General features: G+C 35.9%; 1 long non-coding RNA gene across 1 annotated transcript; it reads left to right on the top strand.

Moving 5' to 3' along the window:
* The first annotated feature begins 44,871 nt into the window (after positions 1 to 44,871).
* Positions 44,872 to 46,373, top strand: LOC136039168 (uncharacterized). Its single transcript, XR_010620392.1, has 2 exons — positions 44,872 to 45,626; positions 45,676 to 46,373. It is a non-coding gene; the product is annotated as an uncharacterized LOC136039168 (long non-coding RNA).
* Positions 46,374 to 72,089: the final 25,716 nt, after the last annotated feature.

Here is a 72,089-nt window from a genome sequence, read left to right as displayed (position 1 = left end):
TGAGCTTTACGTTGACGTAAATCCTGTCAAAACTTGCTAATGTGCAATCGCTTAGACTGAATTTATCTTGTACCAACTAGTTATGTCAATTTTGATTTTTAATGGCAATTTAGAATTCCGCAGCCTTTTTCGTCCAGAAATAGGAACCGGATAGAAGCCGTTTTATGGAGGTGCTACTGAGGGTATATGGTACCTACGCTTTATGTGTACAAACCGTTTACCTCGACAGTCCGCAATTTTATCACAAACACAATTGGCTTTCAAAATTGATTTGTAGATACAAATTGGCTTTTTTTTCTTTTTTCTAAACTTTGATTGGCTATAAAGAAAAGGCAGGTGTATGTGAAAAACAATGGTTTTATTATCAAAAGCAGTGTACAGTCAAAGTTGCTTCTCTACGTAATCACCCTAGCGGGTGATGTATTTGTCATATCTGTGAACAAGCGTCTGTGTAGTAGTTTGGACCCCCCCCCCCTAAATCGCTACTTCAATACAAGGAAAATCACTTAGTACCGATCGGATCTGATTGCTCGAAAATTATCCATTTAAATTGCTTAAGCAGCCTTTGGTTTACAGGAGCATTACGAGGATGAAGGTTGTCATGGATCAGAACAATTCTAGAAGTCAGGACACAATTCCTCATCTTCTGTTTTCAGTAGGTGTTGTAAAGTCTAGCAATAAAAATTTTGTTCCCGGTTGTATGAACTAACCAAGCAATATGCCACTTTAGTAAAAAACAAAGCCAGAAGAACAATTGAGTTTTCGGGTTTTTGTAGAAAATTTGTGTCCATCTATTGTTGTGATTGTCATTTCGTTCTGGGCGTGCCGCAATGAACTCAAGTTTCATCACCTGTCATTTTCCTTGAACTGAAGAAGTGGCTTTCGTGGCAGCACTTTCAAACTGACAAGGAGCTCAAAGAAACCGTCACAACCCACTCGAAATGGTTGGCGGCAAGATTTATGAAGAGGGTGTTACAACGCTTGGGTACAAATATGACATATGCCCCAATCGTCAATGCAATTATTTAGAAAAGTAACCATTCTGCTTTTCTCTTAATAACAAAATCAAGACTGTATCCTGGGGAGGGGTTATCAGGTTTGACGCTGGAATCAGCCTGGTTCTAAGCTTCTTTTAGCCAAAGAACTAAAAAGATATGCTCAATCGCAACATCAACCCAAATGAGGCCCCATCTTTAGCCCTGGATAGGGCTACTTGGAGAAGACTGACGGCGTTGTCAACCAGTTCCCTCTATGCTGGCGACCCTGTTTATATTCAAGTTTTATATCCCTGTTTAGTCAAGTTTATAGCAAATCAGAGATTTGAAAATTACTCTTGTATACATAGCCATTCATAAGCTTATCAAAGCAGTTTTTCCAAACAAGATCTGTTCATGGGAATTATGTGATATCTGCTCTTTAAACAAGCAAACGAGTATGTATTTATTTATGTATTTTTTCTCAAAACGGCTCCATTCTTTTGTAATTGGCTCACTGCGATTTTCTGACCTGAGAAAAACGATCTAGATAGGTCACACGTTTAAGAAATTTCATGGAGGGCCTTAATTTTGAAGCAAAACATTTTTCGTTGAAATGACTTTGCATTCACCTATCTTATTATTACAATTTAATATAAAAAGAAGTTTTTTTTTACTGAAAGTAAGGAACAACATTAAAACTTAAAACGGAGAGAAATTACTCCGTATATAAAAGAGGCTTTTCCTCCTCAACGCCTCGCTCTTTACGCTAAAGTTTGACTATTTCTCTTAACTCCACTTTTTAAAACAGTAAAAAATATTAGCGCAAAGAGCGGGGCGTTGAGGAGGAAAAGCCCCTTTCATAGACGGAATAATTTCTCTCCGTCTTAAGTTTTCTGAACGCTTTTGAATTAATGCATGTTTGATCTTGGCTCTCCGCACATAAATAATTAAAACAAAATTTGTATATTAATTTTTTTTGGCTAAATGGCTTTCTCATAGTTTTAATCGGAAGACTACGTGAGGATTATCGTAGGTAATTGAAGCATCTTTGAGTGTGCTAGTTTTGGAAGTTGATGGATGATCTACGAGTACACAGAGCTACCAGAAGTCAGATAGCGATATTATTAAACCATATTTTATGCGACGGTTGGTGGTGTCAGTTCAAGAACTTTAGTTGCTTGTTTTTTTTGGGGAGGGGGGGCTCTCTTTCAAACGAGCCAAAACGTCTCTTTCAAACGAGGGGGGGGGGGGGGTAAATTAATCATTTTTTATTGAAATCACCCCCAAAAAGTGTATTTCATAAAATTGAAGAGACACTGGCGTCTTCCCTCTAATTGATGATACTGAGCAATATACATCATTTCATAAGTAAAAATTTTGACCCCCTAAAACATCCAAGTACAAATATCTGGCTCTTTGGGTGCAAGCTACATTGATTGCTGGTCTCAAAATCACATGTTTTACAAGGAACATATAACGATGAAGCAAAAAGGATCCGATTTCTATTTAGCTAAAAACTAATTCTTTCGTTTTTCCATGAAAAGAACGGTATTCGCTCCTACCTTTTACGCTAAGGAGAGTTGAAATGAAATCTGTTTAGATTGGTTGAGTGAAAGCTTACACAAAGCATATAATGTAAATGTAATATTACCTTGAAACTTGATAATTTTAAAACAACCCACCAAAGGATGGGTCCAGGGGGCAAAGTCGCATCTAGGGGAGTTACCAGGTTCAATCCTCTATGAATTTTTCTGACTCGTAAAAATTTAACAAAAATGCATACAAACATATTTCTGACGCATTTTAAGTTTTTATCCTCCCCTGACCAAAAGTCCTGCATTTTCCCATGTCCGGAGGGGGGGGGGGGTAATAGTGTTATTATTCTGATTCCTCAGTAATTTAAACCCCGCAGCCGAAATCAACTGCAAATATATTTCTAAATACTGATCATCTCGTCTACAGCTCCGATAGCTTTTTTGGCTCGTTTGATTCCTAATACTGTAATGTTTCTCCAAAAAGCAATTGTTGTAGGCCTATAAACCATTTCGCCTGCAAAAGCTATTAAAATTCTGAATAATCTTTTATTCTCGAAAATTTTATATTCTTTTTGTATTTTAAAATACATATTTTCAAATCTAGGCTTGTTTCAGTATGTTTCAATTTTACGTTTTTCTAAAAAGCAATTGTTGTACAAAACGTTTCTTTTTAAAGGACTTATGAAGGCTGACTTTTTACCATTCATGTCCTACACAAATGACTATTCTCTTGGCAAAATATATATTTTAGATGTAGAGGTAGGCTAAACTTAAAGATTTTATAGGCACAGACATGTAATAAATTCGCTAAGATTAATAGAAAGCTTAATAGAAAAGGCAAAGATTTACGTACTGAATATCAAAAATTAACAGTTGTAGACTGCTCACGCTTTTATCGGGATCTTTTGAGACGGCAATGTGTCTGGATGCAGTTCCCGCCGTCTCATTGGATATGCCCCCCTTAACGATGGAATTCAAAGGTACAAAAGAAACCGCTCTCAAATTCCATCCGCGTCGTTCAAGACTGACCGTCTGGGTCTGGCAATCGTCCGTCTGAGAAAATTGAATAGTTCTGAATTACCCGACCAAATAGGCTACTATGGAGTATTTAGTTGAAAATTGGAGTCATTGAATTTAGACTATATCGGTTGAATCCGAATATCTTAAATAGATTAGGGCTTTGAAAGAAGGTTGCTTATTGGACCATATTCCTGTTAAAATGATTTATTTTACCGTTCTGCATTTAGTTTAAAAGTTAAACTTTATACTAAATAATAAAAATAAGATTTAATAAGGATTCTAGTGGTACTGATTCATGTAAGTTAGTGGGGAAGTGAAATATATTTTTCAAAATATAAGGGAAGGGGAAAATTTTATAGTGGAAACATACGCCTACCCTTACTGCGGTTGGCGTTACTGGGAGATTATCTAAAGCATAAACTAAATACATACATAGGTACATAGTAGGGGGGATTCAAGCCCTACGGACCTTTCGAGATGAGGGAGGGGGTGCAGGTAATCAAAATGGTTATTTTTATTTTAAATCTTACAAAATTTGCTGCTTTGTAAGTATTTATGAAACTTCATTTCGATGGAGTTTGCGCGAGGGGCAAAATGTATTTCTTAAATCAAGGAGGACAATTTTGTTGTTTTTCGATAGAACTACAGCAGACAAACACACACACACACACATATATATATATATATATATATATATATATATATATATATATATATATATATATATATATATATATATATATATATATATATACATATATATATAATATATATATATATGCTTGAAATATGATATTAACCCTGAACTCGATTTGACTGATACAGAAAAACCATAGCCTTTAATGTAAGTTTTCCTTTATTTAGGAAAGGATGGAGAAAGTAGAGCGAAACGAAAAATATAATTGATTAGAGAATGAGTAATAGTATTTTCCCAGTGGAATTTCCCCGCTTTCCGATCGATATCAGAATGGAAAGCTAACAATCTGTCACTTTATTTTTAATATGCATGTTTATTAAGTTTTTTCTTGATTGTTTGATAGCGTATCAGTGTAAATAAAGCCTTTTCAAAAGCTAAATTAGAGGTGGTTTTTCCGATAGCGTCGAGCCAATATGAACATAAGCCTCCCTAAGTTTTAAGTTTTAACTATAATAATTAATTGGTCATTTCGGAAATCCTATGCAATCAATTACGCATACAAAGCCTAACTTATAACTGGAAATCTTGAAATAGGTTCACAGTGGGTTTTGCCAGCCACACCACACGCCACCAGTTCGCAAGACTTTGCACTTTCGAACTGCCTATTGGTATCATTGTGTATTTTTCCTCAATCCAAGCTTTAGCCTGCACGAAAGGACTCAGAGGCTTAATCCTTGGCTTATAAGACTACGAAGACATTTGTTTGGGGGCTAACTCGAAAACAGATATTCAAGGAGGTATTGGGCCTGGGAGCTCAGCCTGAATACTTACAATTTTGTGTCCTAAGCGCTTTTACCAGGAAAAGTGATTTCGATTAAAATCTAAAACAACAAGACATCCTGCCGTAGAACAGTAGATTGATGCTCTGCTACGCAAAACGGGCTCAGGGCTTGATCCCCGCTGCAGTAAAATTAGGCGATAGACCTGCTACCTGTCCCTGTAAATTAGACCCAGCAATCGAGGGGTCGATCCGACTCCCTATGCGCATTCAATAGCTCTAAAACATTTTATCCAACCAAAAGGATACACCGTTACCAACGCCGAACGATTGCACCGTTTTAGGTGCCATTTAAAGGCCATGGTGCCGTGTATTTCATTTGGAAATGTTATAGTAGGCCTACCAAGCAAATTTGTGTCAATATCATGGTTTTTCTTGCTCCTTTCTGAGTCGGATATATGGTCAATTATCGAAATTTTTTTCCGGTTATCGCAAATTCTTAACATGCTGTTCAGATGGGTATATTGTTATAGAATGTTGTTGTATTTCAGTGTTAGCAACGCTCGTAGGGTTTACCTTCTAGTTGATAGATTTTCTACTTGTATACCTAGGTTTATTCAGATTAACAGAACTAAGGTTGCATTTTGGTAGGTGTAAAGATCAGATATCGAAATTATCCGCTTAAAAAAGGATTTATTTGTCCTTGGTGTCTTAACCATAGATTTTATATGAGGAAATTTGTAGCTTAGTTATATAATCAACCAAAACATTTGCGGTAATTGTCTATCGAAAAATTGCATAATTCTTTAGGAGTCGTTTTACAAAACATCATTTATTTTTGTAAACAATTAGATATTCCTTTTATTTAAAAGATTTTTCTTGTATAACTAGGTAAATTCGGGTAGCCTAAAAAGGTCATATTAGGCGTCAAAGCAAATATCAAAAACATTCGCTTAACAAATATGTACCTTTACCAGTCGTGGTTGTCTACATAATCGTATAGTTTGTATGTTGAAATGGACAATTACATAACCAGCAAAAAAGTTTACAGCAATTGTCTGTCGATAAAATTACGTAATTTTTAGAATCCGTTTTGCAAAATAGCATTCCATGTATTCATGGGCGTAACCAGAATTTTTGTTCGGGGAGAGGGGTTACAGAAAAACGCATCGAAAACTGTATATATGCATTTTGTTACTTTTTACGGGTTGGAAATTAATTTTTCCTTGGATGGGGTGGGGCTGGTGGAGTGTTCAAACTATAATAGTTGGCAAGTTCCTGAACTCCCCCCCCCCCCTGCCAAAAAAAGAAACTTCTCTTCCACTTGCTTTTGAAAAAAAATTCGCAGGTGCATTGGTTGCATTTGACAAAGACATACCAATATGACCACGATTCAGATAATAATAACTGTTATGACAACTATATGTACGTTTTGTAATCAAACAATGAAAACGTATAAATTTGCACCATGAAGCAATTACATAACTTAAGTTATGCTGTACATTCCCAACTTACTGGAGTCCTGAAACGGGTATAATACTACACCTGTCTGCTTCCAATTGATTGCATAGCAACATTTTTTCAGTGTGTTTTCAGTGTGTCATTATCGTATTATCAGGATGTAGATAAAAAGACATGTGAATCTTCCTTAAGAATTAAATAAAAAAAACAAGTTTTTTTAAATGAAAGTAAGGAGCGACATTAAAACTTAAAACGAACAGAAATTACTCCGTATATGAAAGGGGCTTTTCCTCCTCGACACCCCGCTCCTTACGCTAAAGTTTTTTATTGTTTTAAAAAGTAGAGTTGCGAGAAAGAATCAAACTTTAGCGCAAGGAGCGGGGTGTCGAGGAGGAAAAGCCCCTTTCATATACGGAGTAATTTCTGTTCGTTTTAAGTTTTAATGTCGCTCCTTACTTTCATTTAAAAAAACTTGTTTTTTTTATTTAATTTCTGAAAGTTTTTTAATTAATGCATGTCTGATTTTGGCTCTCCGTACATAAATTATATAAAATGAAATTTGCATATTAATTATTTTTTTGGCTAAATGGCTTTCTCTTAGTTTTGATCAGACGATTTTGAGAAATAAGGGGTGGGGAAGGAGGTCTTGTTGCCCTCCAATTTTTCGGTTACTTAAAAAGGCACCTAGATCTTTTATTCTTAACGAACGTTTTTATTAGTAAAAAAAAAACGTAACTTAAGAATTAACTTGCGTAACAAACTTTTATATTCTTATATTTTTGATTATATATATGAGGGGGCTGGTCCCCTCGTTATTACCTCGCTCTTCACACTAAATCTTGTTTTATCCCAATTCTTTAAGAATGACCCCTGAATCAGGCCGTAGAATAAATAGTTGAAATTATTAAAAAAAATTTTAGCATAAAGAATGAAGTGTTTATCTCCTCCTGAATACCTCGCTCTTTATGCTAAAGTATTTTTAGAACCCCTCATATGCGTAATAATCTCTGTTCCTTTTTAAGTTTTAATGCTTCTCCTTACTTTCGATTGAAAAAACTTTTTCATGTTTATATTTTCATTGTTTTTTTTTATAGTAATGCTAGAAAGTCCTGCGCCCTTTTCATTGAATTTCTCTTCCCCCATGAAATATTCCTCCAAGGAAAGATCCTCCCATATAGCCCCCTCCCCTGAACCCCACACCCAAACCAAAAAAATCCCCCTGATAACGTCGGTACACTTCCCAGTAACCATTACTGTATGTAAACATTGGTCAAAGTTTGTAACTTGCAGCCCCTCCCCCAGGGACTGTGGGGGGTAAGTCGTTTCCAAAGACATAGTTATTATGGTTTTCGACTATGCAGAACAAAATGGCTATCGCAAAATTTTGATCCGTTGACTTTGGGAAAAAAATGAGCGTGGGAGGGGGCCTAGGTGCCCTCCAATATTTTTGGTCACTTAAAAAGGGCACTAGAACTTTTCATTTCCGTTAGAATGAGCCCTCTTGCAACACTCTAGGACTACTTGGTCGATACGATGACCCCTGGGGAAAAAAAAAAAAAAACAAAAAAACAAATAAACACGCACCCGTGATTTGTCTTCTGGCAAAAAATACGAAATTCCACATTTTTGTAGATTGGACCTTGAAAATTTTTTTATAGGGTTCTCTGATACGCTGAATGCGATGGTGTAATTTTCGTTAAGATCCTATGACTTTTAGGGGGTGTTACCCCCTATTTTCCAAAATAAGGCAAATTTTCTCAGGCTCGTAACTTTTGATGACAAAGACTAAATTTGATGAAACTTATATATTTGATTTCAGCATAAAAATCTGATTCTTTTGATATATCTTTTAGCATCGAAATTCCGTTTTTTAGACTTTCGTTTACTATTGAGCCGGGTCGCTCCTTACTACAGTTCGTTACCACGAACTGTTTGATCACGCCCAAGTGCCTGAATGTTTTACAAGAGGAGCTTAGCAAATGGGGCAAGGGGCAAAATTAAAAAAAAAACCAAATGGGTGAGTTACTTATATAACATAAAGCATTATAAAACACAGTAATAACCTTGATATTTCAAAGAGGAGACACAGGCCTGAATTCTAGGTATTGCTTAGAAGAAAAAAGACAAATTTTCATGACAAATTCATGGAAATTTAGCTGAAATATTTTAAGAACATTAAGACGCTGCGGATGGGAAGGGGGAGACAAAACTTGTATGATACGGATGAGGAAACAAAACTTTAAGATGTTTCACATTGCCTATTCAAAAGAGTGTTTTTAATTTTGAAAAAAAATGGATGTTAAATTTGTGCCCCTTGAATTATGTACCCAATTCATTTTTGAGGGTACGGTGAAAATATAGAAAGTGAAACAGAAGAAACAATTCGAGTTCACATATTTTAAGACGGAAAGCATAGGAAGGCAAATAAGGTTAGAAAAAATTGAATTTGAAATAGGCTACTAGCAATAAGCGATTGCGTAGATAACTGCTAAACAGACACCTATCCAAGAACGACCAGAGCTGAGACTAAGTCCAGGGAACAAATTTCATGTTGGAATCTCTTACTTTTCTTGATATTCTACCAATGTAAATAATGTGGCACGTCATAGTGGTGCCTCTCATTGATGAAAGTGAACAACTTCTCTCATCATTCTCCTAAAACTACATGTTTGGATTACATACTAAAGCGTACTTTTTCTCAAAAGGTCTGACGACAGAAGGTCTATGCTAGTTTTTAGTTTCCTATTCAGTGGAAAAAAAAAAGTCAAAAACAGCTTGAAACAAAAATTTAATCGATTATAAATTAAAAATTGTTGAACTCGTAACGTCTCTTTCAGCATAAGAAACCTGTCGCGCAAGCATCCTTCGAGGATCGACAACCAGGGGGTTTTCCTATCTCCCTCTTGATCATCCTAACCACCCTCTACCTCTCTCTTGATAATCCTACCAGGGTGGGGTTTTGGGTTCATATCATTTGTATGACCTTCCCAAATTAAAAGATTTGGGCGAATTATGACTAAATAATTGTTGTTGTTTTTGTTGCCACTCCAGTATCTATTGGCCTCTTGTCAGCCTAATGGCCGGTAGCGATTCATTCTTTTTTTAAAATAAATTATATTTTTGTTTTCTTAACTGTTTGCATAATTTACCTTTTGAGGGGTAGCGTTGGAGAAGAGATCGTTCCCGCCTAAGGTAAATTTATGCGCACGTGCCTTGCCACTGTACCTAATTTAAAAAATATAAATGAGCTTCACGTTGACGTAAATCCTGTCAAAACTTGCTAATGTGCAATCGCTTAGACTGAATTCATCTTGTACCAACTAGTTATGTCAATTTTGATTTTTAATGGCAATTTAGAATTCCGCAGCCTTTTTCGTCCAGAAATAGGAACCGGATAGAAGCCGTTTTATGGAGGTGCTACTGAGGGTATATGGTACCTACGCTTTATGTGTACAAACCGTTTACCTCGACAGTCCGCAATTTTATCACAAACACAATTGGCTTTCAAAATTGATTTGTAGATACAAATTGGCTTTTTTTTCTTTTTTCTAAACTTTGATTGGCTATAAAGAAAAGGCAGGTGTATGTGAAAAACAATGGTTTAATTATCAAAAGCAGTGTACAGTCATCTCTGTAAGTTGCTTCTCTACGTAATCACCCTAGCGGGTGATGTATTTGTCATATCTGTGAACAAGCGTCTGTGTAGTAGTTTGGACCCCCCCCCCCTAAATCGCTACTTCAATACAAGGAAAATCACTTAGTACCGATCGGATCTGATTGCTCGAAAATTATCCATTTAAATTGCTTAAGCAGCCTTTGGTTTACAGGAGCATTACGAGGATGAAGGTTGTCATGGATCAGAACAATTCTAGAAGTCAGGACACAATTCCTCATCTTCTGTTTTCAGTAGGTGTTGTAAAGTCTAGCAATAAAAATTTTGTTCCCGGTTGTATGAACTAACCAAGCAATATGCCACTTTAGTAAAAAACAAAGCCAGAAGAACAATTGAGTTTTCGGGTTTTTGTAGAAAATTTGTGTCCATCTATTGTTGTGATTGTCATTTCGTTCTGGGCGTGCCGCAATGAACTCAAGTTTCATCACCTGTCATTTTCCTTGAACTGAAGAAGTGGCTTTCGTGGCAGCACTTTCAAACTGACAAGGAGCTCAAAGAAACCGTCACAACCCACTCGAAATGGTTGGCGGCAAGATTTATGAAGAGGGTGTTACAACGCTTGGGTACAAATATGACATATGCCCCAATCGTCAATGCAATTATTTAGAAAAGTAACCATTCTGCTTTTCTCTTAATAACAAAATCAAGACTGTATCCTGGGGAGGGGTTATCAGGTTTGACGCTGGAATCAGCCTGGTTCTAAGCTTCTTTTAGCCAAAGAACTAAAAAGATATGCTCAATCGCAACATCAACCCAAATGAGGCCCCATCTTTAGCCCTGGATAGGGCTACTTGGAGAAGACTGACGGCGTTGTCAACCAGTTCCCTCTATGCTGGCGACCCTGTTTATATTCAAGTTTTATATCCCTGTTTAGTCAAGTTTATAGCAAATCAGAGATTTGAAAATTACTCTTGTATACATAGCCATTCATAAGCTTATCAAAGCAGTTTTTCCAAACAAGATCTGTTCATGGGAATTATGTGATATCTGCTCTTTAAACAAGCAAACGAGTATGTATTTATTTATGTATTTTTTCTCAAAACGGCTCCATTCTTTTGTAATTGGCTCACTGCGATTTTCTGACCTGAGAAAAACGATCTAGATAGGTCACACGTTTAAGAAATTTCACGGAGGGCCTTAATTTTGAAGCAAAACATTTTTCGTTGAAATGACTTTGCATTCACCTATCTTATTATTACAATTTAATATAAAAAGAAGTTTTTTTTTTACTGAAAGTAAGGAACAACATTAAAACTTAAAACGGAGAGAAATTACTCCGTATATAAAAGAGGCTTTTCCTCCTCAACGCCTCGCTCTTTACGCTAAAGTTTGACTATTTCTCTTAACTCCACTTTTTAAAACAGTAAAAAATATTAGCGCAAAGAGCGGGGCGTTGAGGAGGAAAAGCCCCTTTCATAGACGGAATAATTTCTCTCCGTCTTAAGTTTTCTGAACGCTTTTGAATTAATGCATGTTTGATCTTGGCTCTCCGCACATAAATAATTAAAACAAAATTTGTATATTAATTTTTTTTGGCTAAATGGCTTTCTCATAGTTTTAATCGGAAGACTACGTGAGGATTATCGTAGGTAATTGAAGCATCTTTGAGTGTGCTAGTTTTGGAAGTTGATGGATGATCTACGAGTACACAGAGCTACCAGAAGTCAGATAGCGATATTATTAAACCATATTTTATGCGACGGTTGGTGGTGTCAGTTCAAGAACTTTAGTTGCTTGTTTTTTTTGGGGAGGGGGGGCTCTCTTTCAAACGAGCCAAAACGTCTCTTTCAAACGAGGGGGGGGGGGGGGTAAATTAATCATTTTTTATTGAAATCACCCCCAAAAAGTGTATTTCATAAAATTGAAGAGACACTGGCGTCTTCCCTCTAATTGATGATACTGAGCAATATACATCATTTCATAAGTAAAAATTTTGACCCCCTAAAACATCCAAGTACAAATATCTGGCTCTTTGGGTGCAAGCTACATTGAATGCTGGTCTCAAAATCACATGTTTTACAAGGAACATATAACGATGAAGCAAAAAGGATCCGATTTCTATTTAGCTAAAAACTAATTCTTTCGTTTTTCCATGAAAAGAACGGTATTCGCTCCTACATTTTACGCTAAGGAGAGTTGAAATGAAATCTGTTTAGATTGGTTGAGTGGAAGCTTACACAAAGCATATAATGTAAATGTAATATTACCTTGAAACTTGATAAATTTTAAAACAACCCACCAAAGGATGGGTCCAGGGGGCAAAGTCGCATCTAGGGGAGTTACCAGGTTCAATCCTCTATGAATTTTTCTGACTCGTAAAAATTTAACAAAAATGCATACAAACATATTTCTGACGCATTTTAAGTTTTTATCCTCCCCTGACCAAAAGTCCTGCATTTTCCCATGTCCGGAGGGGGGGGGGGGTAATAGTGTTATTATTCTGATTTCCTCAGTAATTTAAACCCCGCAGCCGAAATCAACCGCAAATATATTTCTAAATACTGATCATCTCGTCTACAGCTCCGATAGCTTTTTTGGCTCGTTTGATTCCTAATACTGTAATGTTTCTCCAAAAAGCAATTGTTGTAGGCCTATAAACCATTTCGCCTGCAAAAGCTATTAAAATTCTGAATAATCTATTATTCTCGAAAATTTTATATTCTTTTTGTATTTTAAAATACATATTTTCAAATCTAGGCTTGTTTCAGTATGTTTCAATTTTACGTTTTTCTAAAAAGCAATTGTTGTACAAAACGTTTCTTTTTAAAGGACTTATGAAGGCTGACTTTTTACCATTCATGTCCTACACAAATGACTATTCTCTTGGCAAAATATATATTTTAGATGTAGAGGTAGGCTAAACTTAAAGATTTTATAGGCACAGACATGTAATAAATTCGCTAAGATTAATAGAAAGCTTAATAGAAAAGGCAAAGATTTACGTACTGAATATCAAAAATTAACAGTTGTAGACTGCTCACGCTTTTATCGGGATCTTTTGAGACGGCAATGTGTCTGGATGCAGTTCCCGCCGTCTCATTGGATATGCCCCCCTTAACGATGGAATTCAAAGGTACAAAAGAAACCGCTCTCAAATTCCATCCGCGTCGTTCAAGACTGACCATCTGGGTCTGGCAATCGTCCGTCTGAGAAAATTGAATAGTTCTGAATTACCCGACCAAATAGGCTACTATGGAGTATTTAGTTGAAAATTGGAGTCATTGAATTTAGACTATATCGGTTGAATCCGAATATCTTAAATAGATTAGGGCTTTGAAAGAAGGTTGCTTATTGGACCATATTCCTGTTAAAATGATTTATTTTACCGTTCTGCATTTAGTTTAAAAGTTAAACTTTATACTAAATAATAAAAATAAGATTTAATAAGGATTCTAGTGGTACTGATTCATGTAAGTTAGTGGGGAAGTGAAATATATTTTTCAAAATATAAGGGAAGGGGAAAATTTTATAGTGGAAACATACGCCTACCCTTACTGCGGTTGGCGTTACTGGGAGATTATCTAAAGCATAAACTAAATACATACATAGGTACATAGTAGGGGGGATTCAAGCCCTACGGACCTTTCGAGATGAGGGAGGGGGTGCAGGTAATCAAAATGGTTATTTTTATTTTAAATCTTACAAAATTTGCTGCTTTGTAAGTATTTATGAAACTTCATTTCGATGGAGTTTGCGCGAGGGGCAAAATGTATTTCTTAAATCAAGGAGGACAATTTTGTTGTTTTTCGATAGAACTACAGCAGACAAACACACACACACACACATATTTATATATATATATATATATATATATATATATATATATATATATATATATATATATATATATATATATATATATATATATATATATACATATATATATAATATATATATATATGCTTGAAATATGATATTAACCCTGAACTCGATTTGACTGATACAGAAAAACCATAGCCTTTAATGTAAGTTTTCCTTTATTTAGGAAAGGATGGAGAAAGTAGAGCGAAACGAAAAATATAATTGATTAGAGAATGAGTAATAGTATTTTCCCAGTGGAATTTCCCCGCTTTCCGATCGATATCAGAATGGAAAGCTAACAATCTGTCACTTTATTTTTAATATGCATGTTTATTAAGTTTTTTCTTGATTGTTTGATAGCGTATCAGTGTAAATAAAGCCTTTTCAAAAGCTAAATTAGAGGTGGTTTTTCCGATAGCGTCGAGCCAATATGAACATAAGCCTCCCTAAGTTTTAAGTTTTAACTATAATAATTAATTGGTCATTTCGGAAATCCTATGCAATCAATTACGCATACAAAGCCTAACTTATAACTGGAAATCTTGAAATAGGTTCACAGTGGGTTTTGCCAGCCACACCACACGCCACCAGTTCGCAAGACTTTGCACTTTCGAACTGCCTATTGGTATCATTGTGTATTTTTCCTCAATCCAAGCTTTAGCCTGCACGAAAGGACTCAGAGGCTTAATCCTTGGCTTATAAGACTACGAAGACATTTGTTTGGGGGCTAACTCGAAAACAGATATTCAAGGAGGTATTGGGCCTGGGAGCTCAGCCTGAATACTTACAATTTTGTGTCCTAAGCGCTTTTACCAGGAAAAGTGATTTCGATTAAAATCTAAAACAACAAGACATCCTGCCGTAGAACAGTAGATTGATGCTCTGCTACGCAAAACGGGCTCAGGGCTTGATCCCCGCTGCAGTAAAATTAGGCGATAGACCTGCTACCTGTCCCTGTAAATTAGACCCAGCAATCGAGGGGTCGATCCGACTCCCTATGCGCATTCAATAGCTCTAAAACATTTTATCCAACCAAAAGGATACACCGTTACCAACGCCGAACGATTGCACCGTTTTAGGTGCCATTTAAAGGCCATGGTGCCTTGTATTTCATTTGGAAATGTTATAGTAGGCCTACCAAGCAAATTTGTGTCAATATCATGGTTTTTCTTGCTCCTTTCTGAGTCGGATATATGGTCAATTATCGAAATTTTTTTCCGGTTATCGCAAATTCTTAACATGCTGTTCAGATGGGTATATTGTTATAGAATGTTGTTGTATTTCAGTGTTAGCAACGCTCGTAGGGTTTACCTTCTAGTTGATAGATTTTCTACTTGTATACCTAGGTTTATTCAGATTAACAGAACTAAGGTTGCATTTTGGTAGGTGTAAAGATCAGATATCGAAATTATCCGCTTAAAAAAGGATTTATTTGTCCTTGGTGTCTTAACCATAGATTTTATATGAGGAAATTTGTAGCTTAGTTATATAATCAACCAAAACATTTGCGGTAATTGTCTATCGAAAAATTGCATAATTCTTTAGGAGTCGTTTTACAAAACATCATTTATTTTTGTAAACAATTAGATATTCCTTTTATTTAAAAGATTTTTCTTGTATAACTAGGTAAATTCGGGTAGCCTAAAAAGGTCATATTAGGCGTCAAAGCAAATATCAAAAACATTCGCTTAACAAATATGTACCTTTACCAGTCGTGGTTGTCTACATAATCGTATAGTTTGTATGTTGAAATGGACAATTACATAACCAGCAAAAAAGTTTACAGCAATTGTCTGTCGATAAAATTACGTAATTTTTAGAATCCGTTTTGCAAAATAGCATTCCATGTATTCATGGGCGTAACCAGAATTTTTGTTCGGGGAGAGGGGTTACAGAAAAACGCATCGAAAACTGTATATATGCATTTTGTTACTTTTTACGGGTTGGAAATTAATTTTTCCTTGGATGGGGTGGGGCTGGTGGAGTGTTCAAACTATAATAGTTGGCAAGTTCCTGAACTCCCCCCCCCCCCTGCCAAAAAAAGAAACTTCTCTTCCACTTGCTTTTGAAAAAAAATTCGCAGGTGCATTGGTTGCATTTGACAAAGACATACCAATATGACCACGATTCAGATAATAATAACTGTTATGACAACTATATGTACGTTTTGTAATCAAACAATGAAAACGTATAAATTTGCACCATGAAGCAATTACATAACTTAAGTTATGCTGTACATTCCCAACTTACTGGAGTCCTGAAACGGGTATAATACTACACCTGTCTGCTTCCAATTGATTGCATAGCAACATTTTTTCAGTGTGTTTTCAGTGTGTCATTATCGTATTATCAGGATGTAGATAAAAAGACATGTGAATCTTCCTTAAGAATTAAATAAAAAAAACAAGTTTTTTTAAATGAAAGTAAGGAGCGACATTAAAACTTAAAACGAACAGAAATTACTCCGTATATGAAAGGGGCTTTTCCTCCTCGACACCCCGCTCCTTACGCTAAAGTTTTTTATTGTTTTAAAAAGTAGAGTTGCGAGAAAGAATCAAACTTTAGCGCAAGGAGCGGGGTGTCGAGGAGGAAAAGCCCCTTTCATATACGGAGTAATTTCTGTTCGTTTTAAGTTTTAATGTCGCTCCTTACTTTCATTTAAAAAAACTTGTTTTTTTTATTTAATTTCTGAAAGTTTTTTAATTAATGCATGTCTGATTTTGGCTCTCCGTACATAAATTATATAAAATGAAATTTGCATATTAATTATTTTTTTGGCTAAATGGCTTTCTCTTAGTTTTGATCAGACGATTTTGAGAAATAAGGGGTGGGGAAGGAGGTCTTGTTGCCCTCCAATTTTTCGGTTACTTAAAAAGGCACCTAGATCTTTTATTCTTAACGAACGTTTTTATTAGTAAAAAAAAAACGTAACTTAAGAATTAACTTGCGTAACAAACTTTTATATTCTTATATTTTTGATTATATATATGAGGGGGCTGGTCCCCTCGTTATTACCTCGCTCTTCACACTAAATCTTGTTTTATCCCAATTCTTTAAGAATGACCCCTGAATCAGGCCGTAGAATAAATAGTTGAAATTATTAAAAAAAATTTTAGCATAAAGAATGAAGTGTTTATCTCCTCCTGAATACCTCGCTCTTTATGCTAAAGTATTTTTAGAACCCCTCATATGCGTAATAATCTCTGTTCCTTTTTAAGTTTTAATGCTTCTCCTTACTTTCGATTGAAAAAACTTTTTCATGTTTATATTTTCATTGTTTTTTTTTATAGTAATGCTAGAAAGTCCTGCGCCCTTTTCATTGAATTTCTCTTCCCCCATGAAATATTCCTCCAAGGAAAGATCCTCCCATATAGCCCCCTCCCCTGAACCCCACACCCAAACCAAAAAAATCCCCCTGATAACGTCGGTACACTTCCCAGTAACCATTACTGTATGTAAACATTGGTCAAAGTTTGTAACTTGCAGCCCCTCCCCCAGGGACTGTGGGGGGTAAGTCGTTTCCAAAGACATAGTTATTATGGTTTTCGACTATGCAGAACAAAATGGCTATCGCAAAATTTTGATCCGTTGACTTTGGGAAAAAAATGAGCGTGGGAGGGGGCCTAGGTGCCCTCCAATATTTTTGGTCACTTAAAAAGGGCACTAGAACTTTTCATTTCCGTTAGAATGAGCCCTCTTGCAACACTCTAGGACTACTTGGTCGATACGATGACCCCTGGGGAAAAAAAAAAAAAAACAAAAAAACAAATAAACACGCACCCGTGATTTGTCTTCTGGCAAAAAATACGAAATTCCACATTTTTGTAGATTGGACCTTGAAAATTTTTTTATAGGGTTCTCTGATACGCTGAATGCGATGGTGTAATTTTCGTTAAGATCCTATGACTTTTAGGGGGTGTTACCCCCTATTTTCCAAAATAAGGCAAATTTTCTCAGGCTCGTAACTTTTGATGACAAAGACTAAATTTGATGAAACTTATATATTTGATTTCAGCATAAAAATCTGATTCTTTTGATATATCTTTTAGCATCGAAATTCCGTTTTTTAGACTTTCGTTTACTATTGAGCCGGGTCGCTCCTTACTACAGTTCGTTACCACGAACTGTTTGATCACGCCCAAGTGCCTGAATGTTTTACAAGAGGAGCTTAGCAAATGGGGCAAGGGGCAAAATTAAAAAAAAAACCAAATGGGTGAGTTACTTATATAACATAAAGCATTATAAAACACAGTAATAACCTTGATATTTCAAAGAGGAGACACAGGCCTGAATTCTAGGTATTGCTTAGAAGAAAAAAGACAAATTTTCATGACAAATTCATGGAAATTTAGCTGAAATATTTTAAGAACATTAAGACGCTGCGGATGGGAAGGGGGAGACAAAACTTGTATGATACGGATGAGGAAACAAAACTTTAAGATGTTTCACATTGCCTATTCAAAAGAGTGTTTTTAATTTTGAAAAAAAATGGATGTTAAATTTGTGCCCCTTGAATTATGTACCCAATTCATTTTTGAGGGTACGGTGAAAATATAGAAAGTGAAACAGAAGAAACAATTCGAGTTCACATATTTTAAGACGGAAAGCATAGGAAGGCAAATAAGGTTAGAAAAAATTGAATTTGAAATAGGCTACTAGCAATAAGCGATTGCGTAGATAACTGCTAAACAGACACCTATCCAAGAACGCCCAGAGCTGAGACTAAGTCCAGGGAACAAATTTCATGTTGGAATCTCTTACTTTTCTTGATATTCTACCAATGTAAATAATGTGGCACGTCATAGTGGTGCCTCTCATTGATGAAAGTGAACAACTTCTCTCATCATTCTCCTAAAACTACATGTTTGGATTACATACTAAAGCGTACTTTTTCTCAAAAGGTCTGACGACAGAAGGTCTATGCTAGTTTTTAGTTTCCTATTCAGTGGAAAAAAAAAAGTCAAAAACAGCTTGAAACAAAAATTTAATCGATTATAAATTAAAAATTGTTGAACTCGTAACGTCTCTTTCAGCATAAGAAACCTGTCGCGCAAGCATCCTTCGAGGATCGACAACCAGGGGGTTTTCCTATCTCCCTCTTGATCATCCTAACCACCCTCTACCTCTCTCTTGATAATCCTACCAGGGTGGGGTTTTGGGTTCATATCATTTGTATGACCTTCCCAAATTAAAAGATTTGGGCGAATTATGACTAAATAATTGTTGTTGTTTTTGTTGCCACTCCAGTATCTATTGGCCTCTTGTCAGCCTAATGGCCGGTAGCGATTCATTCTTTTTTTAAAATAAATTATATTTTTGTTTTCTTAACTGTTTGCATAATTTACCTTTTGAGGGGTAGCGTTGGAGAAGAGATCGTTCCCGCCTAAGGTAAATTTATGCGCACGTGCCTTGCCACTGTACCTAATTTAAAAAATATAAATGAGCTTTACGTTGACGTAAATCCTGTCAAAACTTGCTAATGTGCAATCGCTTAGACTGAATTCATCTTGTACCAACTAGTTATGTCAATTTTGATTTTTAATGGCAATTTAGAATTCCGCAGCCTTTTTCGTCCAGAAATAGGAACCGGATAGAAGCCGTTTTATGGAGGTGCTACTGAGGGTATATGGTACCTACGCTTTATGTGTACAAACCGTTTACCTCGACAGTCCGCAATTTTATCACAAACACAATTGGCTTTCAAAATTGATTTGTAGATACAAATTGGCTTTTTTTTCTTTTTTCTAAACTTTGATTGGCTATAAAGAAAAGGCAGGTGTATGTGAAAAACAATGGTTTTATTATCAAAAGCAGTGTACAGTCAAAGTTGCTTCTCTACGTAATCACCCTAGCGGGTGATGTATTTGTCATATCTGTGAACAAGCGTCTGTGTAGTAGTTTGGACCCCCCCCCCTAAATCGCTACTTCAATACAAGGAAAATCACTTAGTACCGATCGGATCTGATTGCTCGAAAATTATCCATTTAAATTGCTTAAGCAGCCTTTGGTTTACAGGAGCATTACGAGGATGAAGGTTGTCATGGATCAGAACAATTCTAGAAGTCAGGACACAATTCCTCATCTTCTGTTTTCAGTAGGTGTTGTAAAGTCTAGCAATAAAAATTTTGTTCCCGGTTGTATGAACTAACCAAGCAATATGCCACTTTAGTAAAAAACAAAGCCAGAAGAACAATTGAGTTTTCGGGTTTTTGTAGAAAATTTGTGTCCATCTATTGTTGTGATTGTCATTTCGTTCTGGGCGTGCCGCAATGAACTCAAGTTTCATCACCTGTCATTTTCCTTGAACTGAAGAAGTGGCTTTCGTGGCAGCACTTTCAAACTGACAAGGAGCTCAAAGAAACCGTCACAACCCACTCGAAATGGTTGGCGGCAAGATTTATGAAGAGGGTGTTACAACGCTTGGGTACAAATATGACATATGCCCCAATCGTCAATGCAATTATTTAGAAAAGTAACCATTCTGCTTTTCTCTTAATAACAAAATCAAGACTGTATCCTGGGGAGGGGTTATCAGGTTTGACGCTGGAATCAGCCTGGTTCTAAGCTTCTTTTAGCAAAAGAACTAAAAAGATATGCTCAATCGCAACATCAACCCAAATGAGGCCCCATCTTTAGCCCTGGACAAGGCTACTTGGAGAAGACTGACGGCGTTGTCAACCAGTTCCCTCTATGCTGGCGACCCTGTTTATATTCAAGTTTTATATCCCTGTTTAGTCAAGTTTATAGCAAATCAGAGATTTGAAAATTACTCTTGTATACATAGCCATTCATAAGCTTATCAAAGCAGTTTTTCCAAACAAGATCTGTTCATGGGAATTATGTGATATCTGCTCTTTAAACAAGCAAACGAGTATGTATTTATTTATGTATTTTTTCTCAAAACGGCTCCATTCTTTTGTAATTGGCTCACTGCGATTTTCTAACCTGAGAAAAACGATCTAGATAGGTCACACGTTTAAGAAATTTCATGGAGGGCTTTAATTTTGAAGCAAAACATTTTTCGTTGAAATGACTTTGCATTCACCTATCTTATTATTACAATTTAATATAAAAAGAAGTTTTTTTTTACTGAAAGTAAGGAACAACATTAAAACTTAAAACGGAGAGAAATTACTCCGTATATAAAAGAGGCTTTTCCTCCTCAACGCCTCGCTCTTTACGCTAAAGTTTGACTATTTCTCTTAACTCCACTTTTTAAAACAGTAAAAAATATTAGCGCAAAGAGCGGGGCGTTGAGGAGGAAAAGCCCCTTTCATAGACGGAATAATTTCTCTCCGTCTTAAGTTTTCTGAACGCTTTTGAATTAATGCATGTTTGATCTTGGCTCTCCGCACATAAATAATTAAAACGAAATTTGTATATTAATTTTTTTTGGCTAAATGGCTTTCTCATAGTTTTAATCGGAAGATTTTAAGAAAAAAGGAGCGAGGGAAAAGGCCTAGTTGCCCTCCAACTTTTTGATGACTTAAAAAGGCAAATAAAACTTTTATTTTTTTACGAACGTTTTCGATAGTAAAAAATATACGTAAATTACGAATTAACTTACGTAACGAACTTCTATATTAGTATGTTTGTTTTTGCGTATATGATGGGGTTCACCCCTCGTCGATACCTCGCTCTTTACATTAAAGCTTAAATTTTGTCCCAATTCCTTAAGAATGACTCCTGAATCACAAAGTCCGTATAATAAATAGTTGAAATTACTAAAAATACTTTAGCGTAAAGAGCGAGGTATTACGAGGAGGTAATCCACTCATATGCGTAATAATTTGTGTTCGTTTTAAGTTTTAATGCTGCTCCTTACTTTCAGTAGAAAAAACTTTTCATATTTATTTTTTCATAGTTTTTTTAAATAATGCTAGAAAATCCTGAGCCCCCTCCATTGAATTTCTCTTCCCCATGACAAATTCCTCCATGGAAAGATCCTCCCGCGTACCCCCCCCCCCAAAAAAAACAAAAAAAAACCCCTGAAAACGTCTATACACTTCCCAATAACCATTACTATATGCAAACACAGGTCAAAGTTTGTAACTTGCAGCCCCTCCCATGGGGACTGTGGGGGAGTAAGTCGTACCCAAAGACATAGTAATTAGGTTTTTTAACTATGGTGAATAAAATGGCTATCTCAAAATTTTGATCCGGTGACTTTGGGGAAAAAATGAGCGTGGAAGGGGGCCTAGGTGCCCTCCAATTTTAAAGGGCACTAGTTTAATTTCCGTTATAATTATCCCTCTCACAATATTCTAAGACCATTGAGTCGATACGATCACCCCTGGGATAAAAAAAAAAAAAAAAAAAAAAAAAAAAAAAAAAAAAAAAAAAAAAAAAAAAAAAAAAAAAACACGCATCCGTGATCTGTCTTCTGGCAAAAAATGCGAAATTCTATATTTTTGTAGATAGGAGCTTGAAACTTCTATAATAAGGTTGTCTGATACGCTGAATCAGAGGGTGTGATTTTCGTTAACATTGTATGACTTTTAGGGTTAGGGTTTCGATTCCTATTGAGCCGGGTCGCTCCTTACTACAGTTCGTTACCACGAACTGTTTGATTTCAAGAGAAAATTACATCATTTTTTCCCAGAGGTGGAAACGTTTTTGGTTTCTATAACGAAAGGGCGAGAATGAAAGAGTGGAATTACATTTTCTGTGTCCTTGGTACATTAAGGCTTTTCATCTCGATTTAAAAGAACACTCGATTAAGAGACACTTCCGCTATTTTCCTTTTTTAAATAGTTTCTTTTTACTGGATTCAACAAATCATATTGTTTATTACCTTACTCATTACCTGTAATTATAATGAGGAGAAGGGGGAATAATCTGAATTAGTCTTCAGGATGGCGCTGGACTGGGTCATGATCAATTAACTATATTATCAAGGAACAAACACACAGAAAATTTTAATAGGATCATCTATATTTCAATTTACCATCTCTTATCTAGTTAAAATGATCGCAATTTGATCTAAGATTTTTATCAACTGACATTGATGCATTTCTATTAATATTCAGTAAGTCTGAACTATTAAACCTATCTTCTTAATCAGAGGAATTCTGTGATTGCTATAATTCGATTGATTACTTCAATGTGACAACTGTATTGAAACATGGGTCACAGAAAATATGCTACACATCATTAACATTGATGTGTCAACATATACATAATCTTTTTGGGAGGGGGGGGAGTAAAAGTTGTCAATTGTTTAAAAACTTAAAGGAGATTACAAAAACCACGAATTTTTCTTTTTTTCTGGGTAGGAGAGGGTGTAGGCTCAAACGCATCTCCCGTGCTTATATGGGAAGGAAAACATTTGCCCTGTGAATTTGAAAACTGAATATTTTCAACCTGGGTTATTCAGGTTTTTTTTCAGTATCAAAAATAACTATTTTAATTTTTTAGAATTATGTTAGAATTATGTCCCTGAGATACTAGTATTCTCTATTCCTCGTCCCTTTTTTCTAGAAGTTTTTTGCTAAATTTTCGTTTTGATTAATTTACCAGTGAATTTTATTGTCAATATTTCTAAAATGTAGCAGGCCATGTCTGTTTTTTTAATTATTGTCTTCTGAACAGAGAAATTTTCATTTTTTACTACTAGCAGTAAAATGTATTTGTATTGCGCCAAATGCATTAAATCAAGGACGATGAATGACCTGATGTCTGTATTTATAGGACGGTTTAATGGTTGTTATGCAAGAGTAAAATATTAATAAAAACTACTTCCTTCAAGTGTTTTCTTACAGTCATTTTATCGCACATGAAATTGAATGAATGAAAATGGAAGGAAGAATAATTTAAAACGTGACACATGGACATAAAAATCTATGCTTAACAAAATGCCTTAAATCCAAGAACTTGTCGAGAATTCTTTTTCGGGGGGGGGGTATACGAAATAAAAATAAAAATACGCATAAAAAATTTGTCTATATTCATTTTTGTTACTTTTTACGAGTCGGAGAAACGGAGTCCTTCGATCGCGAGTTTGAGCTCTGATACCCTTATAAAGGGCTAAAACTTATTAAACGCGATCTAGCCCCATATAGATCAGACAATTCTAGGAAATTCTAGGAACTTAATTCTGGAAAATTCAACAGAGTTGCTTCTTGGAATGGTATGACAATTAAAGTTCAAGCGGTAAGTGGCCGAAATATGCAGGTAGATTATATAAAACAGAGGCTACAACGATAATAATCATTGCAATAGAAAGATGAACATGTTACAACATATTGATGAGTCCCACAAAGCATTCCTATCTGTATAATTAAAAGGCTCAAACCGATGCACCTGGGCCTGTGCTTCCTTCAAGTCCTTTTCACCCCCAACCCCAAAAAAGAGGGTTCAAGGGTTATTGATGTTGCTGATTACACGTATGAAGTGAATTTTTCAAGACATACATTTGAGATTCAAGTATATATTTCAGGGGGTCCATAGCCCCTCCAAAACACGAGCTCCCACTTGACTCCGTAAATATACATGTATTTATCTATTTAGGGCCATTTTTAGAGACTAAGATCACAGTGTAACTATTCCAAATTTAAACAAACTGTGCTAAATTAACCAAAAAACATTTTATTTCCACTAAAGTTTGCATATAAGGATTGTTCAGATTTTTGATTGCAAACCTTATATTGGAATTTAGAAGTATAATATCGAAAAACCTTCATAACACATTCACAAAATGGTAAGGATGTCGGACCAAGACGAAATCGGAATCACATAAGGTTTTTTAATCTGCTTGATTGGAGGGCTCTAAGTAAGGTCTATAAGTTTGTGTCCCTTTTAAAACACTAAAATTCTCCCTTCCATACTTCGGAATCAGTTTTCCACGGAAAGTAAATAGCAAATTTACGACTTTAAACGACCATAAATTAATTTATGTAAGACGATGAATGTAAAGCGAGAAGAATTTGCTAAAAATGAAGAAACTAGACCTAAAACAAATGGAAATCACGATGAACTGAGAAGCCAGGCTTAAATCGGACACGAATAATTATAAGATAATGGCTATGTTGTAGCCCCTCTATGTTCCCTAAATTGCTAATCTTATTTATACTTTACCGAAAACACGATGTACTTTCATACAGTTTTTCATAATTCTTCATAACATTAACAATGTCAGCATTGCTCAAAATTCCGTATTTTTCGATATCAATTTCTTTGTGATGTAACAAGCCATTTAGTTACAGGGGTGAATTTCCAACATTTTTATTGGGGGCGGGGGCAAGAGGGGGTTCATATCCGGAAAGTCAAGGGGCATGGGATATATAATAATTTGTCTCTTCACATTATTGGGGGCAAATGCCCCCCCACAACGACATCCCTGCTTAGTTGCAATCTCTCTTAGTACATTCCGGCATTTTTAGGTTCTATATCTTATAAACCGTAATCTTTTGTCGTTTTAGGCTTTGAATTAACTCTTTACTTTACAGAAACCTGATGTTTTAGGTAATATTTTAACTACTTGGCCATGGAACAAATCTACGTCAAAATTGGAAATGAACTTGTTTATTGCCGTCATAGTCTTAAGAAACGGACTCAATTTCCATTGAAAATCACCCTTGCCATTTTATCGTGATTTCTGATCAGTTAACGGCTTGATCACGAAAATGGCCCTGTTTTACGGTTTTGTTTTATGGAAATGTTATTGACCATATACAAACAGAATTGGCGTATATGCTTGAGGACCATTCAGTCATGATAAACCCATGTGTACAAATATGACACGTACAAACATATGTGGGTTAACATAGGTTATAAGAACCACCACATATAGTCTAAGAAAGAGAACATTTTACGGTAATTTCCTATCACTATCTCAATACGAACACTTCCACCGGAGATAAACTTTAGAGTTTTGGTTCTGCTGATTTTCTTTAAAAAAGAAAGAAAAAAAGGTTCTATGACCTATTCGATTTGGATGGAAACCAAGACAATTCTGGTCATCTCTGGGCGCAAACCATGACAACATATGATAGAGTATGATAGACAACATGTGATAGATCAGCTTAAGACACTAAAAAATCCCACCTTTGCCAAAGTCTAAATTCAATTTTTCTCCAGCATGTGACGGGGACCTGGTGACACCCCGATAGGTAGATACACTTATCAATCGGCTCAAATTTTTTATGGCATGCTGCCAGAAAGAACGTTCAATTTGAAATTCAGGAGAGGAACAAGTCATTGCGAAATATAGAATTCCATGTTTACCTGAACTTTTGTATTCATGACATTTGGATGCGTCAACTATCATTGAAGTTATTATAACGAAAAGAGAAATCATCAATGCAACTGCACAAACATATTAAAAAAAAAGGAGATAGAAGGAGAAAGGGAAAACTATTTTCGTAAATTAGTGATTAATATAGACCAGCACTTGAATGAGGCCTTAACCCTACTCATCCATATAACCAAATAGGTCAAACAGCATAGCCATACACAATCAACCATAAAGAATAATCCATGGACAGGCAGTCATGTCGTCAATAAGTATAAGTCGTCATTTACCAAACAATAAAAAACAGTAAAGACAAATAATTCAGAGGCAACAATCCAACACAAGGGCTCATCAGGAGAATACACTTGCCTATAGGGTTTCGGCACTTTAATTATGTTACATTGGAAATGCTGATACATAGTGTGTTTTGAACCTGGGTCAGTCAAAAGATAGACACCAGTCTTATAACTTGCTACATCAGGTCTAAAACCACTAATGATGCAGTTAACTCGAGTGGTTATCCTCATCCAAAAATTGTGTGGCCTACATCAGGCTTCACGCGCCATGTGAAGTAAAAGTGTGACACAAGTGGCAAAGTAGGATTTACCCTGTCACGATCAACAAACGTTCTAGCGCAACAAGATCTAGGATTTACCCTGATATGATAGATTCTGTATTGGTTCAGCACCTATCCCACCCTTACACACAAGGTGACTAAGTGCGTAAACCGTTGATCTTTATCAAATTCGTATACTCACATCTTTACTCTAGTAGCCTTGAGGGTACTCGTGTATTATTCAGAACACACTCAATAAGTGGAGTTAGGTTCTTTGACGAAACAAACTACGATGCAGGTACATTTTAATGAAATATTTTATATATAGGGGTGGTCAGGTTAGGCCAAGTTAGGTATTTGATATAATGCACATCCGCCTTGAGAAGCGGCTGTGGATGCATCTCACGTTTCCAACTTAGTTTTCGTTTCGCCTCTTCTGTCATCTGGCCTTTCTCGGTTATGGCTTTTGAAACTGTCGATAATTTAATCGCCAACAATTTAGTGGTTTCAGTTTGCTCTTTGAATACCCGGTCTGTAATTTCCGTCTGGATTCTGGAAGCAAGTTTGCACAGTAGTTTTCTCACGGATTTGAAGAATGTCTGACGCGCTTCACATCTTCAGCTTGTGTCGAAAGAACATACCGTCTCGCGGTCAAAGATTCAAGTTTGCTGTGAATATTACAAATGGTTGCTATGCATGCTTATTCGCAGGGTAGTAATACCTCAAAGCCCCCAAGGATCAAGCTAGTATTCCTTGGGGAAATTATTTGAAACATGATGCTATTGCGTCATGCTATCATGCATATGCTAATGCTTTCTAAGCGTGGGGAGCTTGCAACTAATCACATCTACTTCCCTCCCTTCAAGAGCATAATTTACAGTGGGATAGGGGGGGGGGGCAAATAGCCCCAGACCTCAGTTTTTCCCCTCCATCTAAAACTTAGCGTCTTCAAAAATCTTGTCAAAACAGAGATAGGGCTACATAATTAAAACATCCATAGAAACACATCAGTTTTCTTTAGTATACATTTTCTTTTATGGTACTATATGGCTCGTTTTCCAAAGGTGTTTCACTTGATTTCGTAAAATCGGCTTCAACTTTGACCCCCCCCCCTCTCCTTGGATTTTAGCGAAACTAGACCTTTGCCTTCCTTCCCCTGGAAAAGTTTCTTTATGAATCAAATACGACACTATTTAAAGTCTGTTCCTGATGGTGATCCGAAGAAGTTAAAAATCCGGATCAATCTGGATTGAACTGTCACAAATGTCAGTTCTAAATTCTATACCATTCCTTCCGTTTTCAGGGTATGGGTTTTAACAAACCCTAATGCATATTTATGCACATTGATTTAGGTGATCTCTTTTCCTGGGCCAACAAGACAAATTTACATTCAACTCTCTCTTCTTAGAAGGTCAACATAGGTTGAGTATCTTACTTGGTAAACTCTCACTGTGAAGGTGATAGCATGTCCGAAGTCAATGAAATTGCATATTATGAAACCGAGTTAGTCACGAGAGGTCGTGTACACCACGAAGATCTTATTTGTTTTAACTACATATATTTGCCAGTGATTTGAATATGTTATTTTGCAATTCCTAAAAATGCGAAGGAATTTATTTCAGGGGGGAGGGCGAAGTTATCAAAAAGCAAATAAAGTTGGAATTTTTCCTCATATTTTCAGATAATTTGCCTGTTTAGTTTCCCCGTGCGTCTCCAGTTGTGATTCTGGCTTCTCTTGCGCCCTGGGCAAAATCTTGATGACTGCCCCTCCCTTCCCCCAAATATTTTTCAGGTCAAATTTTAACATTTTTTTATTTATTAAAACAATTCAATTTATTAATTAATTAACAGTTTATTTTTAGCCAATATTTATGTTAATTTGATTATTATTGTTTAATTATTTTTAATTTTTGAATTTATTTTTATTTTATTAATTAATTGATAATATTTTATTTTTGTCTTAATTTAATTATTATTATTTTTTAATTTTATTTTGTTAATTAATTAGTAATTTAATAATTATTTTCATTTATTAATTATGTCCCTACTTTATTTTAATAAAAATAAAATCTCAAAATTGCAAAATGATTATAACAATTAGGTTATTTTTTCTGATTTTTTTCGCCCCTCAAATTTCTGCACCCAGGGCAAGTGCCCCCTCTCTCCCTCTAAAACCATCACTGTGTGTCCCTTATCTTTTGAAATAAATTCATGTAAACGAGCCTCCTTGGAGATGTCCCTCTGGATTGCAACGTGATTTGTGCCCTCTATTTTTGGTCCAAATAAGGGGCTTATAAGTAAGGATAACTATCCTCCCGAGCTATTTGATGGTGCCTGGGGTATCGAATCACAAGTTTTAGTTACTGGGTCGTTCTAACAGGCACGCGTCACAGACCTGTCGCCCAATTTGCGGCAGCGAGGAATCGCCTGGGCAAAATCTTGATGACTGCCCCTTCCTTCCCCCAAATATTTTTCAGGTCAAATTTTAACATTTTTTTATTTATTAAAAAAATTCAATTTATTAATTAATTAACAGTTTATTTTTAGTCAATATTTATGTTAATTTGATTATTATTGTTTAATTATTTTTAATTTTTGAATTTATTTTTATTTTATTAATTAATTGATAATATTTTATTTTTGTCTTAATTTAATTATTATTATTTTTTAATTTTATTTTGTTAATTAATTAGTAATTTAATAATTATTTTCATTTATTAATTATGTCCCTACTTTATTTTAATAAAAATAAAATCTCAAAATTGCAAAATGATTATAACAATTAGGTTATTTTTTCTGATTTTTTTCGCCCCTCAAATTTCTGCACCCAGGGCAAGTGCCCCCTCTCTCCCTCTAAAACCATCACTGTGTGTCCCTTATCTTTTGAAATAAATTCATGTAAACGAGCCTCCTTGGAGATGTCCCTCTGGATTGCAACGTGATTTGTGCCCTCTATTTTTGGTCCAAATAAGGGGCTTATAAGTAAGGATAACTATCCTCCCGAACTATTTGATGGTGCCTGGGGTATCGAATCACAAGTTTTAGTTACTGGGTCATTCTCACAGGCACGCGTCACAGACCTGTCGCCCAATCTTGCGGCAGCGAGGAATCGGCCCCCGGGCCCCGTAGTGTCAAGCAGAGCTTCAATCCAATATGCTATCATGGGGTTAAGGTACTTACCCATAGAATTGTTTTGAAGGGAGGATCCCTCACAAGTTTAATGCTTAAAGGTTTTGTACAGGGACATGCGCAGGGGAAATTTGGAGCTTGCATCTCTCCGAATTCGTAAATTCTCCTGAATGTCTGGGCACAAGTAGAAAAAGCTGTATTTAACACAGTTTAAACGTCGGTTTAATTAATTGAAAAATCTGAATAGGCAAATAAATGAGACCTAGGGGTTATAGGTCATCTGAAAAACAAATTGACTGCATGTTTAAAACAATGCCGTACTTTGAAAGCACGAAGAGATCGACAAATCTTCAGAACTGAAAAGTGCAGATACATATAAATTATTTTGAGGTTGATTCCAAAGAGAAAGTTCACAATTTTGAAATTCAAATTTCAAGAAGTTTTTTTTTCTTTTATAACTTTGCATTGCTTAAACTATAACTTCACTGACAAGAAAGCCAGGCCTTGTCATTCGTTAAAACAGTGGTTCTCATACTTATTTAGACGCTGTACCCCTTTTTACCCACAAAACATTTTAGGTACCCCTTCTCGTTACCGGTACTAAGTAAACTATAGCTAAATTATAAATAAAATTGCAAATCCAAGAGTTAAAAGAGTTGCTTCATTTTTTGCTGGCTGGCCGCGTACCCCCTAAAAATTTTCGTGTAGCCCAAGGGGTACGCGTACCACAGTTCGAGAACCAGTAAGTAAACGGATATTCCTACCCTTTATTGCTTAATACATATACGGTCAAAGACTTTAAGAGAGATCTGCGCAGCTTTTTTTCTTCTTCTTGTTTTCTGCACTATGTTTTCTAGCATCAAGAACAGTTGTATAAAATATTTTGTTGATTACTCTCCCTATCCTCAAAGCAACACGTCTGGGAAAATCGAAAGCCTCTTTCAACTCAGCATTTCAACGATCTTTAGCTTTCAAACTCTGCATGAGCTGTTTTCAAATTCTATTAGAAACTGAAAGTTGAAACAAAGGCAAAAGGGAGTTGAGGATAAGGAGTTCCTCAATTTTTGTCAAATATGCACGTGGCTTAGTCCCTAGGCTCTTGTCCTCCTTCCACTGCCTCTGACCAGGAGACGGCGTATTCCCCTCCCAGCGTGTTCTCACTGCAGAAAACCCCCCAGAAAATTCTCCCCCATGGAAAATTCTTCCACGGATATTCCCCCCCCCCCTGGATAATTCCAGATGTTCATTCGAATGGAAATTGTAAGTTATTTATTGCTGTTAAAGTGTATACACAAAAACTTTTAGATTGGTTGGTAGCTTCCTGCTTTTTCAATTTTCTGCTTGAGAAATCAAATATTGGACTGTAAGTAAAATTTTGGACAATTTTTGATTATTTTGTCAAAATTGAATAGTAGTTTTGTTGAATAAAAACATCTTCTATTAAATATCTGGAATTATCCAGGGGGTATGGGTGGGAGTCATCTAGGGGTAGTTTCCGAGGGGAATGCGCTGGGGGGGGGAATACGCCTAGACCTCCTCTGACCATATCTTCAAATCTATCTTCAGCTTTATGTTTGGGCCTGCAGTGAAAGGTTGCATAGTAACAATCTTTCACATTTATTCTCTAACTTATAAGCACATTAATGTTTTTTTTTTTTTGAGGCCATAATTGCCAAACCATTTTTTATTGAATATAATTGCCATTACTTTCACGCAGGATTTTTACATTATCCAACCCATTCAAATAGGCTCAATTTAGAATCAGTTGAGTTTCATTTTAAGAAAAAAAAACTAAATAGAACAAAACAAACTGGCAACCCTGCTTAAGTCCTACTTTCGGTGTACAATCACTTAGTGCCAAACCCCTTAGTTGAAAACAACAGAGACACAAGGCATGTTGGTATGTACATTACCCCCGGGGGACCCAAAATGAAATGGTTATATCTAACAAAAATGTGTCATTTGGGATAAATAAATTCAATCCGACATTAACAAAACCCTAACGTTTGTTTAGAACGATATGATAAAGGATATTTTGTATTGGGCAATTTAGGTCTGAAAATAAACATCGTCAATACTGGGCATTAATCTCTCCTTCCGAGTTCTACGTCTCAATATGCAGTTATGTTTCCAAAGGGGATTTTCATCTATGGACTTTGTCGACGTTCACCGGTGAATGTCTGAAATACCTTTTTTTCTCCTTGGACTTTGTCAGCGTTGATATATATATATATATATATATATATATATATATATATATATATATATATATATATATATATATATATATATATATATATATATACTTTTGGTGTTTCCATTGTAAACAAAAAACATGCAGAGCTACTCTCCCCCCCCCCCCGCCCCAATAGGATTCAAAATATACCTATCTTGTATCTTCATTCTAAAAACCAAGAATCATTGCCCCTCTCCCTAAATTGTTAGAATTAGAACCCCTGATTGAGCGCCTTAGCCTAACTTTGAGACATCCACTAATCCGCTTCGTATCCAACAATTAAAGAAAAGAAATTCGAATATACTTCTGTGGATTAACTTTTAAATCAGAACAAAAAATTAAAAGTAGGTTTTGGTGAAATTATTCTTATAGATTGTTTTGGCTGGAAAGGGGAAGAAACAGGAAAGAAACCTGGAAACAGGGGAAGAAAGGGGTTTTCATCCACCCTTTGACCAATAAGGCCTCAAATATACTAAAAATGGAAAATTTAAAAACATTTATAACAAATAGGACTCTTGTTTAAAATCTTGACAAGTTAATCATTTTTTTTATGATACACTTTCTTATTAATGATGACACCACTGTTATAATGTGTTTTATTAAACATTATTTATAATGTTTATATTTACTGTCGTTAGTTGTAGACATTATACCATGATTTGTACATTCGCTTATTTTGTTGAATAGCATTTAAAAAATGTAATTGTAAAGCTACTTACTTCAAAGCACAACAGAGAAGGATACATATGTGAGGTCCCTGGGAGACTGGAAAATAGGCTGGGTTGGTTTCGTGCACACGAATAGGGAGTCTTTATGATTGTGCCCTTCCTCCATCAGAAATCAAGACTTTTATTATTCGGCCTTCCCCGTAATTTCGCGCTATTTTCATATGATCCATCTGATTTAGCCAATAGGGTATTCTATGCTAGCAGCACTTAACCGCTGGTATGCGTGCAAATATGCCTCATATCTAGTACTCAATTATACTAGGTCCAGGACCGTATTCAGGATTTTTTTTTCTGGGAAGGTAATTTTTTTGGGGCGGAGGAACTTACAAAAAACTTTTAAAAACACATCAATAATTCGTTTATATGCGTTTTTGTTACGTTTTTACGAGGCAGATAAACATTTCAGGGGGGTGGGGTGAAACTTCCGACGTCACGGTCTATTTTTTTGGTTTCAACCAGACTGTGAAAGCGTATCACTTATCTTCTTGTGATGTGTTTGAGGATTGGAAATATGAATAGGCAAACATAAATATACTAGCTTCTCTATGATGCCAAGCTGAGCGATACGGAACATATATTTTTGAATAATTGACTTTAATGTAAAAAAAAAGAAATTAACAGAACTGGCTCATCAGCATTTTGAATTTGTTGCCAGAGCAAAATAAAATTTTACTTGAAAAAACTATTGTTTTTCTCTCAGTACAAGGGTTCAATTTGTATGAATCAACAAGATTTTACTGGAAGAAATGAGGCAAGAGAAACATGCATGGAGAAGAAACAGCATACAAGGACATCTATTGTTAGCCAACAATGCTCATTCAGATAGCTTAACTTTACGCACATCCTGCAGTCCTTACCAAACATCCAAGACGGAAAATATTTTACAAATTACGACTTTTATTGTAAATACCATAGGCAGTAGTGAGATCCACAAAAAGGATCGTTGGGTGTCTGAGGACATAGGCTTGTGTTCTTCAGGGTTAAAGGTTATATTCTGTTGTCTCAGAGACAAGTATATGTAAGAAGTGTAGGGGGGCTGGTTCTGTATTCCTTGGAATATCAGGATCTTTATGATATCCCAGGGCCGTGCCTGGAAATTTGTTCGGCGGAGGGGGGGGGGAGAAATCCTCGGGGGCTAAACAAGATAGCCCCTTCACCTGGGATACGATACTGGGTTTGCCCCGTACATTTTCTATATTCTACATTATATTCACCTTTTTCCGAGCTTGGCCCTCATCCCCTTAGAAAATAGTTTTGGTTTTATGTGATCTTGACAGGGAATGCCAGAAACAGACCTCAAATGGGGCACAAAAAGGGCAGAGGTTTGTGAAAGGCTGATCCAGAAGCATAACAACCTTATTGACTGCCAATTTTGATTTTTTTTTTTTTTTCTCGACTTGACAAGAATGATTACTTCATTTCTCTACTCGAGAATCAGCAAAATAGGTGAACTCCTGACGGCTCAGGGATCTTCAAATGGAGTGTTATGGACGTGAACACTAGTTTTTTTCCAGGAGAAATCCAGTTCAGGAGACGGTGTTTAGTCTAGGCCATTTTCATGATCTTGGGGACTCCCCGCAGGCGTCTCTTTTTTTTCTTTTTTTTTTCTAGTGACGTATGTGTATATGGTTTTTTCAACAACATAAAAACCTGTTTTTTGCTTAGTGGAATACAGATAAGCCTTAATCATTAAACTCTAACATTTTTCTAACCCAGCAGATCATGCGCAAAGAGCCATAGCCGGTTTTTCTGTCCATCTGACTAAAGGAGTAATTTAATGATTCTCGAGCCATTAGGATGATATTACCGATAGGGGTGCTCACTTCCTGCCACCTGGTGCACATCTCAGAACGTCATGTGTGCGGCACAGTTTCGCCATGCCTGGCTAAGATTCACAACGCCTGGAACGTGCCACCTGGTGTATATGACTTCTGAGAGAGACAGACCCCTCGAATTTACAATAGATGATTGAAAAGAGTACAAAAATGAAATTGCTCATGGTAATCCTAGAGATTAAGGTAAGTCCTAATAATAGAAATTAGAAACAGTATTTTTCTTTTTTTAATTGTTTCTTTTAAACTAATTTTTGATGCTGATTCTAAATATTTAACATCTAGAAAATCTCGAATAACGTGTCCATAGGTATTTGAGCATGAAAAACATATGATTTTTAAAAAAACGGAAAAGGTCAGAAAAAGGCTGCAATCTTGATAGAAATCATCTCATCAAAAATCCCACCAAGGAGGTTACTGCCTCCCTATTACTTTTTCGTAAGCCATAAGAGTGCCAATCAAAAAAACACTATCTTTTTTTTTTGGGGGGGGGGCTAAGGGAATAAATTATTGTGGAGGATACGAGGGAAAGTATATTGAAAGAAAAACATTTAAGTGGGTGGGTAACTAAAGCTTTGTGTAATTAAACCTGCACAACTGAACTCTCGTGTAGCTGAACCCTCGTGCAATTGAATCCAGTTTAACTGAACCCTCGTTCAACAGAGCCTCCTTGACACTCAACCCCATTTAATTGAGCCCCTGTTTAACTGGACCTCCGCGTAACTCAACCCACGTGCAACCCAATTTAACTGAACCCTCGTTCAACTAAACTCCTGCAAAACTCAACCTTGTCTGACTCGATTCGACCCAAGGCTAAGAATTAGTTTGAATTTGCGCTGATTAGAAGCTCAGAATTTGGTTGTCACGTCGTTCGCAGTTTCTAGCTTATATTACCAATTTGGATCAAGCCAGAACTTTTCCTAATTGGAAGATAATTTCAGAAATGAATTTATCGCCAAGATCATTGACCAATAACTTATTTATTTGGTTTTATTCGCCGTTTAACAAATATTGAAGATATGAAAATTACTGTTGACATCATATTTGTTTTGATCTAAATAAAATTTTCCTATAGGCATGAACTGAATTCTAAGAGGATTAGGGGCATATGCTTACATAATTTTTTTTACATTTGTCGAATGTTCGCTACTGTATAAAACCTCTTCAGTTTACCATCTTACCTTACATCTTACCCTAACCTCTCTCAGTTTGACTTCAAAGTTACATAAAAGTAATTTATTAGAGTCTTTCCAATGCTATCAACCTGGAAATGACACCCATTCTTGAAAACAAAATTGGTAAGTTTTTTGCTGTTTTGGATATAACATCCCATAAAAATTCGCTGGCCACTTTCTGTTTTTAGCTTTACAGACATTCGTAGCATTCACAATTTTGACTTATTTGTTTAAAGATTTTTCTTTTTATATAAAATTGTCCACTAGGATCTATTCTATACTGTTATAAAACAAGAGCTAAGAGCTCATATCGCACTTGTGACGAGGCGAGGAAGAGCTAAGAGCCAAGAGATCAACTTCTGCTTATTTTCCCCAACAAGTTTCATCCGGATCCCTCAAATCTAAGCGTTTTCCATGATTTTAGGTTCCCCGACCCCAAACTTCCCCCAATGTCACCAGATCCGGTCAGGATTTAAAATAAGAGCTTTGAGACACGATATCCTTCTAAATATCAAATTTCATTGAGATCCGATCAACCGATCGTAAGTTAAAAATACCTCATTTTTTCTAATTTTTCAGAATTAATCCCTCCCCCAACTACCCCAAAGAGAGCGGATCCGTTCCGGTTATGTCAATCATGTATCTAGGACTTGTGCTTATCTTTCCCACCAAGTTTCATCCCGATCCCTCCACTCTAAGTGTTTTCCAAGTTTTAGATTCCCCCCTCCCAACTCCCCCCAATGTCACCAGATCCGGTCGGGATTTAAAATAAGAGCTCTGAGACACAATATCCTTCTAAATATCAAATTTAATTGAGATCCGATCACCCGTTCGTAAGTTAAAAATACCTCATTTTTTCTAATTTTTCAGAAATAACCCCCCCCCCCCAACTACCCCAAAGAGAGCGGATCCGTTCCGTTTATGTCAATCATTTATCTAGGACTTGTGTTTATTTTTCCCACCAAGTTTCATCCCGATCCCTCGACTCTAAGTGTTTTCCAAGTTTTAGGTTTCCCCCTCCCAAATCCTCCCCAATGTCACCAGATCCGGTCGGGATTTAAAATAGGAGCTCTAAGACACGGTATCCTTCTAAACATCAAATTTCATTGAGATCCGATCACCCGTTCGTAAGTTAAAATACCTCATTTTTTCTAATTTTTCAGAATTACCCCCCCCCCCCTAGCTACCCCAAAGAGAGCGGATCCGTTCCGATTATGTCAATAATGTATCTGGGACTTGTGCTTATTTTTCCCATCAAGTTTCATCCCGATCCCTCCACTCTAAGTGTTTTCCAAGATTTTAGGTTTCCCCCCTCCAACTCCCCCCAATGTTATCAGATCCGGTCGGGATCTGAAAATACTTCATTTTTTCTATTTTTTCCGAGTTAACCGGCCCCCAATCCCCCCCCCAGAAGGTCTAATCGGGAAAAAGACTATTTCTAATTTAATCTGGTCCGGTCCTTGATACGCTTGCCAAATTTCATCGTCCTAGCTTACCTGGAAGTGCCTAAAGTAGCAAAACCGGGACCGACAGACCGACAGATAGACCGACAGACCGACAGAATTTGCGATTGCTATATGTCACTTGGTTAATACTAAGTGCCATAAAAAATTGGGTGGGACTGGTAAGCATTCATGGTAGGTTTATGTGTTTTTTCGTTTTTCTTTGATCTTTTAGACAGTTAAACAAAGGTTCAGTTGCACGGGGGTTGAGTTGCAAGAGGATTTAGTTGGATGGTATTGAGCTGCACGGGGGTTAAGCTGCATAAGGATTTCATTGTGCGAGAATTCAGTTAAACAGGGGTTCATTTGCACGAGGGTTCAGTTAAATAGGGGTTGAGTTTTAAAAGGGTTAAGCTGCACGGAGTTCAGCTAAGCCATGGTTTATTTGCACGGGTTGTTGAGTTGAACGAGGGTTCAGTTGCATGAGGTTTGAGTTTCACGGGGGTTGAGTTACTCGAAGGTTCAGTTATACGGGGGTTCAGTTGCACCTGGGGTCATATGCACGAGTTCAGTTATATGGGTGCAGTTAAACGGGGTTCAGTTACACGAGGACTCAGTTACAATGGAACTTTTTAGTTCTTAATTAGCAACGTAGATCTTGTCACAATAAAATGCTGTTTTTTCTTCACTTTTGGCTTCAAAGCGATAATTTTAAACCAAACAAGGTATAAAGGCAAATTTTAACTCCCACACAAAACATCATTATACAGCTTAAAACTGTTAAAACGCCTTACTAAATATACCGGCTTCCAAGAACCCTACCCCCGCGAGGAAAATCTTTGTAAATTAAGCTAGACTGTGCATAAGTCCTAAAATTTGAGTATAAAACAAAGTTACTTTTTGTCAGCAACCGCTTCCCAGAGACATCTAATGGCCCGCCCTCAAAGTTTTAACCCTTTTTTCTTAATAATGTAAGGGATTTCAATCAAAAGCATACCAAAAGTGGAACCATATACACGACATCAAACATGAAAATGAAAATGAAAAAAAAAAAAAATATCAGTCAACATATTCATATCACTATCTTCTGCGCCTCCACATCATATCTCTATAAAGCTTCCTACCACAATAATTAGGTCCCTAGAAGTAGTCTCCAAAATACCTGGGGCAGGGATATATCCCCTCGAAAAAAACATTACATTTTCCCGACTTTCACCCAGATTTATGCCTAAAATGAGAGACATCTTTTTACTAGTACAATGTTAAGGGAGCTTCGTCATCCCGCTAAATCCTGCAGTTTATTTCATGCATAAATTGCTACATTATATCTCCCCCAGAAAAAAATTGAAAAAATTTGGAGAGTTTGAAGTGCATATCGAATGGGCACATCGAATTTCCTTTAGAGTAGTGAACTAATCGAACATTCGACAAATGTAAAAAAAAAAAATTATGTAAGCATATGCCCCTAATCCTCTTAGAATTCAGTTCATGCCTATAGGAAAATTTTATTTAGATCAAAACAAATATGATGTCAACAGTAACTTTCATATCTTCAATATTTGTTAAACGGCGAAAGTAAACCACTACATTCTTTCAGATAACCGCGACCTTAATTTTCAAGTTTACTGTTCTCTCAAAAGGATATGGGCAGAGTGCCATAATGAATGAGCACGTGAAAAACCTACATGTCCACAAATTGCAACAGCAATGCGCAATAACTTTTTTTTCTTTTTTTGTAAAAAGGACTGAAATTTTGACGAATCTTGGGACTTCTATTCCAGACGTCTGGAATCAAAGAATGTTTGAAAAAGAAGTAAGAATCAAAATCTAATAATAAAATGATTCTCAAAATCAAATAGCTTTGTTTTGGCGAGTGTTTTTGTGTCATAAAGAGAGGATAAATACCGAATAATCATCTTGTATTTATGCAATAACGAGGTCGTTACATGCATACTTCTTCCAGTTTTAGCGAACTGAGCTGAATTTCAAATTTTCAGGATCGCCGTGTACATTTATAAAAGAAATATTCGTTTTAAATTTTCCGTTTTAAATTGTCATATCACACAGCTGACGAATAAAATTTTTGTCTTTTCCTTTTATGTTTTAGGTTAATTTTGTCAGAGGAAACCAATTTGTGACTCTCATTCGGGTAAGGGAGCCACATTTACGCTGATATCTGCACACATACTGTAGTTGATTTTTAATCAAACAACTTTTTAAGTACATTAGCTCTTTACAAAGTAATTTATTTTAGATAATGCCTTGTTTGAATAAAATCTTTAAAGATTATTGATGAAACTAGTTTTCGCCGAAAAAAATGTAACGATTTTATTTTAAGACGTGAATATTATTCTTACCAAAAGTGGCGTTAATTGGAGGGGGACATTTAGCCCACTAAATTTTCTTCCTATATTTTGAAAAATAACTCTTTTCGGTGTTTTCTTTGAAAAAATGGTTGTTTTTTAGTATTGTCATTGAAGAATAATAAAAAAAAACATCAGAATTACACCCTCTAGAAGCTGGAAAATACCTCTCTCCCTCTACATTTCTGTGAATTGACGCCACTGCTCACCATCCGTAAAAAATCTACGTTCCTTATGGCACACCTTCTGGCTTCAACAGGCACATACGCACAAGTTTGTTCCAGACAAGAGACACAACTTTAAAAAAAATCCATAAATCGATAAATTGAACGGATATATTAAAGAAGACAAAAATTCTCCAGAATCACAAACAGCGCATCAAGTTTGACAACTGACGATTCTTCAGTTGCTGTTTTTATTGTTGTTTTTTTTGTTTTTGTTTTTTTTGCAGGGGCAATTGATTCCTGGGCACCGTATCGACAAGCACCATAATATAGACGAAATAAAATAGACGAGTTGAACGGATATAATGAGAAAAGATAAAAAAATTCTCTAGAACCACTAAGGGTGCATCGGGTTTGACCACTGACGATACTTCAGTTTTTTTTTTTTTTTTTTTTTTTTTTTGCAGGGGCAGGAATCAATCTTACTGCTCAACTCTGGGGAAGCTGAGATTGATCCCTGGGCACCGTATTGACAAGCACCATAATATAGACGAAATAAAATAGACGAGTTGAACGGATATAATGAGAAAAGATAAAAATCCTCTAGTCTAGAACCACTAAGGTTGCATCGGGTTTGGCCACTGACGATACTTCAGTTTTTTTTTTTTTTTTTTTTTTTTTTTTTTTTTTTTTTTTTTTTTTTTTGCAGGGGCAGGAATCAATCCTACTGCTCAACTCTGGGGAAGCTGAGATTGATCCCTGGGCACCGTCTTGACAAGCACATTAATATAGACGAAATAAAATAGACGAGTTGAACGGATATAATGAGAAAAGATAAAAATCCTCTAGAACACTAAGGGTGCATCGGGTTTGACCACTGATGATAGGCTACTTCAGTTTTTTTTTTTTTTTTTTTTTTTTTTTTTTTTTTTTTTTTTTTTTTTTTTTTTGCAGGGACAGGAATCAATCCTACCACTCAAAATCAATATCCTACTGCTCAAATCTGGGAAAGCTGGAATTGATCCCTGAGCACCGTATTGATAAGCAGAAATTAATCTACTGAGCTAAAAAAATAGAAGACAAATCGGTTTTACAGTTGTTGAGTATTTTTACAAGTACAGGCAGCAGGCGTTTCGCCCAGCCTTGGGGAAGCAGAAATCAACCCCCGGGCCCATGTTGCCAAGCAATATCAAAACACAGTGCTATGAGAGGGTATCTGCTGGGCTGCTACAAGATCATTATACTGAACATGTAAGAAATTATGGGCACTCAACTTTGCCATCAGGATGACACCAAGCAAGGTGCCATCCTTTGCTTGGTGTCAAGTTGTTCTCCAAGATGTCAAGGTGTCATCCAAGGTGTCAAGGTGTCATCCAAGGTGTCAAGGTGTCATCCAAGCAAGGTGGCTTCTTTATCTTTATCTTTAACGATGCTATTTAATTTCATCTGTTTAGAGGATCGATTCTTCAAACATTCAATTTTCAGGAAATCAAATAGCTGCCTAAAGGTATGACATTCATTGTACATATAATTGATCCTATGGCCATTGATTGTTTGAAGGAGAGGTAGGTGTGGTCTAGACACGAACTTTTACAAGGTTTGATAGCATAAAGTATTAATCTTAGAATAAACTATGAAAATAGTTACTTTTCTGTCCCAAAGATTTACCAAAGACTGAAATGAATAAATAAAAAAACTAAAAGCAATTTTTAAAACCAGTTTTCTTTCCCAATGTACTGAAAAAATGAAATATGTATTTTTTACTATAACCAGAAAAAAAAGTAGAACTGTCTTAATTTGGGACTCTACTTCGGCCTTTTTGACAATAATGCATTTATGTAGTCGTAAAAATTTGTATTTTCAAAATTTGAGCAGTAGATTGATCACCAAAATTATGTGGTGTCAGAAAAAAAGATTATGTAACAACAACTTGCACTCAAACTGTCTGTATAATCTTGTTTTTTTTTTGTTTTTTTTTATGACTTCGTCAAATCTATTACAAACCGTATACTTTTTATACGTATATAAATGTTAATGCTTATATATTTGTGATTTTCTTAAAAACTAATTGTTGGGTAATTTATAATTAAAACCTACTGAAAAAGTTCTAAAATTAGTTTCGTCCTTCTTTCGAAAAGTTGATTGTGTTCATGGGCAAGGTATAGAAGTGACGACGGCCCTAATTAAGCGACTACAAACGCATTCTGGAATCGTTTTTGCCCCCCCTTGCTTTCCCAAAGCCAGCCACATTCGCTATCCTGAAACCGTCAACAATTCTCGAAAATTGCGAAATAAACTAACTGCGTAAAATGAGAGAAGAAATTCTCTAACAGGAGCTACAACTTTCAAGTTTGTTATTCTTTCTAGAGGCCGCCGACATGATGTCTTAATCGCTGAGAAAGTGCAAAACCTTTTTATCCCCACATCGCAAAACCGATACGCAGTCAATTTGCTCCTTTTTTTATATCTTGATTAGGGTAGAATGGGCTGGAATTTTGGCGAGCGTCGCGACTTCCAGAACTGCGAAATTGAAGAATGTCGGAAGAATTCGACCATAATGCGTGAGAACAAAAAGGGCTCTTGTAGATAGTTCCCACCACCCTTTAAGTCCCTTTTCTAAGACAATTCTCAAGATAAGTTGGCCAATCGTAATGACAATAACATTCCTGATGTTGTACATAAGGGGTTAAGGTGAATAAAACTGGGGGCGACCACTTTCTGTACATCTTGGATTGCTACCTTTTCTGCCACATGCAGTACAACCCAACCTTAAGACGCCACACTTGGTCTCATTTTACACTATTTTACACTTAGTTTCATGCTTAGCAGATTTGTCCTGTGTGCAGTGAGTGCCACCTGGTGCATACAATTTTTTGGAGTGGGGGACACGTCGAATCAAACAAGGGATCAAAGAAATACTTGGGACAAGCAATGGCAGTTACTAGTTAGTATTCATTTAAAGCCAGCTTAAAACCAGAATGAATGACCGAATGCAAACTTATTTGAGAATCGAAAATAGAATTACAGTTCTAGAAAAAAGGATAAAGTTTTTGCTATTTTTTCATTCCTGTGTTTTATACTCGTTTTAATTTTTCAGCTCGAGTTTCAATAGAGCGTTTCTGCTTTTTTTTGTTCAGATTAAGGACAGAGGAATACTGGTCCAAAATGTATCCCGTTCCTAGAAAGGAACGGGATACATTTGTATGCAGGACTGTATGACTGTATGCAGGACTGTATGCAGGAGGGGGGTTAGGGGGTTTAAATCGCGGCTAAATTTCAGTCTGGCTTGTAAAAACGAAACAAAAGCAAATTAACAAATTTTTATGCGTTTTTAAAAGTTTTTTGTAAAATCTACCTGAAAAAATACCCCGTCCCCCCTGAATAAAAATCATCGATATGGCTCTGGTTCCTAAGTCCGTTAATCTGTTTAAACACACGTAAACATATTTGTTGAAGCCCATTTTCCTATGCCGACATTAGTTTGTAATTAAGTCGTTAGAATAAAGCGGCTTAGTGGCACAAAAAATAGGCTTGTATGTTCAAAATACAAAAATAGCTACTAATTTAATGGTAACTGCTCAATACGATTATGTTGTGTTTAAACCTATCGGTTGTAGTTCTCATTGGTCAAAAGTCATGATGGCTAGCTTAAAATAGTAACAGGCATGCGAATGCGTCTTCAAAGTATCTTCAGCCGTAAGATCATGTTCACTATTAAGATTATTACAGAAAAAAAGTCGATAGACGTTATAGCGAATTTTCAGAAATCGCTCATAGACTCAATATTTGAAAACCGGTCTTCGGACGTGATTGTGCTCAGCAGTTGTAAGTAGCCGTAAGCACTATATAAAAAATATACATATAATTTATCATAGTCATTCTTGTACATTTACAGCACAGTAGAGGTAATATACAGTAGCGAAATGTCCTATACTCCCCATTGAAGATTTTTGACACATATCTAAAACCACACAAGCTTAATGACCCCGCCTTCGCGCACGCATAGTGACAAATGTATCTAATAAAAAACTCAGTTGCAACTGAAACTATGGGTTTGACGGTTTGGGAAACATCCCAAATTACGCGCTATGAAATGTGTGTCGTGTTTGGAGAAACATTTTTCTAGTGTGTAATACATCTACTGTGATCTACAGCAAGCTTGAATAAAGTGGAAGTATCCCCCTCCAAATATCGATATTTTTACGATATCTCTTATTCATCTCTTACATTTTCTGTGTAATTCGCCTTTCTGAATTATTTCTCGAATTTGTGTCCCACTTGAAACAAGTTCCTCCACACGCATATCACCTGCGGTTTGGAGCCTATTTATATTTAAAACTGACGAGGCTTTTAAAATAAGCAAAACTAAAAAAAAAATCTGTACAAATTAAGAATTTTGTTTGATCTACAGTGACAAATTGGAAACTGAAGAGAAGTATCAACTCCCAACCCTGTTCATTTATGTGAGACCAAATTTGAGTGACAACCAGTCCTAAACCAAAGATTTGATTTTGGCTGGTCCATTGCATACCAGTCTGATTAAATCATGTCCATTAATAAAAATCAATCAGGACTCTGACCTCCTGCAAAAACATACCGGCTGCTTTATGTATCGCATGGTTAGAATGCGATAATATAAAAGGCGATTAACGATAAAAACATAGTAAAAGCTTGCTAAAAATACGCACCCATAGTTTAGTCATCAGCCCTGCATTGCCATATTTAAATTTCGTACTTCAAAGTATGTTTTAAAATAGATAGTCTAATAGACAGTCTTAATATTGTCTGTGGTGGTGACATAAAGTTCTGGTGTTTCTTTTTACTTACACAGACAAATGATGGTTATTAAACATAAGCTACAAGACCGTAGTGGGAGCGGAGGTTTCGGAAAGTTTAAATAGCATAATCCGGGAAATTTTGAAAACTTTAGCTTTTTGAGAAACAAAATTTCACTTTTTACCGCAAAAATCACATATGGTGTATAATTTTTCTTTACAACTTTTGGCCTCTTCAAATATATATATATATATATATATATATATATATATATATATATATATATATATATATATATATATATATATATATATATATATATATATATATATATAAATATATATATATATATATATCTATATATATAAAAATAAGTTGTCTGTGTGTGGATCTGTGGATGGATCAGGTGACGTCATGTTTGTCCGCATATGACGTCTGAATTATTTCACACTAATACAAAAGAAGAAAAAAACTAAAAAAGGTAAAAACTACAAAAAAAAACTAAAAAGAAAAAAAAACTAAAAAAGCTAAAAAACTAAAAAAAACTAAAAAAAAGGTAAAAATCTAATAACTAAAAAAAAACAGAAAAAAATAAAAAAAGGCAAAAACTACAAAAAAAATAAAAACTAATAAAAAAACTAAAAAAGCTAAAAAACTAAAAAAACTAAAAAAAACTAAAAAAAGGTAAAAAACTAAAAAAACTAAAAACTAAAAAAGAAAAAAACTAAAAAAAAGGAAAAAACTGAAAAAAAAGAGAAAAAGAAAACTAAAAAAATATGAATAAATATATATAAAAATAAGTTGTTTGTGGGTTATGTCTGTCTGTCTGTCTGTCGAGTGACGTCGTGTTTGTCCGCATATGACGTCTGAATTATTTCACACTAATACAAAAGAAGAAAAAAAACTAAAAAAGGCAAAAACTACAAAAAAAACTAAAAAGAAAAAAAACTAAAAAAGCTAAAAAACTAAAAAAACTAAAAAAAGGTAAAAAACTAAAAACTAAAAAAAACTGAAAAAACTAAAAAAAGGCAAAAACTAAAAAAAAACTAAAAACTAATAAAAAAACTAAAAAAGCTAAAAAACTAAAAAAACTAAAAAAACTAAAAAAAAGGTAAAACAAAAAAAAACTAAAAACTAAAAAAGAAAAAACTAAAAAAAAGGAAAAAACTGAAAAATAAGAGAAAAAGAAAACTAAAAAAATATTAATAAATATAAAAAAGTAAAAAAATGGTAAAAACTACAAAAAAACTAAAAACTAATAAAAAAACTAAAAAATCTAAAAATCTAAATAAACTAAAAAAGAAAAAAGGAAAAAAATAAAGGAGAAAAACAAAACTAAAAAACGAATGTATATACAGACCGGGACACCGGGATACAAATGACGACCGGGACACAGGGAATATAAATGACGACCGGGACACAGGGACACAACTACAATGGGGACGCCGGGGGGCACAGGGGGATATAAATGACGACCGGGACACCGGGACACAAGGAATATAAATGACGCCCGGGACACTCAAAGAGAAATCACAGACTGGAACACCGGGACACAAATGACGACCGGGACACAGGGAATATAAATGACGACCGGGACACAGGGACATAACTACAAAGGGGACGCCGGGGTGCACAGGGGGATATATAAATGACGATGGCGACTCAGGGAATGGTCGATTAGCAATCACCATCAACAAAGCTCAAGGGCAATCATTAGAATCATGAGGTATAGATCTGAATACGGATTGTTTTCCCATGGACCATTATATGTTGCATGTTCAAGAGTCGGTAAACCTGACAATCTATTTATATGCACAGACAATGGGACAGCAAAGAATGTTGTATATTCGCAAGTTTTACGTAGTTAAAAACATATATATATATATATATATATATATATATATATATATATATATATATATATATATATATATATATATATATATATATATATATATATATATATATATATATATATATATATATATATATATATATATATATATATATATATATATATATATATATATATATATATATATATATATATATATATATATATATATCTATATTCACAGGTGGGACATAGGGACACAACTACAATGGCGCGTAACTAATATGGCGCGTAACGACTTACGCGCGCGGGGGGGCTTGGGGGGGGGCGCGAAGCGCCCCCACCAACTAGGTGTTGGGGTGGCGCGAAGCGCCACCCCAACAGCTAGTATATATATATATATATATATATATATATATATATATATATATATATATATATATATATATATATATCTTCAAATCCGTCCGTCGTATGTCTCCCAGCCGTCTAGGGAAAACGAAAAGCGGGCCATCCCAGGATGGGGTGGGAGGATGTCATAAGGAATCATTTGAGGGAATGGAAACTTCTTGGGAGAGTGCAAAGAAGAGGCCTTGAATAAATTGAGATGGAGAAGGAGTGTTCGTAGCCGTGACGGCCTCAGGCGGCTTGGTGCTGCAGTGAGTTGTTAGTAGTAGCAGCAGTAGATCTGCAAATCCAAGCTGGTACTGGTATGCAACCTCTTTTCTTCGAATACCTTGAGAGAAATATGATCGAAACTTAACAGTCTTTGATAAATGCTAAACAAAAGAAAGTGTTTCAAATCAGGACATCAATCCCGAAGTATGTTTGAAAGAAAAGTACGCTTAAAGAAATGCTAGTGCTGCTACAACAGGCGATGCTTTTATTTGGATTTGTGGAGGTCCAAAATGCTGCATGGATGGTTGTCACTTCAATGTGAAAAGTTTCCAGAGATATCCTTTTAGGTAATCCTTCCGAGTCTCTGTTTCTGAAGAATGGATTTTTTTTTTTTTTGCTTATTTTTGCCTTCCTTTGCTTTTGCCAAAATTGCTCTGCCATCTTCGTCAAAGAGCAGCAATCCTTGAGATAAATATAGCAAGGAAAATAACATGGTTTGTCGTGTACACCCCTGACGCCTGAAGGGTGCCTTCAGCTGCCACAATAGGTCAAAATGGCTGTTCTCACGACACTGTTCCCAAATTTCCACGGAAGAAAATTGAGCTCCCTAAAGTTTCACGAAAAATTAATATACATGAACACACAAAAGTTAAATAAAAAATCGTTAATTTTCACTTATGTTAATTTTTGGAGAGGTTTCAGGGAGTTCAATTTTTTTGTTGGGGGGGGGGAATTCAGGGAACACTGCTATCATTAACATCACCCTCTTGGATGCATAATTTAACGGAGTAAAAATCTTTATTATTGCATAAGCAAACGATTAAAACACGAAACAAAGTAAAAAAGAGACTACAGAGTTGAAACGGAAGGACAAGCAAAAGAAAATGTTAAGGGCGGTTAGAGGCATGTCACACTATATAGAGGCGGTTAGAAGCATGTCACACTATATAGAATGTCACATCTGCGCTGTGCTCCCCCCTAAACCGTTGAATGTTTGTAAACGTCTGTTCATGATAATAATAACTATTCTAAAAAGATGAAAGCCTTACACTGTGCTCAAGGACAAAGAGCTAATTAGATTTCACACTCTCTCGCCATAATTTCACGATTTTTTTATATTTCTAATTCTTGTTTGACCACACGATTTTTAGCCCTTATTAGATCTACCCTTCCTAAATTATGAGATTTCAGTCCCCTTCCAAAACAAGAACAAGTTCATGCTTACGGGCCTAAGCAAATTCAAAGCCGTTTCAGGGACCGTCATCTCTTTTGGGGGGGGGGGTATAAATGAAAAACTTTATACTGGATCTCTCCCACATATATGCCAGACAATTTTTGTAAAAGTCCTCGTATACTGAAAGAAACAGGTATCACAATAATTAAGATGACGGAAAAGCCTCGTACCTATTCATAATAAATCAAAAAAAGTAAGCCATTAGATTTGTTTTTTCCTTCCTTTAAAATTCCATTTAAAACTGTGTCTATTTACTTGTTTCATTCAGCAAAACCATGAAGCGCCGAAAGTTTCCTGTATGCATAGGAAATTTTCATAGTAGCATCGGCTGTCGAGAAACAATGTAATAGAAGGAACATAAAAAATTGGCTCATTAGCTTTAATGGTCGTTAATCAAAAATTCTTTGGGAAAACACACGCGGAATGCCGGAAAGACAATAAAAGGTGTGAACTATTTTTCTTTTGAAAAAAAAAATGGGAAAAAACATAGCACCAGTCGTAGTACCTGCGTCATCGCTGACGTTGGTAATTCACTTAGCAGATAACTTCATGAATGAACAATATTTAGGATATGGCTGCCGGAACTATAATTAGAAAGTTTTTTGTGCCAAGTTTAAAAAAAAATATAGAAAACATAACAAATATTAATCAGAAGAGTTGGCATATTTAATGGATGCAAAGCAAAGACTTCTATCAAGGAGAAGTGCATCTTTAAAGGAGGATTAAATAAAAAAAACAAGTTTTTTCAACTGATAGTAAGGAGTGACATCAAAACTTAAAACGCACAGAAATTACTTCGTATATGAAAGAGGCTGCTTCTTCATCAACGCCCCGCTCTTTACGCTAAAGTTTGACTCTTTCTCTCAATTCTTCTATCTAAAACAGTAAAAAACTTTAGCGTAAAGAGCGGGGCGTTGATGAGGAAGCAGCCTCTTTCATATACGAAGTAATTTCTGTGAGTTTTAAGTTTTGATGTCACTCCTTACTATCAGTTGAAAAAACTTGTTTTTTTTATTTAATTTCTGAACGTTTTTGAATCAATGCATGTTTTGATTTTGGCTCTCCGCAGAGGAATAATCAAAACGAAATTTGCATATTTTTTTTTTTTTGGCTCAATGGCCTTCTCATAATTTTGATCGAATGATTTTGAGAAAAAAAACAGCGGGGGACGAAGCCTAGTTGCCCCCCGATTTTTTGGTTAATTAAAAAGGCAACTAGAACTTTTAATTTTTTACGAATCTTTTTATTGGTAAAAGATTTACGTAACTTATAAATTAGCTTACGTAAAGAACTTTTGTATTCTCATGTTTTTATTACATATATGAGGGGATTCGCCCCATCGTCAGTACCTCGCTCTTTACACTAAAGCTTAAATTTTATCCCAATTCATTAAGAATGACCCCCTGAATCACAAAAGCCGTAGAATAAGTAGTGGAAATTACCGAAAATACTTTAGCGTAAAGAGCGAGGTATTAGAAGGAGGTGAGCCCCTAATATGGGTAATAATTTCTGTTTGTTTTAAGTTTTATTGCTGTTCCTTACTTCCAGCTGAAAAAGCTTTTTCACTTTTTATTTTTTAATTGTTTTTTTTTTTTTTGATAATGCTAGTAAATCCTGCTCTCCCTTCATGGAAATTTTCTTCTCCCATTACAAATTCTCGAAGGAAAGTTCCCCCAGCATATCCCCCTCTTCTCAACCCCTCCCCCAAACCAAAAAAATCCTCTTGAAAACGCCTGTATACTTCCCAATAACCATTACTATATGTAAGCACAGGTCAAAGTTTATAACTTGTTGCCCCTCCCACGGGGACTGTGGGGGAGTAAGTCGTCCCCAAAGACATAGTTATAAGGTTTTTCGACTACGCTGAATAAAATGGCTATCTCAGAATTTTGATCCGTTGACTTTGGGAAAATAATTAGCGTGGGAGGGGGCCTAGGGGCCCTCCAATTTTTTTGGTCACTTAAAAAGGGCACTAGAACTTTTCATTTCCGTTAGAATGAGCCCTCTTGCAACATTCTAGGACAACTGGGTCGATACGATCACCCCTGGGAAAAAAAAAACAAAAAACAAAAAAACAAATAAACACGCATCCGTGATCTGCCTTCTGGCAAAAAATGCAAAATTCCACATTTTTGTAGATAGGAGCTCGAAACTTCTACAGTACGGTTCTCTGATACGCTGAATCTGATGGTGTGATTTTCGTTAAGATTCTATGACTTTTAGGGGGCGTTTCCCCCTATTTTCTAAAATAACGCAAATTTTCTCAGGCTCGTAACTTTTGATGGGTAAGACTAAACTTAACGAAACTTATATATTTAAAACCAAAATTAAAATGCGATTCTTTTGATGTAGCTATTGGTATCAAAATTCCATTTTTTAGAGTTTTGGTTACTATTGAGCCGGGTCGCTCCTTACTACAGTTCGTTACCACGAACTGTTTGATTTATTGGTGTATCTTGGGTATTTCATTTCACAGTGAGGAAAATATGTTCTTTACAGGGTTCAAAATGTTGTCAACAGTACCTTTAAGAATGCGCCAGAAGCCAGCCTCTTCTAATATTTTGCCACTAATTTTTGCCACGTGATGTCGACTGGTGTCCAAAAATGCCGCCTTCAGTCTAATAAACTGTTTATGGTAATCGAGGGATCGCCATTTCAGAAATGACGTGCACCAGGTGGCGCGTGCCAAGCATGGTAGAGCTGTGGTAAGTGTTCTGGGGACTGCACCGGGTGTCATGGAACTAAGCTACACGAGGTGGAACTCTGCGGTACATGTGGTGCTTCGAGATAAACACCATGTGGTGGAATATGATGATTAATCATGTCAGGGACCCTGTGGTCTGAAGTCTAAAAAATGGAACCTGAAAACAATATATACATCTAAGGTATCTCATTTTCTTGTTTGAAGTTAGCAGCCAAAAGTTATTCGTATATAAAACTTGCGAAGAGAAGGGAGGGGAATATAAGCAAAAAAGGGTACTTTCTCGATAGAAAATAAACACTCAAGTACAACAAGTCTGAGAACTGAAACTCATGCTTTTCAACCCTATATCTGTGAAAATACAGAATTTCCATTTTTTATCGAGAAGATGAATTTTGGAGGGCGTATTTTTTTTTTTTTTAAGATACTCTCTGAAGGGACCTTTTGAAAGGATGTATTCGAAAGGTTACATAAAGTTGCCCCTTTTAGCCCCTTTATTTTTTCTAATAAAAAGACATTACGCCACAAAACAGTACCGTTTTTGACTATTTCATCTCCCAAAACGATAATTTCAGCCTGAATAAGTCCAGAATGTTTATCAACGAAACCTCTAGCATTGACCATCGTTTCCCTTTTTTTTGCCAAAAATAGTAACGCATATAACCTCCCAGCTTCTCTGAACATGCTCACACACATTTTGCATGACAACACAGTTTCTGCGGGTCCAAATCTAACAAAAAAATTCAGAAGGCTCAATATGGGACAAGAACCAAAATTGACATTAACTGTTGTATCGCCTTCTAATCAAAACACGGCTTTCAATACGGACTTTAAGCTTCATTCAACCTTTCTTTTGGCAATAGCACCTTGAAGAATGCCTTAGCCACCAACCTGTCGATCAGCTTTTCCACTCACTTGTACCAAGTAAGGGTTCATAGCGGTGACGCTAACGGTCGTAAAGTTTCGGAAGACGGTTCATTTGGACGAATGTTTTGATCTCAAGCGCTTTTCTTAATGTATCAAAACATGTGATGCCAAAAAAAGAGACGTTTTGGGTCCATTTGCTCTGAAAAAAATAGTTTTGGCCTGGATAGGGCCAAAAGGTTTATCAAGTGAAACTTCGAATTTCTTATCGTCTTAAAATTGCCAAAAATCAACGAACAAAGCGTCCTAGTTTATCTCTAAAGACACAAAATGTCATAAGAAAAAACAAATCCTATGTAAGGTCGAAAAGCCTTTCAAAGTCTATCAATTTCAGAAGACAAGCTGGTGTTCGCTGAAGTTCGCTGTTGAGCATATTAAAATTGGATGTATAATCCACGTATTATGAAAAAAAAATACAAAAGAATTATGAAAAATTCAGTAGCGAGAACGTAAGGAGTAATGTTACAACTTAAAATGAATCAAAGTTATCCTAAATTTGACGGAATGTATCCCTCCTCAACCCCATGCTGAAGTTTGACTTTCAATTGCACCTTGATGAAGACTTATTTGAATTTTTTAAAAATATAATGGGTGGATATGTATATATACATATTGTATATATACATACATATGTATGTATATATACAAATACTAGTGTTCTATTTGTGTTTATAGTTTCAAAAGATTTCAACTAAAAATTTTATAATTTCTAAGTATACTTAAAACAATCTATTTTAAGTATAACACTCTCAAACAAGCAAATTCATTCTCGAAGTATCAAACAGTTCGTGGTAACGAACTGTAGTAAGGAGCGACCCGGCTCAATAGTAACCAAAACTCTAAAAAAAGGAATTTTGGTGCCAATAGCTACATCAAAAGAATCGCATTTTAATGCTGATTTTAAATATATAAGTTTCAAACGTTACGATCCTGAGAAAATTTGCGTTATTTTAGAAAATAGGGGAAAACACCCCATAAAAGCCATAGAATCTTAACGAAAATCACACCATCAGATTCAGCGTATCAGAGAACCGTACTGTAGAAGTTTGAAGCTCCTATCTACAAAAATGTGGAATTTTATATTTTTTGCCAGTAGGCAGATCACGGATGCGTGTTTATTTTATTTTATTTTTTTTTCCCAGGGATGATCGTATCGACCCAGTTGTCCTAAAATGTTGCGAGAGGGCTCATTCTAACGGAAATGGAAAGTTCTAGTGCCCTTTTTAAGTGACCAAAAAATTGGAGGGCACCTAGGCCCCCTCCCACGCTAATTATTTTCACAATGTCAACGGATCAAAATTCTGAGATAGCCATTTTATTCAGCGTAGTCGAAAAACCTTATAACTAAGTCTTTGGGGACGACATACTCCCCCACAGTCCCCGTGGGAGGGGCTACAAGTTCAAAACTTTGACCAGTGCTTACATATAGTAATGGTTATTGGGAAGTGTACAGGCGTTTTCAGGAGGATTTTTGGTTGGAGGCAGGGGCTGAGAAGAGGGGGATATGCTGGGGGAACTTTCCATCGAGGAATTTGTCATGGAGGGAAGAAAATTTCCATGAAGGGAGCGCAGCATTTACTAGCATTACTTAAAAAAAACAATGAAAAAATAAATATGAAAGTTTTTTTTCAGCTGGAAGTAAGCAGCAGCATTAAAACTTGAAACAAACAGAAATTATTACCCATATGAGCGGCTCACCTCCTTCTAATACCTCGCTCTTTACGCTAAAGTGTTTTAGTAATTTCAACTATTTATTCTGCGGCTTTTGTGATTCAGGGGTCATTCTTAATGAATTGGGACAAAATTTAAGCTTTAGTGTAAAGAGCGAGGTACTGACGAGGGGGCGAACTCCCTCATATATGTAATAAAAACATGAGAATACAAAGTTCTTTACGTAAGCTAATTTATAAGTTACGTATATCTTTTACTTATAAAAAGATTCGTAAAAAATTAAAAGTTCTAGTTGCCTTTTTAATTAACCGGCTTCCTCCCCCGCTCTTTTTTTCTCAAAATCATTCGATCAAAATTATGAGAAAGCCATTTAGCCAAAAAAAAAATAAATATACAAATTTCGTTTTAATTATTCCTCCGCAAAGAGCCAAAATCAAAACATGCATTGATTCAAAAACGTTCAGAAATTAAATAAATTTTTTTTTTAAATGGGTGACGCCAATGCTTCTTTTTTTTGTCTTTGTATATATGCGTAGTTCTTTAAATACATTCTTCAAAATTGCAGAAATTAAATTCCTGCAAGTTTAGGACTTAAAAAATAAGTCTACTTTCTCCACGCGCTAGGCCCTCCACGTGGAGTGTTTTTCATTGCGGAAGAATTTTGTCTCGGGAAATACCGGAGACCAGAAATTTAAATTTAACTGCATGTGAAAATATTCCCAGAATGTTGGAATGCCATCAGAGTATTTGAATGGATCATATGAGGGTAGAAGATACTGCCTATTGTGAATGAATATTTCAACCTAGGCCCAAGGACGAACACGTATGAGTCAAAACACTAATCATAGGTTGGAAGTGATCCCAGATTCATCGCTGAGAATAAATTCTAACTCACTTGTGTGTCATTGGAGACAAATAATCGAAATTCTTTCAATGCTTATTATGGCAAGGATATAGGAATGAAATAGCATCCTATGACATACAAATAAAATAAATAATTCAGAATAATATATGAATCAAGTAAGAATAACGCGATTAAGTTTTTAACAGATGGAGATAGAAATAAATTAAACTATTGAGATATATAGATAAGCACAATATATTTCTTCAATTGCGGGTCTAGGGGGTTCGGAAAGGACCTCACCTCCCCCTCCTAAGATTTTTTGGTCCCTCTTATCCTGTTTTTTCTTTTTTTCTATTTTTTTAGAATAAATCTGTCAATTTCGTCAATTATTGGTACCATTGTCACATTGCCCCCCCCCCTCCAAGATTTTGCTCATTGGTGCCCTTGTTATACCGGGCCTCTCCAAGAGTTTCCTCTAAATCCGCCCCTGTATTTCTTGGTCATATATTTGTTCTAAGTAGTATTCTTAGCTGTAATGACCGAATATGGATCCCTAACTCTGCTACTGATCTAATTAACTAATTTTTTAGTACTTCCGTTTCTATAGAACAATGAACATGTTTTTCCTTGACTATAAAATAGTCGCAAGCAAAATTGTATATATTCCTATAAATGGCATCGTCTAAGAAATGCAGGATCGCTTCGTCTAAAGTTTTGGAGGAGGGGCTTTAAAATTTCTCAAGGAGGCTAAGGTTTGTAGTAAAGGCTTTTATGGCACTTGGTATGTACCAAGTGACATACAGCGATCGCAAATTCTGTCGGTCAGTCCCGGTTTTGCTAGTTTGGGCACTTCCAGATAAGCTAGGACGATAAAATTTGGCAGGCGTATCAGGGACCAGACCAGATTAAATTTGAATTAATCATTTCCCCAGTTCGACCATCTGGGGGGAGGGGAGGGAAAATGAGGTGTTTTTAACTTACGAACGGGTGATCGGATCTTAATGAAATTTGATCTTTACAAGCATCTTGTGCTTTAAGACTCTCATTTTAAAGGCCAACCAGATCCGGTGACATTGGAGGGAGCTGGTGGGGGAAACCTGAAATCTTAGAAAACGCTTAGAGTGGAGGGATCGGGATGTAATTTTGTGGGAAAAATAAGCACAAGTCCTAGATACGTGATTGACATAACCGGAAGGGATCCACTCTCTTTGAGAGAGTTGGGGGGGGACCTAATTCGGTAATTCAGAAAAATTAAAAAATGAGGTATTTTTAACTTACGAACGGGTGATTGGATCCTAATGAAATTTGATTTTAGGAAAGATGTCGTGTCTCATAGCTCTTATATTAAATCCTGACCAGATCCGGTGACATAGGGGGGAGTTGGAAGAAGAAACCAGAAATCTTGGAAAACGCTTAAAGTGGAGAAATCGCGATGATGCTTGGTGGGAAGAATAAGCACAAGTCCTAGATACGTGATTGAAATAACCAGACCAGATTGGCTCTCTTTGGAGGAGTTGGGGGGGGGGTCATTCGGAAAAATTAGAAAAGGAGGTATTTTTAACTTACGAATGGGTGGTCAGATCTAAATAAAATTTCACATCTAGAAGGATCTTGTGCTTCAGAGCATTCATTCAAAATCCCGACCAGATCTGGTAACATTGGGGGGAATTGGAGGGGGAACCGGAAATATCGGAAAACGTGAAACTTGAGGCATCTTTATCTTAAGAATGGGTTATCAGATCTTAATGAAACTTGATATATAGAAAGATCTCAAATCGGATTCAAATCTGATCCGGGGACATAGGGGGATAGAGGGGGGAAACAGAAATCTAGGAAACCAGAAATCTTGGAAAACGCTTAGAGTGGAGAGATCGGGATGAAAATTGATGGGAAGAATAAGCACAAGTTCTAGATAGGTTATTGACATAATTGGACCGAATCCGCTCTCTTTTGGGGAGTTAGGGCGATTTCCAGTGCTTTGGTGAGTTCGGTGCTTCTGAACGTGCTAGGACGATGAAAATTGGTAGGCGTGTCAGGCAACTGCACAAATTGACTTGACAAAGTCGTTTCCCCGACTTGAAAATCTGGTGGGTGGTAGGAGGGAGACAAAAATTGAACAAAATGGAGTATTTTTAGCTTACGAATGGGTGATCGGGTCTTAATCAATTTATATTTAGAAGGAGCTCGTGTCTCAGAGCTCTTATTTTAAATCCCAACCATATTTGGTGATATTGGGGGGAGTTAAAGGGGGCAACGGGAAATCTTGGAAAACGCTTAGAGTGGAGAAATCGGGATGAAACTTGGTGGTAAGTATAAGCACAAGTCCTAGATACGTGATTAACATAACCGGACTGAATCTGCTTTCTTTGGCGGAGTTGGGGGGTGTTAATTCGGAAAATTAGAAAAATTGAGGTATTTTTAACTTACGAACGGATGACCGGATCTTAACGGAATTTGATATTTAGAAGGAAATTATGTCTCAGGGCTGTTATTTTAAATCTAGACTAGATCTGGTTACATTGGGGGAGTCGGAGGGGGAACCGGAAATCTTGGAAAACGCTTAGAGTGGAGAGATCAGGATAAAACTTGGTGGGTAGAATAAGCAAAAGTCGTAAATACGTGATTGACTTAACCGGACTGGATCCACTCTCTTTGGGGGAATTAGGGGGGTCCAGTGCAGTTCGGTGCTTCTGGACGTGCTAGGACGACACAAATTGGTAGGCGTGTCAGGAACCTGCAAAAATTGAATCGATAAAGTCGTCCCTGATTTGACCATCTGGAGGGGAGGGGGCTCAAGGGAGAGGAAAAATTTGAAAAATGAGGTATTTTTATCGTACGAATGGGTGATCGGGTCTCAATGAAATTTTGATATTTAGAAGGACCTGGTGTCTCAGATCTCTTTATTTAAATCCTGACCGGTATTAAACCTCTGATTCTCCTTGTAAATCAATCTATTGATTCTTAGAATTTTGCTAGAGCTCATGCCATATGAGCTCTTGGCTCTTCTGACCTCGTCAAAAGTGGCACATGAGCTCTTAGCTCTTGTTTTTTTTTATTGAAAAGTTATATTTTTTCAAACAATATGGCTTAAAGTCTTGTAACGCTTAGGTATTGTTGGGTGTCTGGGGGTGGGAGGTTGATACCCCTTCACGTACTCTCCATGGGTGCTTTTGCCACCCTGCTTTACAAAAATTGCACGGTACCAATAATTCAAACGTTGCTAGAAATGCTAAAAGGCCCCACGCTAGAAATGCTAAAAGGCCCCACGCCCCGAAATTCCGAATTGAAATACCTCTCCTAGAGTGCCTCTTTTTCCACCACTTGTGGTGCACTTCCACCACAAAAATATTCTTCGTGCAAAATATAGCACTCTTTTTGCCCAATATGGGACATCTCGCACCTCGCTTGGCACATTTACGCTCCGTGTGGCCAGATAATGTATACAAAGTAGGTAGGTAGTTAGTTCCTACTTTTACCTACAAAGTAGGTAAAAGTAAGTAGTCCCCCCCCCCTATATTCAATATAGGGAGTATAAAAGCTGGCCTAAGAGTATTAACCTATCTGAATTTGTTACTAATTTTACCAAACTCTTATACTTTCTTTGAGTTTTCCACCTTTTAAAATAAGTCTTCCATGATAATCCAATTTTGAGTGAAAGCAAAGATCTGTCATTCCCGTATATATATATATATATATATATATATATATAATATATATATCTATATATATAAAAATAAGTTGTCTGTCTGTGGATGTGTGGATGGATGTGTGGATGGATGTGTCAGGTGACGTCACCTGAAAAAACTGGATTAGGTGACGTCAAAACTGAAAAAACTAAAAAAAGGCAAAAACTACAAAAAAAACTAAAAACTAATAAAAAAAATAAAAAAGCTAAAAAACTAAAAAAACTATAAAGGTAAAAACCAATAAAAAACTAAAAAAAAAACTGAAAAAACTAAAAAAAGGCAAAAACTACAAAAAAAAACTAAAAACTAATAAAAAAAGTAAAAAAGCTAAAAAACTAAAAAAACTAAAAAAACTAAAAAAAGGTAAAAAACTAAAAAAAATAAAAAATAAAAAAAAACTAAAAAAAAGGAAAAAACTGAAAAATAAGCTAAAATAAAGGTAAAAACCAATAAAAAACTAAAAAAAAAAAGGAAAAAACTAATAAATGACGACACTCAAAGAGAAAGCGACCAGGACAAAAAACTAAAAAAAAAGGCAAAAACTACAAAAAAACTAAAAACTAATAAAAAAAAATAAAAAAGCTAAAAAACTAAAAAAACTAAAAAAAGGTAAAAAACTAAAAAAACTAAAAACTAAAAAAAAACTAAAAAAGGTAAAAACTAAAAGAACTAAAAAAGAAAAAAATAAATGACGACACTCAAAGAGAAAGCGACCAGGGCAGGGGGATATAAATGACGACCGGGACAAAAAAACTAAAAAGAAATAAAAACTAAAAACTAATAAAAAAAACTAAAAAATCTAAAAATCTAAATAAGCTAAAAAAGAAAAAAAAAGGAAAAAAATAAAGGAGAAAACAAAACCAAAAAACGAATGTATATACAGACCGGGACAACCGGGATACAAATGATGACCGGGACCCGGGACACAGGGAATATAAATGACGACCGGGACACAGGGACACAACTACAACGGGGACACCGGGGGAAACAGGGGGATAACCTGACAATCTATTTATATGCAAAGACAATGGGACAGCAAAGAATGTTGTATATTCGCAAGTTTTACGTAGTTAAAACCATATATATATATATATATCTATATTCACAGGTGGGACATAGGGACACAACTACAATGGCGCGTAACTATTATGGCGCGTAACGACTTACGCGCGCGGGGGGGCTTGGGGGGGGCGCGAAGCGCCCCCACCAACTAGGTGTTGGTGTGGCGCGAAGCGCCACCCCAACAGCTAGTATATATATATATATATATATATATATATATATATATATACATGGCGTCCACAAAGCCCCATCAATAGAAAGAAGGCACCATATAAGATGAACTTGGAAAGAGTCTAGCTATATATGAAGTTCTTTTCTGTAGTAACAGAAGAAAAACTTATAGAAAAGATAAAAAAGTTAAAAAATGACCTTATTGAAGAAAGGCCAGATATTTTTGTTCTTACTTTGAAGGTTGTTTTTGCAGTTGCAGTTAACCTTTAGCTCAAGGAGTGGTAACTATTTAAAGAAGTGCAATTTAAATTGATGAAGTATTTGAAATGACTGAAACGATAAACATAGCCCAAGATTAGAACATGCTAAGATGGAATCTTGACTATTAGGTTCATTCAAATGATATAAACTTCTACAAATAATATAAACCAGTGGGGTCACTCATCTCTTCCCCTTTTAAGACATCCTGTTCAGAATAAGTTATATCATTATTTTTTATCTCCTATTGTATTGTTTTCAAGGCCAACCTCAGAAATTTTTCTAGGGGAGGGAGAGGGATAATAGCTAAAATCAGATTGTTTCCCTGAAAACTGTACTATTTTTTTAATATTATAAAATACTGCCCTTTATGTACGTTTTCGGTCTTCCTGGTGAGAAGGGCTACAGCTTCCCCTTAGTGGGGACTCGACTGTTTTTTTGTTTTTTTTTTAATTTGTATTTTATCTTAAATTTTAACGTTTTTTGATTTGACAGACAAATTGGAGAGCTGTTAATAATGCAAATTGTGACAGATAAGTGTGGCAAATTGTGCTTGATGGCAGATAAGCCATCAAAGATGTAAAAAAAAAAATGCCATACCTTATGCCTAAAAACTAAAAAAAAACTAAAAAAGAATAAAAAAAAGATAAATGGACAAAAAAATAGACATTTAAAAAAAAAGCAATAGAAAACTTCAAAGAATTACAGACCGGCCTCTCACAGCATGACCTAAACAGAAAGTAAGGTTTCGCCAACTGCAGTTTGAGCGACTATTCTGTAATATGGAGAGCAATTGTAAATATCGAGTTTTGACTTATGGTAAATAGACGCATAGATACCTAGGACTCTTTCCAATGAACTTGGAAAGAGTCTGGCTATATATGAAGTTCTTTTCTGTAGTAACAGAAGAAAAACTTATAGAAAAGATAAAAAAGTTAAAAAATGACCTTATTGAAGAAAGGCCAGATATTTTTGTTCTTACTTTGAAGGTTGTTTTTGCAGTTGCAGTTAACCTTTAGCTCAAGGAGTGGTAACTATTTAAAGAAGTGCAATTTAAATTGATGAAGTATTTGAAATGACTGAAACGATAAACATAGCCCAAGATTAGAACATGCTAAGATGGAATCTTGACTATGAGGTTCATTCAAATGATATAAACTTCTACAAATAATATAAACCAGTGGGGTCACTCATCTCTTCCCCTTTTAAGACATCCTGTTCAGAATAAGTTATATCATTATTTTTTATCTCCTATTGTATTGTTTTCAAGGCCAACCTCAGAAATTTTTCTAGGGGAGGGAGAGGGGTAATAGCTAAAATCAGATTGTTTCCCTGAAAACTGTACTATTTTTTTAATATTATAAAATACTGCCCTTTATGTACGTTTTCGGTCTTCCTGGGTGAGAAGGGCTACAGCTTCCCCTTAGTGGGGACTCAACTGTTTTTTTTGTTTTTTTTTAATTTGTAGTTTATCTTAAATTTTACGTTTTTTGATTTGACAGACAAATTGGAGAGCTGTAATAATGCAAATTGTGACAGATAAGTGTGGCAAATTGTGGCTTGATGGCAGATAAGCCATCAAAGATGTAAAAAAAAATGCCATACCTTATGCCTAACAACTAAAAAAAAAAACTAAAAAAGAATAAAAAAAGATAAATGGACAAAAAAATAGACATTTAAAAAAAAAGCAATAGAAAACTTCAAAGAATTACAGACCGGCCTCTCACAGCATGACCTAAACAGAAAGTAAGGTTTCGCCAACTGCAGTTTGAGCGACTATTCTGTAATATGGAGAACAATTGTAAATATCGAGTTTTGACTTATGGTAAATAGACGTGGAGATACCTAGGACAGTCTTCCCGTGAAGCGTGAATTAACTGTTTTTGTAACTTTTTGCCATATCAATAACTTGACAGTAAGCTTCATCAAGTACTGTTTTTGGAGTAACTTTCCCTAAGAAAAACAGACCCATTTTTCGACAAATTTGACCTTTTTATTGCAACCTGAATTTTTTAACCTATTAAATTGGAAAAAAAGACCTGTTTTTAGCGATCTAATACTGAAAAGTTAGAAAACGTTATGTCATGTGTAACGGATAAAGGCGTATAAAAGACATGGTTTTAGCGATCTAGTTCTGAAAAGCTGGAAAACTTTAGGTCATGACAAACTGATGAAGGAGTACAAAAGACTTGGGTTTAGCAACCTAGTTCTAAAGAGCTGAAAAACGTTAGGTGATGTCTAACGGATGAAGGAGCACAAAAGACATAGTTTTGGCGATCTAGTTCTGAAAAGCTGAAAAACATTAGGTCATGTCTAACAGATGAAGGAGTACAAAAGACATGGTTTTAGCGATCTAGCTCTACAAAGCTGAAAGACATTAGGTCACGTCTAACGGATGAAGGAGTACAAAAGACATAGTTTTAGCGATTTAGTTCTGAAAAGCTAAAAAACGTTAAGTCATGTCTAACAGATGAAGGAATACAAAAGACATGGTTCTAGGGATCTAGTACTGAAAAGCTGAAGAACTTTAGGTCACGCATAACGGATGAAGGAATACAAAAGACATAGTTTTAACTATCTAGTTCTCAAAAAGTGAAAAACATTAGATCACCTCTAACGGATGAAGGAGTACAAAAGACATAGCTTTAGTGCACTAGTTCTAAAAAGCTGAAAAACGTTAGGTCACATCCAGTAGGTGAAAGAGCACAAAAGACATAGTTTTAGGGATCTAGTTCTGCTAAGCTGACAAACTTTAGGTCGCGTATAACGGATGAAGGAGTACAAAAGACATAGTTTTAGCGATTTAGTTCTGAAAAGCTGAAAAATGTTAAGTCATGTCTAACAGATGAAGGAATACAAAAGACATGGTTCTAGGGATCTAGTACTGAAAAGCTGAAGAACTTTAGGTCACGTATAACGGATGAAGGAGTACAAAAGACATAGTTTTAGGGATCTAGTACTGAAAAGCTGAAGAACTTTAGGTCACGTATAACGGATGAAGGAGTACAAAAGACATAGCTTTAGTGCACTAGTTCTAAAAAGCTGAAAAACGTTAGGTCACATCCAGTAGGTGAAAGAGCACAAAAGACATAGTTTTAGGGATCTAGTTCTGCTAAGCTGACAAACTTTAGGTCGCGTATAACGAATCAAGGAGTACAAAAGACAAAGTTTTAGCGATCTAGTTCTGAAAAGCTGAAAAATGTTAAGTCATGTTTAACAGATGAAGGAATACAAAAGACATGGTTCTAGGGATCTAGTACTGAAAAGCTGAAGAACTTTAGGTCACGCATAACGGATGAAGGAATACAAAAGACATGGTTCTAGCTATCTAGTTCTCAAAAGCTGAAGAACTTTAGGTCACGTATAACGGATGAAGGAGTACAAAAGACATAGCTTTAGTGCACTAGTTCTAAAAAGCTGAAAAACGTTAGGTCACATCCAGTAGGTGAAAGAGCACAAAAGACATAGTTTTAGGGATCTAGTTCTGCTAAGCTGACAAACTTTAGGTCGCGTATAACGAATCAAGGAGTACAAAAGACAAAGTTTTAGCGATTTAGTTCTGAAAAGCTGAAAAATGTTAAGTCATGTCTAACAGATGAAGGAGTACAAAATACATGGTTCTAGGGATCTAGTACTGAAAAGCTGAAAATTTTAGGTCACGTCTAACGGGTGAAGGAGTACAAAAGACATAGCTTTAACGATCTAGTTCTGAAAAGCCAAAAAACGTTACGTCACGTCTAACATGTGAAGGAGTTCAAAAGACATGGCTTTAGCGATCTAGTTCTGATAAGATGAAAAACGTTAGGTCACGTCTAACGGGTGAAGGATTACAAAAGACATAGTTTTAGCGATTTAGTTCTTTAAAGCTGAAAAAAAGTTAGGTCATGTCTAACAGATGAAGGAGTACAAAAGACATTTGTTTAGCGATCTAGTTCTGAAAAGCTGGATAACATTAGGTCACGTTTAACGGATGAAGACGTGATATAACAAAAGATATAGTTAAAGCGATTTAGTTCTTTAAAGCTGAAAAACGTTAGGTCATGTCTAACAGATGAAGGAGTACAAAAGACTCACGGTTTACTATTATCAATCGGTATACTATTTATCCTGAATAGTCGATTGGTTAAGTAAAAAGAAAAGCATTGTCATTTTTCGATTGACCATGATAATGCTATTGGACACCGCACTATACTTTGTTTGCGTATTGAAATTTGACGAAACTTGTGCTTTGTTTTTACGGTTGTAACTTGCAATGATTTCGCATAAGTGTTTCTTAAGGTGTTTGTTTAAGTAGTTTTGGCAGTTTTGCGGGTATTTTTTAACCAAGGATGGTAATCAAAAGAAAGTAATGGCCGATCTTTTCTAGTAGGTATTAAAAGTTTGGAAAACCGGAGTTTATTAACAGTGTAATTTCAAAAGTAAAACAGTTCAAAATAGGGATGAAACCTTTTAATTGACAGTGAACAGATATAAAATTATTTAACTGGATATTTCGAACACATATACAGTGTTCATCATCAGCAGTAAATTTCTTCCCTGTTTTGAACTGTTTTACTTTCGTCATGGAAAGGCAGTGTGGTCTTCGAAGCCATCTAAGTGTAATTTCCGTACTTTTTGTTAAGTTTCCTTAGGGTTGGTCACTTTCTGGTGGGAATTCATAAGAAACAATTGACGAAAAACTGTAACGGTTTGTCCGAAAGCAACTTTCGCTACTTATTATACAGAGACCCAAAATATTGCCAGTGAGATTTTAAATTTTCGGAATCTTGTCTGCTTTACCAAGTTGCTCAATCTCACGCCGAGGTGAAAATATCCACGGACTAAAATGGTTTCAAAAGCCATAATAAGTTCTTAACTCTAATACGCTTTAGCTTAAAACTTAATTCTACGATTTCACTTTGACAAAGCAGCAAAACTACAAATATTTTTTTTGCCAAATTTGATGAAGGAAGAGCAATTTTTGCTCAACTGACCCAGAAAAAAATATTCCGGCAGAGAATTACACTCATCCTCTAAGAAATTCAATTTGTTCACTCGTTTATTTAGTTTCTTCTTTGAAGACTCGTACTATTTCTATAGAAAAAAACAATTCAGTTAGTACAATTCAAAATAATACGATACTCTTCTGGAAAAGGAAAACAAACAACTCTGTCCCTCGTCTTAGGAAATTTATTCTATGCTGGCCCCCCTTTCTAGGAAAAATCCTGCGGGCGCCAATAGACGCAAATTCATAGAATTCTTGTCAGCAAGTACCTTAGTAGAGAACTACATTCACACCACACAAAATCCTATTTGAACATCAAGAGCTGGGAAAAAAATGCAAGAAGAAACTGATACGATACAAAAGTCGATACGAAGGAAGCAGATAGCCATACAATGACTACAAAGACAAATTCCCAACGAACCGGGCATAAATATTTACCAGTATCAATAAGGACAAAAACTTGGATATTTGTAAAAAGAAGCCAAAGAAAAGCAGCTGTGTCTAGTGGGAAGTTTTCTATGGCCGTGTTTACAGTTGGTAACAGGCGGTGAATACTCAGGCAAACATGTTGAGCATGTGTAGACATTCTCCACGTGGAAGCCAAGTCTGAAAACAATGCTGAATCCCAGCTGTCACTGCCTTTAAAAGCTTCGCGCCCAGACTTTACCACCTGGCTGTCTAGGCAGGGCTGCTCCCTTCTAAACAAGGAGGAGGAAGTCAGGTGTGTAGAGATCTCCACGTGCCTTTAATCCGATGTAGGCCGTTATCTAATACAGCTGCTGTCTACACGCGTAATTTGCGGTAATCCTCAAGTGATTTCCGGTTCAACTATCTTCTCTTTTGGTTGGACAAACAGAAACAACTTACGTGATGAAATCTGATTCCAGACGCCTAGTCAAATGAGGTAATTGTCAACTAAAACTTTGACGGAAATGAATTGTCATTTTTGAATTCCAGAAAGCTTTTTTCTGAACTTCACATAAACCTACGAAATTACGAAATCTAATGAAGCAATAGTAATAAAATTCTCCGAGTATTTTGGTGAACAGAGTAGGACAATAGGACGTCACTCACAGTGAGAATAACAATCCATATTGACTTTGGAGTGGAATCTATAATGAATTCCCCAAACCTCCATTCTATCAAAGATGTAAATAAAACAAACGAAAATGTACCAGAATTCTCAGTGGGCTAAAAATATCATGTTGACAATCCTACGCCAAGCATTGTACGAATTATAATGTAACAAAATCTTCAGCGGACTAAAAATAGGGCACGTGGAATAGTATTACATAGCGCAACATCTTTAGGCAAGACCTTTGGGAGGGAGGGGGTAAGTCCCTTGGTCCACAGCCTCGAAAGGCTGAGTTCTTCAGTGTGGAAGCTTAAATTATAAGTTTATTTATTTTAAAATTAAATTATAAGTGTACTTCTTCACTTTAGGAGTGTTTTAAGGCGTCTGTTTTCCAAAAACACAGAAAATTAAGAGTGATCTCTTATCAAAATGAGCCAGAAAATTTTCTCTGAAAATTAGTATCTTCCTTCATTTGGAGCGTTGGGAAAATTTTCTTTGAAAATTTTCTCAGAAAGTAAATTTCAAAGCCCATTACAGAAGAAGGTATTCACGGTGGACGGTGCAATCAATTCTTCCCTTGCAGTAGCAATAGCCACTTGACCTGTCACGCTTATTTTCATTTTAAGACCCATTGTATTGAAAAAAAAAAAGATGAGGATGGGAGGAGGACGAATAAATTTGCTTGGAATCACACCCTTAGCTCACAACAGCCTTGTATTTGTCGGGAGGAGGTCCTTGTATTTGTCGGGAGAGGGTCCTTGTATTTGTTGGGAGGAGGTCTTTGTATTTGTCGGGAGAAGGACCTTGTATTTGTCGGGAGGAGGTCCTTTCTTACAATATTTTGTTTTATTATAGCTCTCGTTTTGCTCTATGCATAAGAATGTGAGACATTAATGTTTCAAAAGTTCACTCCGATTGAAATTATTAAGAAGAAAAAAACCAAAGGCTTTGCCAGGGTTGTAAGCACGCAGGGAGAGGGGAGGGGGCTCGGGGCACGGATCCCAAACTGAATTCCTAGGCACTTCTTATTCACATTATCAGATGAAATTAGTTCTTTTATTCTGCCCCCCTTCTCTGGAAAAAAAAACCCCTCGTACATGCCTTTCAACCGGTGTAGCAAAGAATTCGTAAATATATTCAACACAATAAAAAACTTTTCTTGAAAAGTGCTTTCCTCAGTCTTGCGGACCAAGTGAAGACCTTTTATTATTTTCTAATTGTAAGAATATGACCCTTTGTAATGGAGCCAATGGGGCCAGGACCCTAGTCTCGATTCTGTTTGATGAATCTCTCTATAAGCAATGGCCATTAAAATATATGGTCAAAATTCAGATGTAAGCTTTTCTTAAATGTTTCGTCTTTTTTTTAGAAAAGATAACCTTAAACTTAATTCTAGATGCAAAAGCCCAAATTTAAAGTTATAATCAGAAAAATGGCACTATTTCTTGCAGATTGCAGACATGGTCGTAGCCGAGACACTATTTTGGAGAAAATCCTCCCTATAAAACGTATTCTCCGACCATTATACGATCTAGAAGTACGCTGAGTGAGTAACCAGACTTCATTTTGCGACTTTTGTGTCTGCGGGGACTATGTGATCCCAATTTAGTTTTTAAAATAGCAAAGACTCATTGATGCATTATGGTTGCAGTACAACCTAGTAAAGAGCCTTCTAAGGCCACAGTGACCGATAATTTAAAATCGTATTTGAAAAAAAAAAACTGTCTAGTCAGGAACAATTTCCACTAGAAGCTGAATTAGGAATGTTAACAATTATTTCAGTTAATCTTAATAGTAAAAGTTAATTACGACAGCAAATTTAAGACAGTTTCAAAAAAGAGCCCGAAACCCCACGAAAATGACATCAGGTCGAAAAGAAAAGTTGACCGTTTCCATTTACCATGCTTGATACCTATACGGAATAATTACAGTCGAACCAGTGGCCGTATAATGTTGGAAGAGGGCTCATTTGAAAGAGAATCGTAATATATATCACCTTTCTCCAAATAACAAAAGAGATCGTGCCACAGCTAAGGTATCTTTGCAGTTTTTTTTTTTTTTTTCACCACAAAGCACCAATTTTTCTACAAAGAAACTGAAAATCAAGGAGAATGGAATTTTTCGATTCTTAATGATTTATCGATTTTTAATTGGTTTAGAACCTAAAAAGTTTTACGCCCACTATCTTGAAAAACTGCAGTAAAGTGGCGTTTTCGGCCATTAAGTGCCACAAAAATTAACTTTTACCCAAAAAGAATCAAAATATGGAGGAATACAAATTCCAATAGAATCAATCGATTCATCACGTTCTAAAACCCTATATAATTGGTTTTGGGCTAATTGTCTAGATAAATGGCCCTAAAATATGACGTAAATGCTACACCTGAATTCCGTGATTATTTGTAAAATCATCAGCTAACAATGACGTAAATGCTTTGACGCACACGCTCGAGGGACCCTTTGAAAATCACAATTCACAAAAACGTGAGGGGGAAGTATTTTTTTCGATTTTTGAAAGGAAGGTAAAAAAATATATATTTCTCAAAATCTGAGGAGATGAAAAATATAGGGGGGGGGGTATATATAAATCATCAGTCAACAATAACGTAAATGCTGCAATGACTAGCAAGGATGTTCAAGTATCATTAGCAGATGACCTTTTTCAGCATTATCCCGTAGTACCGCAGTGGGTTTGACCTTAGCTTGGTAATATTGGATCAGGAGATCGGACATTTCTGTAGCAACACACAGCAGGACCGACACAGAGACATAGTAATCAAAAAGTATCGTTAATCCGACTACATTATTACCTTTTCAGTATTCTTTATAAATACGTTTTTAATTGTTGGTTGCTACGGGCCGTGGTTCGTTCTTTACTAGTATGAAGCTACCGCTGCAACCATGACAAGAGAGGCCGGGCAATAGCAAACTGGCGTTTTCCCCCACTTTGTGCCACAAAGCTTAATTTTTCTGTAAGAGTTCAAATGCCAGGAACTGCGGATTCTAAGACAACCCATTCATTTTTCTTGGTTTCAATGATCCCTCAAAATTTTAGATCAATCTCTTCAATCATTCCCCAAATATTTAAGACGTTTTCAAGATGTTATTTTTAAAAAATCCTCAAATTTGACGTAAACTAAGAAGTGGCTATGCATCAGCAATTGTATTTTTTTTTTATCAAATGTATATGGACAATATCTTTAGAAATTAAAGATACCACATACGCTGTGACAGCGTAGTGGTTAATTCGTACATATTGAATCCTGCATATTGCAAGGAAGATACTCTAATAGAATTAGCAAATGGTTATTAAACAAGAGCTAAGAGCTCATATGGCACTTGTGACGAGGCGAGAAGAGCTAAGAGCCAAGAGATCATATGGTATGAGCTCTAATAAAATTCTATGAATTAATAGATTGATTTAAAAAGGAAAATAAGCGGCTTAATGCCGGTCAGGATTTAAAATAAGAGCTCTGAGTCACGATGTCCTTCTAAATATCAAAACTCATCAAGATCCGATCACCCACTCGTAAGTTATAAATACCTAATTTTTTCAAATTTTTCCTCTCCTTTTAGCCCCCCAGATGGTCGAATCTGGGAAAACAACTTTATCAAGTCAAACTGCGCAGCTCCCTGACACGCCTACCAATTTTCATCGTCCTAGCACGTCCAGAAGCACCAAACTCGCCAAATCACTGAAACCTACCTCCAACTCCCCCAAAGAGAGCGAATCCAGTACGATTCTGTCAATCACGTATCAAGGACATTTGTTTATTCTATCCACCAAGCTTCATACCAATTCCTCCACTCCAAGTGTTTTTCCAAGATTTCCCCCTCCAACTCCCCCCAATGTCAAAAGATCTGGTCGGGATTTGAAATAAGAGCTCTGAGACATGAATTCCTTCTAAAAATCAAATTCCATTAAGATCCGATCATCTATTCGTAAGACAAAAATACCCCAATTTTCATGATTTCCAAGAATTCTGGTTTCCCCCTCCAACTCCCCCCAATGTCACAGGATCTGGTCGGAATTTAAAATTAGAACTTTAAAGCACAAGATCCTTCTAAATATCAAATCTCATTAAGATCAGGTCACCCTTTCGTAAGTTACAAATACCTCAATTTTCAAAATTACCCCCCCCCCCTAATTACACTTGACCCGGTTCAGATTTAAAATAAGAGATCTGAGTTGCGAGATCCTTCCAAATATGAAGTTTCATGAAGATCCGATCACTCCTTCTTAAGTTAAAAATACGTCATTTTTCTTATTTTTCGGAATTAACAACCCTCCCCCCAATAGAGCGGATCCGTTCCAATTGTGTAAATCACGTATGTAGGACTTCTGCTTATTTTCCCCACCAAGGTTCATCCCGATCCCTCCAATCTAAGCGTTTTCCATGATATTAGGTTCCCCCACCCCAAACTTCTCCCAAATGTCACCAGATCCAGTCAGGATTTAAAGTAAGAGCTTTGAGACACGATATCCCTATAAATATCAAATTTCATTGAGATCCGATCACCCGTTCGTAAGTTAAAAATACCTCATTTTTTCTAATTTTCCAGAATTAACCCCTCCCCCAACTACCCCAAAGAGAGCGGATTCGTTCCGGTTATGTCAATCATGTATCTAGGACTCGTGATTATTTTTCCCACGAAGTTTCATCCCGATCCCTCCACTCTAAGTGTTTTCCAAGTTTTAGGTTTCCCCCTCCCAACTCCCCCCCCCCAATGTCACCAGATCCGGTCGGGTTTAAAATAAGAGCTCTGAGCCACGATATCCTTCTAAATATCAAATTTTATTGAGATCCGATCACCCGTTCGTAAGTTAAAAATACCTCATTTTTTCTAATTTTTCCGAAATAACCCCCCCCCCCCAACTACCCCAAAGAGAGTGGATCCGTTCAGATTATGTCAATCATGTATCTGGGACTTGTGCTTATTTTCCCCTTCAAGTTTCATCCCGATCCCTCCACTCTAAGTGTTTTCCAAGATTTTAGGTTCCCCCCCTCTCCAACTACCCCCAATGTCATCAGATCCGGTCAGGATTTAAAATAAGAGCTCTGAGACACAATATCATTCCAAACATCAAATTTCATTAGGATCCCATCACCCACTCATAAGTTAAAAATACTTCATTTTTTCTATTTTTTCCGAATTAACCGGCCTCCCAATCCCACCCAGATAGTCAAATCGGGATAACGACTATTTGTAATTCAATCTGGTCCGGTCCCTGATACGCTTGCCAAATTTCATCGTCCTAGCTTACCTGAAAGTGCCTAAAGTAGCAAAACCGGGACCGACAGACAGACAGACCGACAGAATTTGTGATTGCTGTATGTCACTTGGTTAATACCAAGTGCCATAAAATTTTTGTCTTTAACAATTTAATTTTTAACCATTAACGTTAGCCATTGTTTATTTTTTAAATGTAATTTTCTTGTTAAGGCGACATTTCTCATGTAAATCAATAAGCCACAAGCTTTGGATTTTACGCCATACATGAAAATTTTGATTTTATTTTCTTTACATTTGGCCGAAGATGTAAGACACAAATCAAACAGTATGTGGTAAAGAACTGTAAGTAAGGGAAATTCGGATTAATAGTAAACGAAATTGAAACAAGGATTTGAATAACAAGCTGGGTGGTGGCACATCATAGAGTGCAATGTAAGAGATCATTTGAAAAGAAATTAGAATATCTACGTACTTTTGTAAGTACCAATGGTTATTTTAAGTCAACTGACTATCTCTGTGAGTCTCATAAGTTCGCGTTAATAATCCCATCGTAAAGTGCCGTATGACACCTTTTGGAGCAAAAAGGCAGGGAGCGAAAAGGCATTATGTTCTCCATGGTCAAAATTCCTCAACCGGAGATTTCCAATTCTTCCTTTTTGTATGCTCCCCCTCCTAGTACCTTAGTAAACGAAACTAAATAAAGTGCTAAGAAAAAAAAATGTCACGAAAAAATGTCATCTATTTGTTATCATCGTCAGAATAATAATTGAATTTTTTTTATGTGCAAATCCTCAAAGATGCCGGTGAAAATATAATCCCCCTAACTCTTTATATATATGACAAAATTATATGTATCCATCAAAGTGAAAGTTTAAGAAACGTAGGAAGTAAAACCTATGTATATAATATGTTGTTCTATTTTAACAAAATATCACATTGACTTCTTCAGTTCCATCACCTAAATTATAAAAGATTTTATAAAATGTTTATTGTTTAAAAAAAGATAAAATGCAAAAATTAGTTTTAAAAACTAAGTTTTTTCACAAAAGTAAAGCGCATAAGTTGAAACTTGAAATAAACAAAAATTATTGCTTCGCAGATTTGCGCTATACCGAACATTTAAAATATTACTTCAGATATCATAAGCCGAAAATTTTAAAGTTTCATCTAGCTATCAAAAAGTATTTTGATTGCTCTAGCTAGTCTTTTGATGTTATAATAAATTTATAATATTTGTTTTCAAATTTGTTTAATTTGTTTTTAAATGTAACAATATA

Source organism: Artemia franciscana, chromosome 1 (genome assembly GCF_032884065.1).
Source record: "Artemia franciscana chromosome 1, ASM3288406v1, whole genome shotgun sequence".
In the NCBI taxonomy this organism is placed as follows: Eukaryota; Metazoa; Arthropoda; class Branchiopoda; order Anostraca; family Artemiidae; genus Artemia; species Artemia franciscana.
Note: the sequence above shows the minus strand (reverse complement) of the source record. Positions and strands in the feature narration are given on the sequence as shown.